The sequence below is a fragment of the Pituophis catenifer genome, unplaced genomic scaffold (assembly GCF_029215685.1).
Source record: "Pituophis catenifer annectens isolate HBS135680 unplaced genomic scaffold, rPitCat1.0.hap2 SCAF_2, whole genome shotgun sequence".
Classification (NCBI taxonomy): domain Eukaryota; kingdom Metazoa; phylum Chordata; class Lepidosauria; order Squamata; family Colubridae; genus Pituophis; species Pituophis catenifer.
In genome coordinates, this window is record NW_027256882.1 from 244,551,254 (window position 1) to 244,623,342 (window position 72,089).

The following is a 72,089-nucleotide window of genomic DNA, read 5'->3' on the forward strand; positions in this document are numbered from 1 at the left end:
TTCTTATCTGTTACTGAAGCACATGCAAAACACAGATGCATATGTAAACATGTGTGAGCATTCAAGGGCCTCTGAATGTCTGGACAAAAAGAAAAAATTGTCAGCACAAATCTAAGCACCTCTCTGATCTCACAAGACATCTTTAGAATTAAGATGTAACATTGCCTTTCATGAACAATTAAATCTAATCACTGTGATAGCAAATTATAGAATTCCTGAAAAGAAAGATCTTCAATGAAAGAGAGTAAGAGCCTAAGAGAAGTTGGAAATCTTTTATTTTTTTACCGAAGTTTCATTTATAAGAGAAATGTATTAAAGTTTGGAAAGATTTTGTGAGAAGAGAGGGACAAAGAAAATAAAAAGAAAGAAATCAAGTTTTAGGATATCATTTGAAGGAATTAAAAATTAAGATTGTTAAAAATAAAAGGCAGGAATATAAAGTTGGTTAATTTGACCAAGGTTAAAATAGATATGTTGTTATTTCTGATAATAGACTTAATAGACTTTTGCTGACCAGGATTGAATTCAAAGCTTTAAGGGTTTATTTGTAGATAAGAGATGAGCCATGGGAAGGAAGATAATATTTGTTGTACTTTAAGAGAAGATGATAAGGTACTAAAATTATACTTGTTGTGATTAAGTGGAAATTTTATTTAAAAAATATATTATATTCTTATTTTTCTTTTCTATTTTTCTTTTCTGCACTTTTCTGTTTTAAGTTTCTTATTAGTTTTTATCCTTTTAATTACAAAGTTTAATAAATGTATTTATTTAAAAAAGAAAGAACCTTAAAACACTCAGGGCCTTGCCTTGGTTTTGTTTAGTACTGGCATAAGAAGAGACAGAGAACCTTAGACGGGATTTTAAGAAACAACAATAAAGTAAGAATTTGGGGGTAGAGCTGGAGATTAGGTTACATTCCTAGGTCTTGTTTAGAATATCTGTGGGGTCCTTATCAGCTTTTTTGTACACTGGGATTTTTTTTTAATTCAAGGCAGACTTGAATTAAAATTAGTTGTGTTTTTAATGTATGTATTCAACATATATTAAACACTCTCAGTTGTATTTTCACTACTTTATTGTATGCATTTAAATACATTTTCTGAGAAAGATTCTTGGTTCCACCAGATTCTCAAAAGACACAAAAAAGCCATGAATCCCTAGCATAGAAGTAGGGATATGGATAGATTTACAATAGAAGTAGGAATAAAGGTAAAGAGCCAAAGAAAAAGAATTATTATTGCAAAATCATGTTGGAATGTTTTCCATTTTCTCTCTCTCACACACACATACAGATATGTTTCTTCTCTTATAAAACGTCTTGCATTTTTCTACAACAATTTTTGGGGTAATCTATAATTCATTTAAAATTGTTGTGATATTCTATATTAGGTGTTAGAGAATAAGAAGAAGACAGAAAATGCTGTTATGCTTCTTGAGGAAAAGTCCAGTGGGAAGAGCTTCTACATGATGTATTTTCTTCATCTATGGAAAGACAAATACATTGGAGACCACTGGAAAAACCATTCTACAATGAAAGACAGAGCACTCAAAATAAGATTAATGTCAGACTCATGGGGAAATTATGTTTCTTGTTGCTTTCATAACTTCTTTTTCACTGATATACTTTCAGTCAATATTCTAGATATATAGAATTCAGGGTAGAACGAGAAATGTTATTTTGAGATACTTGATAGATACAATTTTGTTTCAAGTATTTCTTCTACTTCAATGGCAAAATCTGCTACTGCTTAATATTTGGAATTATAATGATGTATTGACTGTTTATAGAATTTTTGTTGTATTTCAAATTCGTTTAAGGTAAATTTTACATTTTCTCCTGTACGTTTGATTAGAAACTTGAAAAAGAGATCATGTTAAAGGTATTTTTCACTTCCTGCTTCATTGATGTAAGCTATTCATGAACCTTAATTTTGATGAATGGCTGAAATATACTTTGGAAATTCCTTCACTTTTGCTTTTCATGTTAAGAGCATACTTGACTGGAGGCATTTCTCAAAACATTTGTAAAAGACTAATTCCCAACTGTCTTCCGAACTTGAATAAATTATCCAAATGACTTATGAACAGTCAGTGCAAACATCCAGAATTGTCATTGCTTTTTGCTCATTTGCTGTTCTCTCTTGCAGCTTGGCAAAATATGTCAATCTGCTTCTCTCTCAAAAGCACTTCAGAACAGCTTTCCAAGTTCTGAGCCAGTTCTTTGCCATGCTGATGTATGGTATCTTTACAATACAGAATTGTGCATTAATATTCTAATTTCAAAGGCTACAGATTTCAGCAAGGCTACAAATAGCACAATGGATAAAAAAACACTGCCTTTGATTCTGTTAATTATGTGCGAAACAGAATCCACTACTCAGATAAAATGTGACGGTCCTGCATCTCATTTTCACTATATTATTTCTTGCCTCACTGTTCTTGCCAGCTATTACCAACCTTGTCCCAAAATCTCTAGGGCCAGAGAGCAACCTTGGAGTTCATACCACATGAACCTATTTTTCATTTACCTCAGTAAGGCTTGGAAAGTACCAGAAATTAAAAACAAAAGCCTTGGATGCAATAGAGGATTAGAGGACTAGACAGGTACCTGTGAATCTTTTAAATGTTTGATTTGGGCAAGGAGAATCAAAAGAGCTGTTAAAGTTATGTTTGGAGTATTTCTTCTACTTCAATGGCCAAATCTGCAATGTAACATATGTAGATGGTAGAAACAACATTCTGCACATGAAGCAGCAGCCATAGATATGCATAAGCTTGTATTCATGCATACATATAGAATGGTTCTCTTTTTGTGCTATCTTTTTGTGAGTGTTTGTATTGAGAGCAAAGTGGATGAAGTTAGGAATATCATTTAAATCTGGGGAAAACTATTTCCCAAATTTAAAAATCCTCTTCTGCATGGACACTTGGATAATAATATTTTGGTTTCTTCTTTAGATAAGCATTTTCATTCTTTCTCCACCCTAAGCCCTAAATGGGCAAAAAGTTCAATGCCCTGTTTTCAGCAACCCTTTTTATTGGACAAGTAATAATGCATTTTTTTCTTTTCTCTTTATATCTCAAGGTCTTCTATGAATGTTCTATACAGCCAGTAATAGAAGATTATAAAGACAGCTTCTCATGTGGAACAGATTCCTCAGAGATCTTGGTTGCTATCATCTTTTTTAGATTTGCTTGACATTTTCAATAATTGCATTCTCAAAGCCCTCAGAGACAAACGGCTGTGATGTTAAAAAGACTGAGCAAATATTGCTGCATTTTTTTCATGGATCTATCCTTCCCTTCTCTAATGCATGTTGTATTTTGTTTTGATTAAATGATTTGACAATCTTTAAGCTAAGGAAACCTTTCTCATGAGTTTGCATCCCTTAGCTGCCATCCCCCACAAAGAATAGGACTATGAGATCTGAGTTGCTACCTCTTAGTAGTCAATAGGATTTTTACAGCCCAGACTTTGTAGTCCTAACTAAGACTTTTGCCCTTATGAGTACAAATACATAGGGGCCCAATTTAAGGCTGAAAACCTTAAATAAATGTAGGTTGATTTATGCAGCCTGCATATTTGATACTAAGTAAGGATGACAGTCCTAAACTAATCATCCTGTTCCAAGTTGTAAATTTGCTATATTGTACACTGTAATAATACCCATTTATTAGGGAATAAATTCTATTGATTTGGGTGCATATGTTTAGAATTCTTTTTCAGACGGTGATATAATTAAGATGCTATAACTAAGTTATTATCTGGGAAAATAATATCCAGGTTGATCATGTAGGTAATTGTCCATAGTCTATCATCACTTCACATGACAAATTCTGCAATTTGATCAAAATACCACTACACAGTCAGCCAGTTGTGACCCTAGATCTAGAAATTCCAACATTATAGCATCCTATGTTATATGAAGAAAAGTCTTCACATAAGATGATTGGATCTAGGTTGCAAAATTCTAGATACTATTACATGGCAGAAATAGGATATCATCATTTCATCATTTAAGCCATTGTTTATCCACTGCAGGATGAAAGCATCTTCCATATGTTTCCAACCAATACAGTCCCGACCTTTCTTTTGCCAATTGGGCCCACAACACTTGTTGATGTCATCAATCCATCTTATTTTAGGTCTCTTTTGTGGATGCTTTTTATCAAGTGGGATCCATTCTATGACTTCCTTGGTCCACCTGCCATCAGTTCTTCTTGCTATGTGACCAGTCCATTTCCATTTCAATTCTTTTATGCTGATGATATTGTATACTTTCATTTATTCTGTAACCCATGTGTGGTCTTTATATCTTGTCTTGTAATGCCAAGCATGGGTCTTTGTGCCACTTGTAAATTTTGTATAAATTGTGAGATTAGTGTCCATGTTTCATATGTCAGAACAGGTAGCACACACCGATTGAAAACTTTTCTCTTCAGGCATGGGAAAAGTTGTTCTTTAAAATTATGCTTAGCTTTCCGAATGCCTGCCAACCACATTTAACATGGCATTCAATTTATTGTATCACTTTTCATTGAGATCTGTTGACCAAGGTATATGTATTGGTCTACTATGTCTAGTTCTTCTCCAGATATAAAATGTTTTTTTCACCTCTTCTTTCACCTTTCAAACCTTTATTCTCAGAGTACAACATGTGTACTATGAGATTGGCTGAGCCTCCCTTCGTGCACTCCCCAACACAATACAATTCACAGTGAAAGACAAAAAAAAAAATCTCTATCCCATTGAATCCTGTTAATAATCACTCAATCTAATTGCACCATGTGAACTTATTAGTATAGTATAGTATAGTATAGTATAGTATAGTATAGTATAGTATAGTACAGTACAGTACAGTACAGTACAGTACAGTTAGTATAGTATAGTATAGTCAGGGGTGGGTTCTGAAATTTTTTTACTACTGGTTCTGTGGGCATGGCTTATTTTGTGGGCATGGCTTGGTGGGGGGTAATGTGACTGGGTGGGCATTTTTTTAAAAAAAAACTTTTAAAAGCATTTTTTCTACCACCTTAAGAGGTTGCAGAAAAAAATGCTTTCAGGAGCCTCTGACGATCAGGCAACTCAGCTGGGATCACCAGAGGCTTTTAAAGGCATTTTTTTTTCTACAACCTCTTTGGCCGACTGAAACCTCTTCGATTATACTGGTGCAATTCATGACAAAAATACAAACAACATTATACAAACACAAACTTATTGCACGTTTCTTTCTTTGGTGAATTTATTAAACATAATCTGCCTCTTTTTCAGGTTTATTTTGGTTTTCCTGCTTCGTCCAACTTTTGTATGTGTCTTTGTAGCTCTTCTGGGTCTTGTGAGAAGAGATCAACATCATCTGCAAATCTTAAGTGATTTAAATAGGCGCCCTTGATTTTTATTCCATCTTTTGCCCAGTCTACTTTGCAAAATACTTCTTCAAGGCAGGCTGAGAAAAGAATAGGTGATATTGTATCGCCTTGTCATACACCTTGTTCTATGTTGATTTCTACTTTAAGATCATTAATACAAATTAAGTCACAAAATTAAGTTGTCATTGTTTTTTCATATAAGATATAGAAATAAGATATAGAAAATACTAATTTTCTCTGCTGAGATTTAGACATATTCTGGACTTTTGCAAACTGAATGTGTATAATCTGGCAACATTTGGAGGAGATACATGAGGAAATCAGGAATCCTCTTACCCTCTTCTCACTATTACCATTTGCAGATGGGATATGTGCTCAGGATTAAGGAAATGCTGATTACAATCATTAAACCTGGTCTGGAGAGATGGAGCAAATGCATAGCCATCCTGATGAAAGTCTGATTGGATTGCAAATCTATTTAATACTGATCACTTTGAAAGTAAGACAATCAGAACTGAGAAGACAATCAAAACCAGAATGTTTCTTCTGCAAAAGTCTCTTCTGTGCAAGTGGGAGACTCAGTAGCCCCTATGTAGCCCCAATCAGTAGCCCCAATCTAACCAATGGTGAGTACACATAGTATTTAAACCTGACTTTTGGCAGGTAGTAAAAGAAGGGGGGGAAATTCTCATTTTGAAATTTTTTTCCATCTCTAGCTAAGGTCTCTACAGGAAACCACAGCAGCTGGGAGATTTCCTCTTCCTGACAAGATTTTGTTTATTCCAGGGAACTATTTGAGCCAGGTCTCCTTCACGATTTGGACTCACACAGGGTTGGCATGATCACTCGATGAACAGATGTTGGTTGGAATTTTCCACTAAGCAAGATTTACACTTACAATTCTAAGGAAGAATTTTTGGGAGTTGAACTTCACCCTTCCAGTGTGTTCTTTCTTTAAACCTCAAAAGCACAGCTTCCTATAGTCCTTTAAACAGTTCCCGCTGAGATATGCTTCACATTCTAGAAGGACCAGCTAGATTCATCTGATCAACTGAGCTCAGATCAGATACGGGATGCTTAATTTTAAATCATACTTCAGATATATGATATTGTTTGATACCTGCTCTTGTAGGATTGACTTGCTTCTTACAATATTTTTTCTCTCTCTCTTTAAATAAATTATAGAAGGCCAGGGGACCAGCCAGACATGTCTATCATTACAAATATTCATTTTATTAATGTTTTAAACATTATTTGTCTAGGACAAAATCGGCTTAGATTTATGTAAAAATCTTCAAAATGCTCTACTATAGTATTAATAAGTCTAGAGTGTGAAAATATTTAGTTTCCTCTGTTCCTGAAAGCACCTAAACCCTAGGCCTCTGAGACACTGAAGGAGTTGTCTAGGAACTGAAGTTACCTCTCAGACCCAAGTCCAGAGATGAGACAATGAGATCTAATTGAGTTTAATCCTTCATTTGTTTTCATGTAATGGGCAGAATCTTGCTAAACTAAAGCTATAACTTTCTTATCTAGAAATATATTCTGGAGATTCTAAGGTGTAGATACCCTGAATCTCTTCTTCCGTCCCCACTTCAGCTCAGGGGTGCAATCTCTAAATCTGGGCCACTTTCTGGGAAAGCTCTATGTTACCCCAAAATTCTCTCCCACTGCTCTTGCAGATACATACTCCATATATACATACATACATACATACATACATACATACATACATACATACATATATATATATATATATATATATATATATATATATATATATCAGAAACCAAGATGTTTCTCTCCAAAATGTAATTGTTAACTGCGTGCAACTTAAATAGGCTAAGGGAGTGGCCAATTAGCCCCAAGCCTTATTCTCTAGGAGACCTCCTCCTCCCAAGTAGCCACTCCTGCCTTTTGGCAGCTCTGCGTGCTCGAGCATTGAGGAGAGGCTCCTCCACTTCATTCTCTGCACTTGAAGGACCTCTGGAGGTTCTGAAGGCCCTGGCTGAGTCTCTGCCTCTGGCACCACATCCTCTTCAGCCTCGTCACTGTCCGACGCGAGCACCGGCTGCACAGACTGCTGGTGTGACACCACACCAGCCTCCTCATCATCGGGATCAGTCACAAGCCGCACAGGCCGCTGGTGGGCCACAACACTTAAGAGCATTATGGGCCCCAGGAAAAGCAGTATACTGGGGCCCCTATGACAACTACTCACAGGAATAAAAATGTAAATGGTCAATAAAATTAAACATATATTTATTTTATTGGCACTTCCAACAAAATCAGTGTTGAAACATTAAAAAAATGCTGTGCAGCAACAACTAATCAACATAGGAAACATTTGAACAATACACGAGGCTTGAAAAACACAATAAAACTCAGTAAGCCATACAGTTGCTGTATTTATATGATACAAGGCGCATTGGAGGATTAACATACACAGATTAGTATGGGGATCCTATGCTTGTGGGGCCCACGGGCAAGTGCCCATCAGGTCCGTGTGTTAAGACAGCCCTGTATATACACTTGTAGGAGCATCATATATATATATACATCATATACAACTTGTTTTTGGTGCTTTGATGGCCAAAAAGAGAGTTAGTACATAATAAATACTGCAATACATATAACTTGAAGATGAACAAATAGATGTTTTTCATCAAGTTAAAGTCCAAATTATACTTTCAATGGTATACATATTCACTGACAACATACAGCATCTTCCAGGAGAGTTGTGATGTTAATTGCAACATTGATAATTAAATTGATTAATCAATGTACAGTGAGAAAACAGATTCTTATTTAATACAGGTTCATTCTTGCAAAGTGCTCAATATGTTTTCAGGAAAGTGAGGAACGTGAAAGAGAAGAGATAATGCTTTGAGCTTAAACACCTTATAGTGATTGGCTATTGCTAAATGCCTAAAAAAGAAACTATTCAAGATTTTGCAAGATGTCCTTAGGCACTTTCCTGCAAGATTAATTTTTAGTTTTAATGAAAACAAATGGTAATGATCTAATGGGAGAGTTAATTAGTAAATTATTTGACTACCTGGGCATAAACGTAGCCTTAAATCCTTCTGCCATGGGTCAATGCTCATATTTTTATGAGAGGTGGTCAAAAACTATCAAATGCTGAATATAGATGAAATTTATTTATTTTATTTATTTATTTTATTTGTTCAATTTGTATGCCACCTTTCTCCGAAGACAATAACAGCTTCTCCTTTCTTCCTTATCTCATTGTTTTCCACAGAACTAGTGGTTGTGATGGAAGACATTGGTCTACCATCATTAGCTGAATAATCTGTATTTTAAACAAATGTGCGTGATTATTTGGTTGGTTGTGGAATATCTACAGATTCTTAGAAATCAATCAGGATTCTTTGAAGACATCTCTTCAATTTCGTGACATAGAACTCTAAACTAGATGGTTCCAAAGATTTAGGCACAACGTGCTACACTTATTCTCTCCTAAACATGAATGATTGTTTTCCTGCTTTGTCTTCTTGTACCATTTCGTTTCCAAACCAAATGATGCCATATGGATTCTAAGAGATAAAAATAACTACTCCCCTCTTTCATTTACATCCCACTTTTCAGCATCTGCCAGAGATGAAACAAAACAAACAATCCAGGTTATATGGACTGCAGCATATTGCCTTTTGTCAGATAAGAGCAAAATCCTGAAGCAATCATTTTAATTTTAATTCTGATATTTTTTCATTTCAATTTAAAATTGAGATTGGGCTAAAAATAGAATACACTCCTGTTTAATACTGATTTTTTCTTACCGTGAAGTAGATTTAAAATACTAAAGAGCTTTCATGTTTTCTCAGCTTTAACAGGATTATGTTTGTAGTGGCAGTTTTACTTATTTATTTATTGCTTCTCTACCCACCTAGATAAAATAGGTATTTTGTTCACATAAATATAAATAGAACAGGATGAATGCTGCTGGCTGCATCAGGAATAAAGCAGAACATTTAAAGAAATGAAGGCCACGATAACAGGAAAATCATTCTCACAGTCCAATAAGAAAGGAAAAAAGTTATGAAAAAATATGTATCTGTATTAACAGGGAGGGGTAATAAGAAAAGTCTTAGCATTTATTGCCAGGTCTTACCTTTTGTTCCATGAATATTTACGATATACAATTCTTTAGAAATACAAGCAAATAGAAGTACAGCTGTACATGAAAAGATTTGTCAGAAATTTTTAGCTCCCAGTTTCTTGGATAAGACTGCAAGCATGCATGTGCAGGTTTCTCATTTTGTGCAAATTTGTCCTTATGCAAAAGATCAGTTTTATCCAAGAATTTGCTTTATATTTAAAAAAAAAGTGATCTGTGCCAGCACAATCCATTTTCCACCAAAAGTCTGGAAATATACCAAGACTTCTTCCCACTGAACTGCTTGAACCTTTCTTGCCGAAGCCTTTTTCTACCTTTACTCATTTACCATCATGTTATGCAGTTGTTCTAGTTGTGTGTCTGGTTTCACAATTATTTTCATATCTATAGTAGCTTCTACTGTTACTGTTAGGTCAAGATGGCCATCAACATCTTGTCAAAAGCCCTAACCAAAAATGAAGAGAAAGGGGGCCTTTCCAACAGTAGAAACAAAATTGGACCTATTATGTTGTACTGAAATTGGTGAAGGAACTTTAGCCTAAGACTGAGTAAATTGGGCAAGTCTACTGTGTACTGAGAATAAAATGTGCAGTACTACCATGCATTCTACTTCTTATGGCTTATCTAACATGATAACCACAGGAAGTAGCTGGAGAAAAGTAGAACAAAATAATTTCACTGAACATAGAGCACCAGGCAAGGAAGGAAATTTGTTTGAGTAAGAAATAAATCTCTAAAAATTTACAAGCATGTTTCTCAATGCTTTTTGGGTTACAAAATTCCATGCCATGCTCCATGGCCTCCTTTTTTCCCCCATTGATACATTTTAGGCAGATTCACATTGTTGTTGTTGATTTGACTTTAGCACTTCTGATCCCTGACTGATTCTGAGTAGGCCACAATATAGAACAGAATACAAATACATTTCTAAATGTAAGTAAATTTGTAAATAAAAATATAATAAGAGATGTATTTTAGGAGGGAATATAAACCTATCGTAAAGCAAGCAAAATCTGTATAGACACATAGAAGCTCCTTTTCCACTGAAGAGGAATTTTACAGTGAATACACAGATTAGGAGAAGAGAAAAAAGCTTAACAGAGAGGCACATTACAGTCATAATGAAGATTAACATTCTCAACAGGTGCTAACACCCTATCTGGGATAAGCAGAATCTCGAGACATTAGTACTTGAACAGGAGACAATCAAGTCAATACTCTAGACTGGGAAATTAAAAGTATCCTAGAAGAAAACAAGCCATTTTCATATTATAGTGAAGACAACTAAAGTCCTTGAAGTCATAAAAAGGTTCATTCCATAGCAGATTTTTCTAAAAACTAATATATTCAATTTTTCTACTTTGATAGACTACAGCTGATTACAACTGATGATAGATTGATTGAATCTTCTGAGATATTTGCTAAAATGGACTCCCAGGAATTTGAAGGTGGGAACTCTTGCCATACAATTTTCATGATATAGGAATCATTCATATCGATCAATTCAAATACAAACAAAACTTACGTATTTTTGTGCCATCACCTTTTCTTTAATGTGTAACATCTGGGGGGATAATTTTTAAGATCCATTCCAATATATATCTACCCAATAAAGTGGATTTGAAGAAATTGTGCAAAAATTGAATTGTTTTGTAAACTTATTTGAACAAAAAGTAACTTTGAATTTAGCTTTGCAGCAATTTTTCATAACTAGTAGAATAGTAAATACATAAAAATATAAATTGTAACTTAGTTGAAATATTGAAGTCTATATTAGAAGTTTTCTTAAACAGTTGCCAAGAATATAAATATGGAGATAGAATTTTTGGTATAGTTAAACAATACATCTTATCCTGCTTGATTGGAGAAGCTTGTTTTAAGAATATAACTATATTTAGCTGAATATACTTAAACTCCTTTGTATCAGGAGCCAGATTTATCAGAGTTTCTTATAATGTTACAATACATTAAAACAAATATAATTATGTAAGTGCAAATATTTCTATCAACTCAGATTGAGGTGGAAAGGACAGGTGTCATTACTGTGCTTAATATAATCTCGTTATTTATACAGTCTTAAGAAGGGTGCTTGTGCTGGCAAGTTTGAATTGTTGGGAAATCCTTACATTTTTAGAAACCTTAATTAATAGAAGAAGTAACTTCCAGAAGATACATTCCAGAAATATTTCTTTCTAGTTTTTGTGATATCCTAACAGATCAGACAAATCCAAAGGTAGTCACTGAGGCTACATCTATTCCAGATGTTGTCCTTTTTCCAAGAATCCATGACCTATTGGTGGAATGTATTATTTCACATATGATAAAAAAAATCTGTGGTTTAATATGACATCCCTCTTGTGTCTTTATCTTCACAGTAAATCTCTTAATAACTCCTCCATATGGTGGCTTTCATTTCATTATTGTAATATGCTCATTTTATCTTTCCAGATTTTTTTAATAACCTGATATCTTGATACTTCTGTCCTATAGTTCTACTATTCTATTAGAAGAAAAGAATATCTGCAGCTCAGTGTTGTGGAATTCTTGTTCTCTGAGCTTAGTTGTTTGCTTGTAGATTGTCATGCCCACATCAGAGCCTGAATTTGGGGGGGAAGACAAGCTGGAATGATTTGCAGATCGGCATCATTGAGACATCTCTCCATTAGTGGTGGGTGATCAGGTTTGGCTCTCCACGTGGTACCTGCCAATGGTGCGGCCATTAAAAGAACTTGATCACAGCTACTTGGGCCCATTTCCAGTCGAATCAGTGATCAATCCTGTGGTGTTTCATTTATCCCTGTCACGGACAATGCAGATTCACGCAGTCTTCCACACGTCATTGCTAGTACCAGTATTGGCCCACAGTCTACATTGGCCATCTCCACCACCGCCGGGACCAGTAGCCCCTCATGGAGAGGAGGAGTATGAAGTGGACAGCATTTGAGATTCCCACCAGATGCAGGGCCTGTTTCATTATCTTGTGGCATGGAAAGGCTATGGACTGGAGGACTTCACCTGGGTTGATGCCGCCACCATCCACGCCCCACGTCTGATCTGTAACTTTCATACCTTGTTCCCGCAACATCCCAGTCCGCATGGCCCTAAGGAGGGAGATAGTGTCATGCTCCCATTAGAGCCTGAATCTGCGCAGGAAGATGAGCTGGAACCTGAGCCAACAGAGATTGAGGGTATGGCTTCGTTGGCTTCAGAGGAAAATGGGAAAGGGCAGGACTAGTCTTTCAGGATTATGACAGTTTAGATTCAGGAAAGAACAGGGGTAGGATGAACATGAGAAACAGAGCTCAGGCAAGGACCAAGAACCACTCTTTCCTGATCCAACAGCATGGAAAGTTGACAGAAGGCAAGAATAGCACAGACTAAACAAACTACTTGGGAGAAGAGTGCCCCACCCATCTTCACAAGGCACACCTAGGAAATGAGACTAAGGAGACAGTGTGGGGAGGGATATTTGTCAGGGACAAACGCTAAGTTCCTGAAGTGTTGAGTGCTGACGTTTGAACTTTCCAAGAGTCCTTGCATTCTTTCTGGCTTTCTGAACTAATTACCTGGATCCTTTTCTTCCTGAACTCCTTGATTTGCCCTGCTGGATTTATTGCTGTGCAGGCTTGGTGTACACAGCTCTGGGCTGGACTATTTTCAGCCAGAGGCTGCTTGAGGTGTGTGTGGGAGGGAAGGGGTGATTGTCATCACTTTGCTCTTGGACTTGCCAGAAACGTGAGAGTGTTTGGAGAAATTTGGAGAAATAAAGAGGTGGTTTGAACCACCAGCTGCTTTTGTTATCTCTGTGCCGTGCCTGGGTCATCCCACAGATATTTTATTACCCAACTAGGTAACATCACTACTAGTGAGTGTGGTGTTTGTTCCATGATTATACAGGTAGTTTTTGACTTACAACCATCCATTTAGGGACCATTTAAAGTTACAACAGCACTGGAAAAAAGTAAATTATGACCGGTTTTCAACTTACTACCATTGCAGCGTTTCTGTGGTTATGTGATCAAAATTTGGACACTTGGCAACTGACATGTGTTTATGACACTTGTACTGTCCTGGGATCACATGATCACCATTTGTAACCTTCTGAGTGGGTTTCTGACAAGCGAAGTCAATGCAGAAAGCTGGATTCACTTAACGTCCACATGATTTATTTAGCAGCTGTAGTGATTCATTTAATCAATGTGACAAAAATGGTTGTATGGAGGTTTGGGACTCCATCGTGATTGTAAGTTGAAGACTAGCTGTATACAGTATCTTGTCCCCCACCCTCTGGCCGGGGTTTGGTTTCTCTTTGGTAGTGCCTTGATTAGCATATTGTTTTCTACAATTGATTATTGGTCTGATATTAATCCCTGCTTATCTGGATATACGCTGTTGGATAAGCTCTGTTCTGGTCTTTTCGTTTCTTCATAGCTTTTTGATTAACTTTTTTAAATGATGAGTAAATGTGGTTTATCTCTAGTCTGTTGATGGCCAATTTGTCTGTATGCCAAGCTTCCAGGAATTCCCTACCGTTCTCGATATAGCTTGATCAGTTTCGCAGCTGAAATTATGGTTGATCCTGTCCATGTGTTGTGTCCATTAAGAGTTTTCATTGTGTCTTCTGCTACTTAGTATTCATGGTGTTTATGACAAAGGTGTCAACTACATAACAGAGCCATACTTTTGGTTGAATGTGTTGCCATATGTTGTATTTTAGTTTCTGTTAGGAGTCCTGAGAGTGGTGAGTCCATGGATGTTCCCCTGAAATGTTGATATATTTGTCCATCAAACTGAAAGTAGGTAGTGAATAAGATATTGATGAGATCCATGGTTCTGAATATTTTGATCTTAGTGTTCTTGGCTAACTCAGGTGTGTTGGGTAGTGCTGCTGCCACAAATACTTCTGTTAGTTCTAGATCTGTGGATGTAAAGAGTGCTAAGATATCAAATGAAACCATAATTTCATCTTCTATTTTTAACTTTGATTTTCTGGAGGCACTGTAGCATGGAGTTGATAAAATATTTTCACCTTCTGTGACATGTCCTTTGAGTCAGTTTTGACTCCTGATGATAACTGCCCTGCAGATTTGTTGCAAAGTTTCAGAAGCAATTTGCTCTAGCATTCTTCCTAAAGCGAAGACAGGGAGACTGACCCAAAGTCACGCAAGGGTTTTGTGCTTAAGACAGGACTAGAATTCATGGTCATCCAGTACTTAGCCTGATGCCTTAACCTCTACATCAAAGTGGCTCATATGTATATATTTGTTTTACGTATGTGTATGCGGTATGTTTGATATAATTTTTGGTACACATTTTCCAGTAATGTATTTTTTTTCCAGCAATATAAGCACAGTAACCCAAATTGCAAGAAAATAAATTTAATAAATAATTAAATGAACAAAGAACAACTCAATTCTGTAACTTCAGATAATTGATTATAACTCCCCAGCACATTACCATTGCACCTCTGAAACTGACCAAACCGTAATCAGTTTCACACTGAAGAATATTGTCATCAGGAGCATGAAATTTGATTGTAAATGATACATTGGCTAAAAAAACTATTTTTAAAATTGCCATTTATTACCATTATATTTGCAAATGGTTGCTAGCCAAGGGTAATCAATAACAAGCAGTGGTGTAATCAAAAGTAGAGTTTTGTTATTGCTATTGTTATTGTTTTGTTGCTTGTTTGATAGTATATAACTCTTTGTGTGTCTTTATGGTAAGAAAACATTGGAATCTTCTTCTAGTTCCATTTCTAATCAACTTTTTGCTAGGTTTATTTTGCTAAAATATTCCTTAGTGAAGTTAGCTAACATATATTCAGCTCTAGACAAAATAATAGTGGATTGATGGGAACTTTAAAATAACAAATCCTGGCAATTCCATTCTTTTTAGCTATTAAAACCCACAGGTGTAGCTTATGATCTCCAATCAGATTTTGGAAAGATTCTTTAAATTTGCATCCAATTCAATTCAGTTTCTGTCTTTTTGAGTATGAGTGCTGGATGTGCTTTGTTAACATTTGGATGTGGCATTTTTCTATAATTCATACCTTTGATGTGCTTGGATATGCTGATGAGCATAGCTGGAGCAGCAGCATCAATTTTCAACTTATTTTTGATGATCCCCATGAAAAGAGGGGTAGCTCACAAGTTAATCATGGGACTTCAAACCGGTAAGACTTTCATTTAATTAATCATTAATCTCATAATTTAGAAATCTGTTCCACCCATTTTCAAACATAAGTACAAGGTATTGTACTGGTTATTAAATTTTAGAATTACAGATGTCACTCCAATATAAATAATATTTTGTACTGTATCTGTTTTTGACTATATTTCTGATAACTTTACTATAACATCCCTATAATGCTGTTCAAATTTATGCAGACTTTTTTTAAAAAATCATCTGCATACATCAGGAGTATCAAACTCAAGATCTGTGGGCTGGATATGGCCATGGGGTGCTTAGAGCTGGCCCATGGGACCACCCTGGAAATGGAGAAGGACTGGCCTGCGGTGTCTCTACCAGCAAAAATGGAGGTCGGGAGGGCTGCATGTGACCTTCCCAGGCTCTGTTTTCATCCACAATAGCCTCCTGTAGCCCTCTGCCAACAAAAAGAGAGCTTAGAGAGGCAGCATGCGGCCCACCTGGGCTCCCTTTTCAGCTGTGACAGCCTCCTGCAGCCCTCTGCCAGTGAAAACAGACTCCTCGGGCTCTGTTTTTGCTGGCAGAGGCTTCAGGAGGCCATTGTGGCCATTGATAACTTATGTCAACTTGGCCACACCCCATGACCACCCATCCACCCCCCCCACCCTCTCACCAAGGTCAAATACAGCCCTGATGCGGCCCTCAATGAAATCAAGTTTGACACCTCTGGCATACATTGTGCTGGACTCTCCTTTTTGCTTTTGCTTTTGTACAGCCATATATTTTTACCAGTTGTACAAAGGTAAATTGCTAAGGTTTTTGAGTGAGTCTCTCAGTTGCTTAATATCTGTTTTCTCTTTCATAACACTCAGTAAAGCAGGCATCTTTTTTCAGTAATTATCTTATTTGTCTCATAAATTATTTCAGTCTGTTGTGGCCTGTTGGCCGCTGGCCTCTCCAAATCAGCCGAATCAGATGATGAGGAGGTGTGGGTGTCAGGGTCAGCATCAAGGCAACCTGAGAACTCTGAGAGAGGAAAAGGAAATGGAGCTGTCAGAGAGAGAGAGAGAGAGAGAGAGAGAGAGAGAGAGAGAGAGAGAGAGAGAGAGAGAGAGAGAGAAAGAGAGAGAGAGAGAGAGAGAGAGAGACAGAGAGAGGTGAAGCCTGGGCTGTCCATCAGCCCTCAGATGGAGAGTCAACAGCCCCAGGTCTTGAGGTGGCTGATGAGGAAGAGGAGGAACAGCTGGGTCCAGTGCCTGAAGCATGGATGCACAGAAGGCAGAGGAGAGGAGAGCAGTGGAAATCTGTGGGCTGATCCTTGGGATGGAACAGCCACCACTGCTTGCAAAGTCTAACCCTAGCTCTGGGGATAAAGGGCAGGGGGCAGAGATGAATAGATGTGGCAGATACTATTCATCTCTTTGCCAGACATACTAGTTAGCCTGCAGTGAGAGAGAAAAATTTTGCCAGGCTGCTGGTGCTCCTAATAAAGGAATCATTTATTTAAGTTCAGAGGATTTGTCATGTTTGGGGAGCTGGGTCAGAACACAGTCTCTGTATATAATGCCCAAACATATACAATACTATCAAACATATTAATCGTCCCAATAAAGCTAGTTGAGAGACAGCTTGATGAAGGGATTAAGGCATCAGGCTAGAAACTGGAAGTTTTAGTCTTGCTTTTGGCATGAAGGCAGCTGAGTGACCTTGGGATATTCATTCACTTGCAACCTTTGGAAGGAGGCAATGGCAAACCACTTTTAAAATCTTGCCAAGGAAACAGCAGGGATCAATCCAAGCAGTTGCCAAGAGTCAAGACTGTCTTGAAGGCATCAAAAAATGAATAAATAAAGTTTGATGTATCCTTTTTCCTTTTGTCTTTACTCCCTGCAGATTTATAACATGATGCTTGGATTTTTTAAAAAATATCCCATTTCACTGCCACTATTGTTTTTTTTCTAAATGTCAAAAAATAAAAATACTAGAATCAAGATACTAGAGCAAAAATAGTTGACAGCAGATATATTTTATTACAGATAGTCCTCAATTTATGAACACGGTTGACCCCAGAATTTTGGTCATAAATTATTGTGGACTCAACTTGAGGCACCATGTGACTAGTCTCAATTTTACAACCATTGTTACAACAATTGTTAAGTAAACCCTCTGGTTATTAAGCAAAGCACAATATTTTTAAAACAAATCATGTAGTTGTAAATCCAAATGCTGCTCATCCAATGGGAAAGATGGAAAAAAAAGTCACAAAATGTGATTGCATGATCATGGAATATGGCAACTGGTCATAAATGTGAGGTAGTTGAAAAGTGCCCGAAATGTGAACACATAACAAAGGATGGTGTGACAGTCATAACAGTCAAGGATGGTATGACAGTCATAACCTTGAGATTGTGTTATTAAATAAAAAATGCTGTTTTAATTTCAAATGGTTGTTAAGTGATCAGTCGTAAGTTGAGAACTACCTGTAATAACAATTATAACCCAATACAAATGCCCTGTGGAAGAAGAGCCCTAAAGAATATGTGTTGCTGAATTATGGGAGTCATTCCAACTGAAGAGAGAAAATTATGGGTGAGTTGGAGCAAGTGATAGCTTTGTGACCATATGCTGGAGCCACAAATTCCTGTCTTCTGACAAAACAATCCTTCTATCTGAAGAAAATCTATCCGTTCACAAAAGCTATTCTTTTATATTATCTGTACATGTACACATAGAAAAGAACCTTTGGATCAGAAGATAAATGCTTCTATTGAAAACACAATTATTTGTTGCCCCTCAATTTTCTTTCAGAGATGAGCCTTCTTCCATATATAGTAACAAGCTGTCATTCTTCTTCCCATTATAGTCCACCAACTTGCATGGCATACCTTACACACTGACTGGATCTTTTATTAAACAATTATCTAGCTATTTGGGAATTAATAAGAGGCAGCCAAGAATGAGAACACTGTGAATCTTTTAACTAGTCCTTTCATGCAATTAGTTTCTTGTAAATAGACAAGAATAGTGTTATCTCAGCTGCTCCTTCCTTCTCTAACAGCCACTGTCAATCCTTAGACTATTCACCACAGCTGACTGGGCAGAAGTGAAAAGCAGGGTGTTCATCAGCTGGAATAAGAACCCCACCTGTTTCTTCCACAGCTTCCTTCCACTGCTGAGGAAACACTGAGGAGATTATCACAGAAGCTGGGGAAATCAAGCAGCCTATTTTTGTGGATGGCAACACATATTAAATCTCTTAAACATGTGCCATTGGAACTATGAATCCTAACCTTTGTTAATTGAAGTTTTCTTAAAACTTTGTTGTTTGAAGACTCACGTTGTTATCCGTTTTATTTATCTGGACGTTTTCTTACAGTAAAATCAGGGATCTTCCTTCCATTGAACCAGAAGGGGCAAAATATATGCTAAAAATGTAAGGGGTTATGCCAGGCAAGTCAAGTTCCTTTTGAGAAGAACTAGCAATTTTAAAGAAAGCTTTAAACATGAGATGAGTGGAGATGATGGTTAGAATAATGTTACTTGAAACATGAAGAAATACATCAAAACACAGAACAAAGCTCATTTGAAGACCAAAAGATTATTCTTTTTTTACTAGTATTGCTTCTCCATATCATCAATAATCAGAATGTATTATATATGGTAAAGGAAATTATATTTTGGCCAAGAAGAAAAAAAAATCCATTCCATAAAGCATTATGGACAATTTGTACAATATATTTTGATGCTGCCATTTATACATCTTTTCCATAATTCTGTTGCCAATATTTAATAAAACTGTATAAAACATACAAAAATATTGATTTCTGTAATTTATTTCCAATTTTTAAAATGCATTTTGTTTTGTAAAATGCATGTGTGTATAAACCTTCTAAACAACTATCTTAAAAACTATTTTAAAATGTGGTGTGGTAAATTTTTGAGCTGAGAAGCTAATTTAGAAGAACTTGGAATATAATCTTCAAGATTTGTTTTATTATTTCATGTGAAATTTTGTTTAACAAAGTTTGACCAACTTGAAACCTTTTTAAGAAGTGGGAACTTTATAGAACAAAGAATAATATAATTGGAAGAAATTTCATTTCATCAACAATAAAGCAACTTCTTTGGTACCCTCTAGCAAAAACCTAGAATTTTGTTTGCAGCCACTTATAGTTAAACTTTATGTGTTTATGTGTGGTAAAGCAAGATGGGTATACGCTTCCAACAAAACAAAGAATATTGCATATATAAATGAATGTAAACCAGTTATGCTACAGTATATTTACTTTGCTTCTTTTTCAGTTATACTAAAATTTAACAGTAATAATAGCAAAGCTTTTAATGAATAGTCAGCTAGAGTTTGAGTTCACTATAGTGTAGGGGTTATGATAATGAGCTTATTTTAGATGAGAATCCTTGTCTATGGGACTTAATGCTGAGGAATTATGATAGGCTGATGTTTCCAAAGGAGCAGAGAGAAACTGAAACTAGATGGAAAGTGGATTTGGGGTGGTGTAATCTCCTGAATCAAAGGGAGATAGGGGGATAACCCATGTGAACTCCAGACAGCATCTCTTTGTTGTAAACTGTACAAGTGGGAAGTTTTTGTAGGCTTGAGAATTGAATGACTGAGAGTTCTGGGATCTGTGTGTTGCCTGTATGGATATTAAGTTCTGTCTATCCCATTTCTTAATCGTTTCAGGAAGTAATTAAAAATATGGAAAGATTTTGTTCTATTTCAAGATTGGAGTCACACACATGCAGACACAGTTACTACAGAGCTGAAGTATTTATTGAAATTTAGGAAGATACATTGAAACATTGTCAGAATCAAATTTGAATTGTGGCTTATAAAGCAAGGGGAAAGCATCATAATGGCTTTAATATGCAATAGACTGAGACAACCTACATTTCTTGTTGTCTGTCATATAGCAAAATTTTTTAAAAAATACAATAATAATGATAGCTCTCTAAACTGTGTTGACTTGTTAGTGAACGAAGTGTTTCCAAGATCTAAATCCTGGACAAGTGAGGTATGCTAATGTTACAATAAGTACAAACTGAAAAATTGAAAAAAGATGGACTCCGAAAACCTCAGTAACTAAGGATAATCATATTTCCTGACTGAAACTATGGTAAAAATTATATTCTTTTAAAGGCATCATATAGTTTGTAAAAGCTAATTGGGATTGTGAAAATTATCTCAATTTATAATTTATAAGCTCAAGTATAAAAATTGCTGGGAGACAAAAGGAAAACCATACAAAAATTATTCTTACAGATCTGCAACTTTATGCTTTTGAAAGATGTTCATTCAGGTACTTTTCTCAGATCTGGAATTCTGGTCTGGAATTCCTTGTACTTGCACGTACTTGTACCAAAGAGGAAGATTCAACTCCATATTCAGATGCTGTGCTCAGGTAGGTAGGCTATCTTAGATTAACATAGATGGAACAGTTCAAAGAACAATTGACATTTTGTTAGTAGAAAAAAATGAAGGGTAGAAATGTGAAGTGTTCACCTTTATGAACCTTTTAATAAGTCATCTGTCAAAGAGGCAAAGAGTTACCATTAGAAAACAATGCCTTTATCTGAATTTCATCTACTGAATTTGTAGTTTAGGACTGATTAACCTGAGCCATATAACATATTTGCAGATAGAAAATGAAATAATGGATTTGTGATTTCTGCAGAAGGAAGACTATTGATAAAATAATTACCTGCAACTGAAGAAAATTAAAGTATACCAAATTTATTTGAAACATATTATACAGGCTCATCCAATGAATTGGAACCATAACTAATCTTATGCTCTTGGGTTTTTCAAGAAAATAGCAGTGCCCACCAAAGCCAGAAAAAGTCTATCAACACATAAAAGTGACACATAATAAAAAAAAAATTTCATATGAAAACTTTTCATGAAGTGAAATGCAAATACAGCCTCTTATGAATGCTATAATTATATCAAGCCAATTTTCCAAGTCCAAATACAAGAAACAATTGACTTTGGAAAAGCATATTAAGTTATCAATGAATGTAAAAAGTACCTTCCACACAACAAGGTTAATTCATGGAACATCCTATTTGGGATATATTACTTTTCATTGGCTTTCTAAATAATTGAGTAGCTGCTTGAGGCCATCATCTAGAGATGGCTTTAAAGAACAGCTATTAAGAAGGTGAAACAACTAAAGACAAGAAAATAAAACTAAAGGCAAGTGAATTGGGGAGATATGAAATGAGGAAATCGGGAACCAATCTTTGCACTCTAAAAGAGGAATTTGCATTATTCCAGGGGTGGCCAAGTCTGGGATGATATGGGTGAAGGTGAACATGCCAGCACAGCATTCATGATAAAAGTTTCTGGTCTGGAAAAGAGAGAGAGAGAGAGATCAATGAAGTCTTGAGTTATGTATCTTGTATTTTTTTTTTAAATTGCTCACATCCATTTGTCCATTCTTTTTCAATTTAAATGCCAAATCAGAATAATAGAATCACTGAGTTAGAACATTCTTTAGTAGTCAAATAATTCAATCCCAGGCTTACTACAGGATCCACTAAAACATTTTTGACAGTTTTAATCCACTGGTTCTGATCCTGTCTATTCTCTCTTTATATATTTGAAAGAAAGGAGTCCCTGCAGATTTTACTCTACTAGTTTACTCTACGACTCGGCTCTACTATAATGGGTGGAGCTCATGTCCATTTCAAGGCCATGAGCCAGCCCTGTCTGAAAATGTTTCCTGGGTCATATGGCCAGCATGATGTTGTGGAGTGCTGTTTCCACCCCACCAAAGTGGTACCTATTTATCTACTTGCATTTGCATGCTTTCAAACTGCTGGGTGGGCAAGAACTAGACCAAGAAGGCACACCCCATTACCTGATGCTCAGGTCTCAAACCCAGGCTGTCAGTTTTCCAGCTGACAAGCCTATCGTCTTAACTGCTGAGCCAACATGTACTCAATATTTGAAGATTGCTTGCATATATCATCTCAGGTATCTTTTCTGTAGGTTAAACATTTCCAGATCCTTTAAGTATTTTTTGTAGGGCTTGGTTTCCAAATTACTCATAATATGGGCAGCTCTTCTCTGAGCTCACTCCAATTTAACAAGATTTTACTGTGACACCCAGAACTGGACAGTAATTTTAAACATTCATTCATTCATTCATTCAATTAAATTTGTCTGCCACCCATCTCATCACAATGGCTTACAATATTAAAAGCAATAATACCATGCGTGCACACACTCATACAAACACACACACACACTCAGAATAAATTACAAATGTGACAAAAAGATGGGGAGGGAAGGAACAAAATGTATAGTGGGTGAGCTGGGATCTGCTATTGGTCCATCAACTTCCTCCAGTGTGATACTCCACCTTTGGGGCTCCAAGACAACTGGCAGACCCAGGTCTTCAAGCCCTTAGGGAAGGCCAAGATCTGAATATGATCTGAGTGGATCTGTAGAGTGGAACAATTAGTATCCCTAGATAGTATTTTTCTTTTTAGCCACTATCTTACACTGTACTGCAGACTCATGTTTAAGTTAAGGATACCTATATCCCTTTTACATAGAGTTAAAGGTAAAAATTGCCCTGTTCAGTCATGTCTGACACTGTGCTTATCTTCGTTTCTTAGCTGAGGGAGCCAGCATTGTCCAAAGACATTTCCGTGGTCATGTAGAAATGGAAAAATGAAAAAGTATTGTGCAGAAAAAAAAATACTGTATAGGAAGCTAACCATACTAAGCAAAAAAAGCATCCCAATGTGTAAATTAAGTGTGCTTCCCCATTCTCTCTGCTCCTCTTCCAGTTTTGTAGTGGTTATTCTGGTCATTAGCATAATCTCAACCTGAATAGGTGGTTGTGTTTTTTTTGCATAGTATATTTTTTTTCATAACCTATTTCCATTTTAAAATAAGCTAAGAGATTGTTGGAAGCTTTCAGAATACACCCAGAGAGCTTAGAACATAAGAAAAAAAAATCAGCAGAGTGATTTATTTGGGCTGTTTTCCAATTATAGAATGAAGGATAAACTCCATGCTTAGAACAATCTCCAATTTCAAACTGGGTGTCTGTCAACACTAGAATCAAGACAGCTGGGTGCTGCAAAAATAAAACTGAGGTGGTGGGGGAAGGGTTTATAAGCAAGGAGTCTGTGTCCTGCAGAGACACAAAAAGAAGACAGGGATGTGGGTGAGGAAAAAGCTAAACAGGAGCAATTTTCTCTTAAACATATCATTCCTCTCTTCCATCCCATCTGAATGGAACAACCAGCCTCCTAGAAGTGCTACAGAAAATCTGGTAATCCTATTGCAACTAAATCTATCCTGCTGCTACAGTAATTTCCATTCTCTCTATTGGGCAGCATCCAGTGAATGACACCGAGGAAACAGCTTAGCAGCAGCGGTGGTCACAAATATGAAAAACCACAGGGAACAATAAATATTAAAATGTTAATGCATAAATTCTACTTTTTCCTGCTCTTTTTTTTTTTTTTAAATCTCTCACATTAGACTGGAAAATAAATAGGGCTTTTCCTCTATGATTTGGCTTGCACGAGCCCTGATTTAAAATGCTAAGGGCTTGATGCATATGAAACACAGAATTGCAGAGGTCACAGTTATAGGAATGATACCGTGATGCCAGAAAGTGTCTTATTTTTATTGAAAAATCGAAGGGAGGTTTGATGTGACTCCCTATTCCTTTTTCAGAATTAAAAGGCCATTGTGAATGCACTTAGATTTGCAGTATAAAGCTAATTTATCCTGGCATTAAGAACTAATTTACTCAACCTTCTTTTGTTCTTATTTCCATCAAGGTTGGTACCATGTCCCTTGATGAGTTGAATTCAGTCAGTAGATTGTTTATCTGAGCCGATAATTTTAGATGGCTGAGGTAGTTCAACAGCAAATGCTTATAAAAGAGTTCATTTTTTCAAAGGTAATAGCTTAACAAATTCATACAGAATTTGGTCTAAAATTGGGATGGCCAAAGCACTGATCATTTTCACCATTATTACCAAATGATTTTCTGGAAAAATATCTTGGGGCTTTCGAAAATCTCATTAAGCACTGTATAGGCAATCAATCCTGCTATTTACCATATGCACAAAATTTCATTTTATTCTAACTCTGATTACATCAGCATTACAGCACTGATAATATCCCGATTTTATACATTTTTTAAAAATATATTGCTTAGCATATATATTTGCAAGTCATTGTGATCAAGCAAATAATGACAAATGCATATTTTTTTCCATTTCAAAGATAAAATAGAATATAAGTAAATAGTGGGGTAAGTATTTATGATATTTATGATTTGTTTTGAGAAAAGTATATTAATACAAATTTCATGAAGCTTGGTAAAAAGTATATTTACAAAAAGGTATAAATTATTCAGAAATACAGTTGTTTATTTAAAGAGAAGCAGCAAGAATAATAATGTCTACTGTCATACTTAGAATTTTAAAATATACCTTTTCTGTGTGATCTTGGGTATATGTACTCTTGCATCCTGTCACTAACATATAATAATGCCTTACTTTTTAAAAATAACTAGACATTGTTTATTGCAAAAATAAAAAATATAAATAGCCACAACAGATAGAAAGCTTTAAAAAGTGGAAAAAGTGGAGACTAAACAATTTGAAATAAGATAAGCCACTATCTCTACTGTCCATTCCTTCAAAATAAAAGAAAGCATCTGCTTAATACTTAATTGTTACACATGCAAATATAACAAACTTGCATCTGGTTGAACAAATCAAACTGAAGATTAACAATTAAATTTTCTTAACTTAAAAATTGATAGATTCGTTCCATATAGTCTTCCACCAAGGAAAATACAAGTTTGGAAGTTTTTTTCCATTGCAGATTACTGATGTTCCTCCTTCGTTTTGATGTGACATGATATTTTCTGTGACTGTCGGGTTAGGGGTTAAATGATAACCTGGGCTACTCAGTGTGGTGTCCAAACTGGCCTTATTACTTTGCCACCTAATCGCCATCCTCAATACACAGAGGCATATATCAACCTTCTTCTTAGGAAATGGACAAGAGATAGTTAAGTGCAATTATGATTGGTATGTTTGAACAAAGTATATTAGTACAATATATTATATATAAGGTAAATAGCATCTTCAAGTTGCTGTCGGTCTGCCATTTTAAATCAGTCCAGGAATATTGGCAGAGCAGATTAGGACTGTTTCCCTGAACTGGTGTAAACAATCAGAATGAAATGATGGCAGATATGGAGAAAATCATTTCTTAGAGCTGCATGATACACAAAATCTCATATGGGATGAAGATCAATCAAATGCTAACTGCTCTGTAGGAGATAGAAGCCAACATATACTTAGAACTGATTGGAAATGACCACCATGCCAGTTCTCATGGGATAAGAAATGGAAGAAGCAACTTTTCACAGTAAATACATATGGAATCCACTGAATACACTCTGTGTAGGGGTTATAGTTGCATTTCTTGTGCTCCATCATGAATACCAGTTTGGGAAGAAAACAGAAGGAAAGAAATGCTTGAAATTGCTTTGACATACCTACAGATATACCCATAGGCTAGGTCTAGAGGGGGAAAAAAACCTGTTTTTAAAAGAACATCCTGCCATTCAAAGAGTACTTAAAATACCCATTGCAAGCATTTAGTAAGTTCTATCCTCCAGTGTAGCACCACCAGGGAAGGAGGAATGAAAGAAAGAAACTTGCACCAAAACAGTGGAATGCAACTGACTGCAAATTTACCTTCGTAGAGCAGGAAAATCCAATGCCTGGTTCTTACACCTCAGTGCACCCTCTCTTTGAAAAGCCACAATTAAATGTCTCGAAGGCCTAGTTGTCCTTTTAGTTTAGGAATGTAGACTGAAGGCCTCTTGGCAAAGCAGTGTAGGGTATTCTCCTTTAACTTCACTTGGGCATGAGGGACAAAGGTTTTCTTGTTTCGTTTAGTATATGCAGTATATTCAAGTGTGCATTGTCGCAAGGAGCAAATCATGCACCAGGAAGACAAATGGTTAACAGTGAAAGTCCAAAAAAGGTGAAAAGGAGAAAAGGAAGGGAGAGGGAGTAATAAAATACTCTACCAGGTCTTTCGTTTCTCTAAAACCATTTCTATATAATTGTCATTTTCACTGCTTTATTCTGAAAGATAGGTTGTTTTTTTAAAAAAACTGTTTCTGCATAAAGCCTTTTGACAAAGATAAGGTTTTGTGGGGGAGAAAAAGCATCTGAAAGAAAGCCTTAGTTACAGGCATGACGTGACCTACTTGCATATCTCCTTTTGTGCAGAATAAAAGGCTCAAACCTCATCAAAATCTTCACTCGAAACTGGAAGCTGTCTCAAATTGTTAATTCACAATTCTTTCTGTGGTAATTAAGCATCTAATGCTCCAGATGGCTAAGTGTTCAAATTTAGTAAATTTCAGCTCAGCTGAACAACTTCGTTTCAAAATATGTGCAATGCTAACAACCAGCAGTTTTTAGCAAGTTTCAAAATGAGTCTCTTTAACATTGAGATGCTTCATATTGTTTAACAAACAGTACAAGGTTGCTACAATCTGCTTGCTTCTGATTTCTGAAGACACCATCAGAAGCACAGTGAGAAAAGCCAAGTTGCCAGCACAATGAAAGCCTATATAAAAAAAGGAAGCAGAAAAGAATCACTAAGGAGAGAAGCTGCAATTAAATAGTGCAATCCGCATACTAAGGGCTCTGTTTTCTGGTGATGGTCCTGCCCCCCCCCAAAAAAGTCAATGTCAGAAATGAATAGAATAGAATAACAGAGTTGGAAGGGACCTTGAAGGTCTTCTAGTCCAACCCCCTGCTTAGGCAGGAAACCCCACACCACTTCAGACAAATGGTTATCCAACATCTTAAAAACTTCCAGTGTTGGAGCATTCACAACTTCTGGAGGCAAGTTGTTTCACCGATTAATTGTTCTAACTGTCAGGAATTTCTCCTTAGTTCTAAGTTGCTTCTCTCCTTGATTAGTTTCCACCCTTCTTGTCCTGCTGTCAGGTACTTTGGAGAATAGCTTGACTCCCTCTTCTTAATAGCAGCCCCTGAGATATTGGAACATTGCTTTCAATGGGTTGACCATACTTCCAACCACTATTCTCAGTGACTACTGAATAAGCAATGAAGCGGAATAAGGGATCTCTCTATACCAGAAGCTGTGGTAGGATGGTGCTCCTTAAGTGATAACTACCAGCAGCAGAAGACCTGCAGATCCAATACCACAGAGTGATTGTTCCAAGAAAAAGTCTTGGTACAAAAAGAATGATTCTCCTTCTCTCACATAACGTCCATGGGAAATAAAACTGGGGGGGGGGAGAGAGAGAGAGAAGGAGATGAAGCAAGTTGTCTGTGACAATCTCCAAATCCCAGTTCTCTTTATACCAAAAAGATGTACTTCCCATGTAAAATAGTGGCTGAGGTCCCACATTTCCCATTTTCTTCATCTTGATTCATCAATGGATGCACCTGATGTCATTTGCAATGGTTTTTTCCTAACTTTCTTTGATCTTCTAAAAAGCTTGTATTCTAAAAATAAATAATAAAACACCTCCCTGAAGAGCTCAGCTATATTGCCTGAAACTTGCTTTCTATAGGTGAATCATTCAAAATCAGAATGAGGTAATATAAGGCAGCATATTTCAAACATGTGAAGTACCTTCTCAGTTTTCCTTTCCCATTGGGGTTTTCTGGTAATAAAGCCTGTTTTCAGGTTGGCTTTTTCCCTCTGGAGAGAAAGAGATAAAAAGAGATCAGGAGGAGAAAAATACAAGTTGTGTGAGCTGATTTGCACTTAGCACAAGCACAGCAATGAGTTTCTAAAGAATTGCAGGAACTCTGGAAGGTCAGATTTCTAAATAAAGCTAACACTACTAAAGCAGGATATCTGCTATTGATATTCATCCTCCAATTCATGGCAAATAATTGAGATGGAAAACGGGAGCAGTGTAGCATACATTTGTCACTTTCAATCCTGCAAAGGATTAGAAGATTGACTAGCGATGACCTCCACCAGTGGAGTTAAATCCTGCTTGACTGTCATTGCTGTTCATTGCTAGATAATATAATTTTTCTCCATTTAAAATTTTATGATCCTCAGATAAAATTCTAAAACTTTATAGTTTTAAAACTTTATAGTTTTACAATGCTAAGTAATAGTCAGTATAGTAAATAAATTAATACTCATTCATTAATACGTATCTCCCAAAGGATATTAGTTAAGTAATTTAAAAGAATTTAAGTATTTTATCACCTCTATATTTTACAAATTGATTCATTATCTTAGTAACCCAGTTAATTAGCTTTTCAAGTTTCAAGTTTCCTTTAATATTTTATTGCTTGTAATTATTTATTTTCTTTTATTCTAATCCTTTTAATAAATTGTATTTATCTATTTTACTGATCATAATAGAAGTATTAGTATTATTACTAATGAAATACATAATCAAACAAACTTCTTGTAGATGAAAAAGAAGTAATTGACATGTTGGCATGAAGAAAACAACTAAATTAACAGCCTGCATGGTCAGCTAAATAATACAATTTTCATTATCACATTCCTGAATTATGCATGATCCAGATCATAGATATTGATACATGAGGAAAGCTTTTACAATTTTTCAACCTAATTCCTTCAATTTCCTAAGAAAAATCATCATTAAATTTATTTTAAAATATTGAGAATAGAATAGAATAGAATAGAATAGAATAGAATAGAATAGAATAGAATAGAATAGAATAGAATAGAATAGAATTTTTTATTGGCCAAGTGTGATTGGACACACAAGGAATTTCTCTTGGTGCATATGCTCTCAGTGTACATAAAAGAAAAGATACGTTCATCAAGAATCATAAAGTACAACTCTTAATGATAATCATAGGATACAAATAAGCAATCAGGAAACAATATCAATATAAATCGTAAGGATACAAGCAACAAAGTTACAATCATACAGTCATAAGTGGAAGGAGATGGTGGTGGGAATGATGATTAAATTAAATGTGCAAAATTAAACACATTTTGTTTATTTACTAAATTTATCCTTTGCTCTTTTTACAAGAAGTCAAGGCATCTTATTGGGGGGAGGGGATCTTTTTTCATTTGTTTTCGGCAACAGCAACTTGCTAATGTAACCTACTTTACCCAGTGAGTTTCCATGGCCATGGATGACTTTGAATTGGAGTCTACCTACTTCTACTTCAACATTCTTAAATAGTATACTATACTATACTATACTATACTATACTATACTATACTATACTATACTATACTATACTATACTATACTATACTATACTATACTATACTAGCTTTATATAAATATATACCAAGGTAAGGAATCAAGAGTTAAACATGGTGTGTAAACCTGGGACAGGGCTGGTTCAAAGGACAGAGAAACTTGGGAAAAATATACCAAACTGTGTAATATGTACACCCATGGGATAAAGAAAAAGGAGAGGAACAGAAGAAATTTAGCCTAAGGAGCAAAAGAGAAGAAAACTATCCTACAAAAAGGCAGCATAAGAAAATACATGGAGCAAAAAATAGAAGTTTAAGTGAGAGAAAATGACTACTAATAAGGAAGCAGGATGAAGAAGAAAAGAAGGACCCTTTGCCCTACTGGGATTATTCTTCCTCTAACTATCACAAAATGGGAGGAAATTTGGGATAAACAAATGAATCCTAATTGTTAGTTGGCATTTAGAACATATCAGTGGTGAAATCCTCTGCGGATTGCCACTGGTTCACTGCCCACACATGCGCAGTGCGTGCCAAACATGTGCTGCTCATGTGCATGCGTAGTGCATGCCAAACACACATGCATAGTGTGCATCAAATGCATGCTGAGCACACACACATACACAGGGCGCGCCAAATGTGTCCTTTGCACTGAAAAAGGATGCTTTCTAAAGTAAGTAGAACAGCGAGGAAGGGAAACAGCTGTGTCACGCTATTTAGATTTAGAATATAAATCACACGGCAGAACTGATGGTTGGAAATACCAGTTCAGACTAACCAGTAGCTTTTTTTTACTACCGGTTTGCTGAACCAGTAGCTTTTATCACTACCAGTTCACCCGAACTGGTGGAACCAGTAGGATTTCACCACTGGAACATATCGTAGAACATAGAATAATAGAGTTATTATCCAACCCTCTGATTAAGCAGGAGACCCTATACCATTTCAGACAAATGGTTGTCCAGTCTCTTTTTGAAACCTCTGGCGATGGGGCAGAAAGCCTCTGGGGATGGGGCGATTGAAGAATAGGTATTTGTTGCTATTTTCTCCTTCCAGAGTCTCAACATCTTTTTTTATATTGTGGATGCAGTATTCCAAGTGGGGTCTTACTAAGGCTTTGTAAAGCAATACTAGAACTTTTAACAGATTTAACAGATTAACAGAGTTGGAAGGGATCTTGTAGGTCATCGAGTCCAACCCCCTCCCCAAGCAGGAGACCCTATTTCTGCCTCTGCCTAGGATCGAACTCACAACTTCCTGATTGTGAGGCAAGAGCTCCACCTCTAGGCCACCGGGTCTTGGCTCACATGATATTGATTCTATCCCTCTATTAATGCAGCCTAGGATTGCATTGGCTTTTTTTGGCTGTTGCCACACACTGTTGGCTCATATTTAAGTCATTGTCCACTAGGACTCCAAGATCCCTCTCAGTTACTCAGTTACTTGGTTAAGCCAAGTTTTATCTGCTCTGTACCTATACAGTTGGTTTTTCTTACCTAAGTGTAAAACCTTACTTTTATCTACATTGAATTTCATTTTGTTAGATAGGGCTCAGTGTTCAAGTCTATCAAGAAGACCCCTTGTGGGGTGTTCGCTATTCCTGCCACTTTAGTATCTGCAAATTTGTTGAGTTCCACTTCTATTCCCTGGCAGCTCAGCTAATGTGCAAAAAGAGTTTCTCTTGTGGGGAAACTACTGTGAATTATACAGATTTGGAGTGAAGGGATGGAAGCTTGAAGGGTATAACCCTTTACCAGTATAACCTGGTAAATGACAGGTATAGATCCTATAGGACTCTTCAAAGCAAAGCAAATCAAAATAAAAGTTCAACGCACCACATTGTTCTTTAAGACATTCAAAAACGGCATATGAATCCTGTATCTATCCTGAGAGAAACTTGTTTCTCTTTGTTCAAATATTCCAGCACAACAGATGTAATTCTTTATGTGTGAAAAACCTTCTTCTATTTTGGCACTGAATTTTATTCTTTGAGCACAACTCTCCAGCTGTGTGTTTAAGATATGTGTCTGCTTCAAATGCATAAATATTCAAATCCATAGATGAGGCAGATGAAGCTGGTTTTACGCAAAGCAACTTGAAACAAATTAGGCTCCTATCAAAGACTTGAGCTGCCTCAGAAACTGAGAGGATATAGATAATTAATCTCAAAATATCTTTTTAAATGGTTACATTACACCCCCCCCTCCTGAAGAGCTCTGTGGAAGGAAAATTAGAAGTGGTGAGAAATGTTCGGTTGAAGGAGAAAAAAGTAAAGACATAGAAATCAACTAATCCCTGTCCTTAATGTGCCCTCTTCACGGCAAGTAAAGGCATAGCAAATGACTTGCCTGTATGGTTTTCTACTAGGTCAGGGACTGCTGGATAGCCTTTTAATGTAGTTGTGAGGAAATATGCAGTTTCCCTGAATAGCATTCAACACAGAGACCCATGCTAAAATAAATTGTTTCTGAGAATTTGTGGATGGCTTACCATACAGCCATTTTCTGGAATTAGGCCTCAAAAATAATAGTTTTTGATGCAATGGACGAAACAATATATGTTTCGCAATGGTGGCGAATATTTGTAGCTCGGGTGTAAAATGAGGGTGAAGGTTCATCCTCTGAACTTGTGGGTTGGTTTCTGAACATTTCATTACTTGGCTAGGTAACATCTTTAGCAGAGTTTAGGGGATATCTAGAAGTTTAGTCCCCTAAACTCTGCTGAAAATGTTACCTAGCCTGGTAACCAGTGGTGCTATTCAGCTGGTTCTATCCGGTTGGGGAGAACTGGTAGCGGTGGCTGCGGGAGGCTCCACCCATCCTCCTGGACATCATCACATCCCATTTTTGATGCTCTGCATATGCGCAGAAGGTCCTCCGCATGTGCAGAGATGCGCATGCTTCCATTTGCAAACCAGTAGCGAAGGTAAGCGAATATCTCCTTGCTGGTAACGAAATGTTCAGAAACCAACTCACAAGCTCAGAGAGCGAACCTTCACCCTAACATTATATGTTCTCAATGTAGAAAGAAAAGAATCCCAAATCATCTTGACTGGCTTCACTGTAACCCTTCAAGTTATACTCCATATTGCTTTGAAGAATTTTCTAGTTTTCTAGAATTTTACATTGATCAAGGTGAGAAAAGAATGAAAGCACTATTTATTCAATGTAAAACATTTTTTTATAAAATAATAATTGTTGCTTTCAACTTTATTTGCTATCTTTGTGGAGCAACAGTTCTATTAATCTTAATAAGATCACTGAGCTGACCTACAGCAGTGGTGGGATAGGACATATACTGACATTTTCCAGATCATAACTGACCTTCACAGTTGTCAAGATTAGGCACTTGAAGTAAACCAAAATCAGGGAGGAATAAGTACATCTAAGAAGTAGTTGAAAGGGCTATTTTCTCTCAAATGATTTGTTTCCCTTGAAAGAAAGATTAAAGGAAGAAATTATAGTTAACTTCAAATAGTAAAAGGACTGCAAGGATTCAGGACCATGTCGAAGATCTTTTTTTTAAAAAAAAAAAAACATCCTTCTTGATTCAAACATATTTCACAGAGAAAACGGCCAAATGTAATTTAGTGATGCATCACATGGATTTCTACCAGCTCTTGATAGCAAATTATTATTTGTTCACCCTCAATCTGCCATCTACAATATACAGACTTTATAACACTGTCCTACTTTGTAGGATTGTGAAAAATTTTATTGAGGTAAATGTAGGTTATACTCAGAAAACAGAATAATACAGTTGGAAGGGACCTTGGAAATCTTCTAGTTCAGGGGTGGGCAATTGTGGCTCTTTTACAACCTGTGGACTTCAACTCCCAGAATTCCTGAGACAACTTGGCTGTCTCAGGAATTCTGTGAGTTGAAGTCCACAGGTTGTAAAAGAGCCACAATTGCCCACCCCTGTTCTAGTTCAACCTCTGCACTTCAACCTGCATTTACTCTAGTGCTGACACAAGAAACCCTATACCAGTGATGGCTAAACTTTTTGCCATCGTGTGCCAGGAAAAGGGGGGAGGGGGTCGCATGCATGCATGCCCACACCCATAATTCTATGTGCCGCACCCCCTCACATGCATATACACCCCCCCCGCTCTTGGCATATGATGGCCCGGTGGGCCCGGTAGGCCTGTTTTTCTCTCTCCCCAGGCTCCAGAGCCTTTCTAGGAGCTTATGGAGGGCGAAAACACCCTTCCCCACCCACTCCTGGAGGCCCTCTGGAGGCAGGAAACAGCCTATTTCCCTACTTCCAGGGGCTCAAAAGGCCAAAAAATCAGCTGCCCGGCACTCACATGAGGGCCGGAGCTGAGCTCACGTGCCCACCGATATGGCTATGCGTGCCATAGGTTCGCCATCACGGCCTTATACCATTCTGGACAAATCCAATATCTTTTTAAAATCCCCCAGTGATGCAGCATCCATAACTTCTAAAGGCAAGCTGTACCACTGGTTAATTGTTCTCACTGAGGTTGGATCTCTTTTTGATAAAGTTCCCATCCATTTGCCTTGGAGAATAAGTTGACCACCCTCTCCTTTGTCACAGTCTCTTAAATAGTGGAAGACTGCTATCATGTCACCTTCCCAGTCCTTCTCTTCATTAGACATACCCAGTTCCTGCAACTGTTCATCATATGTTTTAGCCTCTAGACCCCTAATCATCTTTGTTGCTCTTCTCTGCACTTTATCTTTTTTATATCATTATGCTCAGAACTGGATGCAGTTATTCCAAGTGTGGTCTTACCAAAGCTGTATACAGCAGTGGTGGGTTCAACCGGAGTTACTACCGGTTCTCTTCGTGCACATGCTTTGCGCACAATGGCTGAACCGGGAGGAACCCACCACTGGTATATAGCAGTATTAATACTTCATGTAATCTTGATATTATTTCTCTATTGAAGCAGCCTAGCATTGTGTTGGTTTTTTTGGCAACCGCAGCACACTGCTGGCCCCATACTTAAGTAGTTGTCCACTAGGTCCTAGACCCCTCTTACAGTTTCTGCTGTTGAGTCAGGTACCAGCTAGTCTATACTTTTATAATTGGTGTTTCTTGCCTATGTGTAAAACCTAGCTTTTCTCACCACCAAATTGCCTTTTTTTTTTTGACTTTCTACAACAAGCCCAGCTAGCATGGGCAATAATCAGAGATTAATGAAGTTTTAGCCGACAATATTTAGCGGATGCTTAACTGCCTCCACTCAACATATGCAAAGAACTTTTGATACTTGAAATATGCTGGAAAAAAGCTAATGAACTTATATTATCCAAAATCAAAATTTCTATATTTATTTGTGTAATAATGTATATACTTTACTTCTTTTACTCTTTGTAAAATACATTATATATTTCTAAATATTTTTTAAAGTACAGTTGCTAATATGTTTTGTTTTCCTAGTTTCCAATTCTCATCTAGAAAAAAGAATGTTTTAACAGGGCTTGGTTTCGCTGATGCATTTCTTTGCTTTTTTTCCCAAATTCTTTTTGAATTGCTTTTGGGAATAAGTGTTGAGAATAAATATTTGGAAATCAGTGTTTATGAAAGCACTCCAGAGAGTAATTCTGATTTCATAGATCGGGAATGTTCCACCAGAAAATATTTTACATTCAAAATTATATGAATTTAGGCACACATTTGCACATGCATGTGTATACACACAAATATATACATTATTAATTAGAAGTTCTATTGGATGATATTGTTTTTGCTGTATCTTGAGTTACAAAATAGGCGTGCTTTTGTTCTACACCTGTGTCTGTGTATACCTTAAGCATCATTGCTAAGATTGTGTAATTCATTGTGTAGAACTGTGCCTCATGTGTGTATTTAGCATTCTAAAAGGGGGATTGAATTCTTTTGAGACTTCAGCCCCCTCCAAATCCATTATTACATTATATTTACAATAACAATGATTATCACCTGTGCTAACATAACAGCATGTTGAAAAAGGAACCAGAATCTCTACATCAAGAATTATAGAATATTAAATCTCCTTGAAACATAGCATTTTGATTTACTAAGCAGAAGAAAGCTAAGTATGTTTTTTTAAAAAAATGATAGACATAGTTTATTACATCATATATCTTGTCATGCCGAATGGCAAGGTAGAATTTATGAAGTATAGTAGTTAAAAAAACTCTATTCAGGCACTAATAAGAGAGCTCAATGCGTGAACATGTCAATATGTCCTGTTACTCAGCTAATGCCTGCCTGCTTCAGGCAATCACTTACTCTTACAGATGCTTACAGAAGGGCCTTCTTAGCATGAAGAACTAGGAAATTGAAGAATAGGTATTTGACATTCAGGAATCAAAATATAGCAATGAATGGATTATCTGCAGGAAAGTTACATTTCAGTAATACTGGCAGGGTGTGGGGCTTTTTGATAGTGTTCACATAGGGCAGCGATGGCTAACCTTTTTGCCGTCATGTGCCAAAAGTGGGGGGAACATGGGGCGGTCGTGAGCATGTGTGCCCACACCCATAATTCATTGCGCCCTGCCCCCCCATGCATGCGCATCCGACCCCCCCGCACTCCCGTCACTTTTGGTACGCGATGGCACGGTAGGCCCGGTAGGCCTGTTTTTCACCCTCCCCAGGCTCTAGAGGCTTTCTAGGAGTCTGGGGAAGGCAAAAACAGCCTTCCCTACCCCCTTGGAGGCCTCTGGAGGCCAGAAACAGCCTGTTTCCCAACTTCCAGTGGGCCTGGAAGGCTCAATAATCAGCTGGCCAGTGCGTGCATGTGCACTGGACCTGAGCTAGGGCAAGACTTGCGTGCCCACTGATATGGCTCCACGTGCCACCTGTTGCACGCATGCCATAGGTTCACCATCATGGACATAGGGTCTTGGAGAGAAGTCATTATGAAATCACACGCACATAATTGCACCCTGCACATTATGCAAGTTAAATAACTTGATCCTTCTTGTGAAGTTATAATATCCCAAAATCACTTGCCTCCTTTGTTCTCCCTCCCAAATAGCAATAGCAATTGCACTTATATACCACTTCACAGTGTTTTACAGACCTCTGTAAGCGGTTTACAGAGTCAGCATATTGTCCCCAGCATCTGGGTTCTCATTTTAATTACCTTGAAAGGATGGAATGCAGAGTCAACCTTGATTCAGTGAGTATCACTACCAAACTGCTGGCAGTTGGCAGTCAGCAGAAGTAGTCTGCAGTACTGCATTCTAATCATTGCACCACAACGTCTCATTTTTTAATTTTTTAATTTTATTTTTTCTTCCTGGCGTCCTTACCAACAACTACGTGTACAACATAGAATAATGCTGGTCCAAAAATATTCCAGAAAACATGAGAAAAGGGAATCATTGAGGAAAATGAAAGAGAAGTCTCTTTGAATACCCATAAGGGCTCAACACATAAGCTTTCTTGATTTAATCATGCTTAAAGAAGATTCTAAACTTAAAAATATGAACCTGGAAAATAAATGGGTAGTATATTGGCTCCAAGTCTTAACAGGCTTTTGAGATGTTAGGAACCAAGCCCAATCTTGTCATAGGGCACTAAAAATCTTGCAGATACTATGACATAACACTGAAATCTTGTGAGGATATACCATATCTTGAGTTTGATTTTTTACATACACACACAATCCAATGTATTATTTGATAAATATACATTCTGTTTTTCTCTAGGAGCTCCAGAGTTCAATGTCATATACACAGAATTCTTCTTCCACTGAGCTTCTAGAGGAAACATGAAGTTGGGTCTCCTCAATCCAAGACCAATACTGTGTCATCTACGGTTACTATGATATCAACCTATGTCCTAGTCTAGGGGTCAGCAACCTACAGCTCTGGAGCCGCATGTGGCTCTTTCACCCCTCTACTGCAGCTCCCTGTCACTCAAAATATGCATCCCAACTGCCAATGTGTGACACTTGCCGGCACACAATTTATTGAGCTTTTCAACCCCCGGTAGGCCCACTATGGATAAATCCAAGAAAAGAAAAGTTTTAGAAGAAAAGAGAACATTTAATTCAAATACATATGCTAGTTTTGTGGCTGTTCAAGAAATTATCAGGCATCGGAAGGGTTTTGTGGCTCCCAGTGTTTTGTTTTCTGTGGGAAATGGGTCCAAATGGCTCTTTGAGTCTTTAAGGTTGCAGACCCCTGTCCTAGTCCCACCATTACATTGCTTTAATATAGAAACATTCCAGCATATCGTGAAAATTCAAAGGAAATTCAAAGGGAAGAGCCTGTAGTACAGTGGACTAAAGCACTGTTATTAACATCTGCTGCTTGCAATTACTGCAAGTTCAAATCTCACCAGGCTCAAGGTTGACTCAGCCTTCCATCCTTTCCAAGGTAGGTGAAATGAGGACCCAGATTGTGGGGGCAATAAGCTGACTTTGTATAAATATACAAAAGTATGAAGGCTATTGCTTAATGCATTATAAGCCGCCCTGAGTCTCCGGAGAAGGGCGGCATATAAATTAAAGCAATAATAATAATAATAATACTAATAATAATACTAATACTAATAATAATAATAATAATAATAATAATAATAATAATAATAATAATAAATGGACCCAGATGGAGTTAGACAATTTGGACAGAAAAACAAGGAAGCTTATGACAATGAATCATGCCTTGCACCCTAAAAGTGATGTTGACCGATTATATTTACCAAGACCAGAGGGTGGTCGAGGACTCCTACAAGTAAAGCAGACTGTGAAAGAAGAAAAATGCAGCTTGAATGATTACATCCAGAAAAGTGAAGAACCAATGATTAAGGAAGTAAATAAAAGAGGCCTTTTAAAGACAACTAAAACAATAGCAGAATATAAGAAAGAAGTAATTGAGCAGCGAGCTGAAAATTGGAAACACAAAGCTCTGCATGGCCAATACTTGAAAAGTATTGAAGGCAAAGCTGACCAGAAACTAACTTGGAACTGGTTAAGATCAGGAGTACTGAAAAAAGAAACAGAAAGCTTTATTTTGGCAGCTCAAGAACAAGCCCTAGCCACAAACTGCATGAAGGCAAAAATTCAACATGTTACCACCAACAGCAAATGCCGCCTCTGCAATGAGAAAGATGAGACAGTCGACCACCTGATCAGTGGGTGCAACAAAATTTCACAAACTGACTACCTACAACGCCATGACCGTGTTGCTAAGATCATTCACTGGAAATTGTTCCAGAAGTTTGGATTTGACAACAGCAAAAACCACTGGGAACATCAGGTTGAGAAAGTTTTAGAGAATGAGAAACTCAAGATCTTATGGGACTTTAGGATTCAGACTGACAGGCACTTGGTCCACAACACACCTGACATAACAATAGTTGAAAAGAAAAAGGTATGGTTCATTGACATTGCAATACCTGGTGATGCACGGATTAAAGATAAGCAGCAAGAAAAAAATCACAAAGTACCGGGACTTGCAAATTGAAGTTGAGCGACTGTGGAAAAAGAAATCATGTGTTGTCCCGATTGTAATTGGAGCCCTTGGAGCAATACCCAAAGGGCTACCCCGCTATTTAGAAATTCTAAATTTGGCAGACTTGAACATTTTGTCTCTACAAAAAACCACCTAACTCGGAACAGCTTACATCCTCCAACGATACCTTAACAGTTCCTAGGTCCTTGGTTAGGACTCGAGCTGCTGAGCTATTAACCAGCCTCAAAGGCTGTGAATCTCACTAAAGATTAACTAATAATGATGATGATGATGATGATGATGATGATGATGATGATGATGATGATGATGTAGGGATATAATAGATTGTAATGGAAGAAAACTAACCATATCAATTAAACTGAACTGCACCAAGTGAGAGTCCAAACAGGTTCCTTTGAACCTAGCAGATAACTTTGTCACCCAAAAGGAAGAGGAGGGAAGTAGAGGTCAGCTGTAGTGAACTTAATTCTTACTGACAAAGATGAAATGTTTGAAGATGAAATGAGGGATTAAGATTGCAGGAACCTTGGGGAGAATGACCATGTCATATTAGAATTCAACAGAATGCAGGCACAAGTAATAGAGCAAAATCAAACTAATGTTTGATTAGTTTAAAATATGACTTTAAGGTGACTTTAAAAAATACGATTTCAACAAATTTAGAGAAAATTTAGGGAGAATTCTATAAATAGAACCCTTAAAGAGAAAATCTACTTAAGAGGCTTGGGAAAGTCTGAAAGAAATGAGATTATAAAAGCCTAGTTTTTCTGGAATTGCATAGGGACTCCTGCTTGAACAGGGGGTTGTACTAGAAGATCTCTAAGGACCTTCCAACTCTGTTATTCTCTATTGTAACTGATGCATATAGAGATGCAGAATCTTTTCTCAGACTGAACATAAAAAGTATGTCTGAAAAAGGTGCAGACAAAAAGAATGTATATTTGGGGAAGTTTCTTGTTTTGAAGTAAATAAAAGCATGTTTTTGTAAGAAGTGTGTTATTTATTTATTTATTTATTTATTTATTTATTTATTTATTTATTTATTTGTTCGATTTATATGCCGCCCTTCTCTAGAGACTCGGGGTGGCTTACAATGCGTTAAGCAATAGCATTCATACTTTTGTATATACCTGCTTAGTAGGGCTTTCGGCACCCCCTAAACGGTGTTCTTTTTATACAAAGTCAGTTTATTGCCCCCACAATCCGGGTCCTCATTTTACCTACCTCGGAAGGGTGGAAGGCTGAGTCAACCTTGAGCCTGGTGAGATTTGAATTTGCAGTAATTGCAGGCAGCTGGCAACTAAGTGCTACTTTAACAGCACTTTAGTCCACTGCGCCACCAAGGCTCCTGCGTTAGAAGTGTACATTATTGAAACTTATCTTTCTCATAATCTCTTCTTTAGTTAAATATATCCAATCATTTCAGCCATAGTTCATAGTTCCAGTTTCCCATTTATTTTAATTATTTCATATCTCATCGAAAATAATAGGCAGGTAATGTTACTTAGGTAGGTAGATGCATATATTTTTTCTTCAGTCATATTTGTATTAGTGTCCAGTTTGTCTGTAATAAAATCTGGTTGAGTACAGGACAAGCATTGGGGGTTTCTAACATTTAGTTGCAGCCTGCAATTGTAATTATAAGATTTTAAAGTTAGCATTATAGGATTATTTTGAGTAAAGCTGTTTATCTGTATCACAATTAACAATATAGCAGTGATAGTTTCTATAGTGTTTATTATAAATTAAGGCTCTATTTAAGGTATTTTAAGTGTACTTTAATATGTAACATATAAATACTACAAATGTGTGTTTACAAATCTTTGATACATGCAAATTCACTTGTAAGCAATGTGAAACTATCTACAATTTAATATTGGCCAATATTATATAATACAGAGGCTATTCTAAGAGTCCTTCTTGTTTATTATGTTCTGCCCCAAAGTCTAACATTATGCTCCTAGAAGGAAATGAGATTTATAATTTATTCTGATTTGGAACTTTTAAAGTCTCACTGTTCTAAAATGGAAAAAAAAAATCAGATTCCAGTTTAATACATTGAGATATGGGTTTATAAATCTCATTTTATAAACAAAAGCATTATTTAAAAAAAACGCAACCAATTTCTCATTACATTGATGGTTACAATAATATTCAATTACAATTTCATATTTTCATTTCTCCTTTTCATATCACAGAATATTGAACCAAGTCTCAGTGGACTCCTATAAATTGTTGTTTTCAGAATAGACATTGGAATAAATTATAACCATCTTTCTAGAAAAACATCAATAAAGCTACTTTTCAATCTTCTTAACTCATATTTATATCAAGCCTATTCATACTGAGTACTTTGGGGATCCAGATTACAAGAAAAAAATAATTCATCTATGCAGTCATTTCAAATCACAATGCATTCCTTATATTACTTAATTATTTCATGAAGTAATATTGTTTTTAAAGTCATTAGCATGTCACTTTATTTTTGTTGAAAACCCAGACATCCAGCGGTGTCTTAGATTCTAATTTACAGGAAGAGAAGGCATGGTAATTATAAAAGCTAATACAGAATCCACAAGTATTTGGTGTTTCTATCTTAATGCTATTATGAATCTAGTAACCAGGGATTTCATGAACAAGAGAATTCCTGCACGATAACAGATTTCACTATGTGACTAGCATCAAGTCCAGCCTCCTGATGTGCTATTGTGCACTAATCTATACAGTTCATTATTTTATAGGTTTTTGGTTTTTTAGTGCAGGTGCTGAGAAAGCCAGAAAATGTTAGGGTGATTCCTTCCTGCATGTGGTGGCCATGATCTAGATCAGACCCCTGTGTAATTACAAAAAAGAAACACACAGTCTGAATATTTTGAAGAATTTTGAAGATTAAGGAGGCAGTCTGCACAAATCATACAAAAGAACCAGCATTGAACAATAAAAAGCCAGATTTAATCTCAAAGTTCTGCCAACAAGGAAAAGTCTGGGAGGTTAGTCCACTCTGACTTGTTGAAACAAGTTATTGCTTAACTGAGACCTGCCACTGGTGCAGGATTATTTGTCTTGTTTATTGGGTTTAATTTTTAGTTCTATTAAAATAATAATTGGAATCAAAGCACTATATAAAATATATAACACATGCATTGTAAGAGGAACAATACAGCTTAGAGCCGAAATCTGAAAAGAATAAGGAAAACTATCATTTACTATGACACCTGATGTGGAAGAGGATGCCCTGGTGTGTGATGAATGAAAAAAAATTAAAAAGCGATCAATTTTCTACAAATGTGATCAACAACTTTGAGTTGGTTTAATATTTTTAGAAAAAGCCAAATTGCAACCTTTGTCAATGGGTTGTGCCTGGTAAGACCTGCTGTTGTTTTCCCAAAAGATGCAATTACTGTTCGTGCTGCTTCATGTAACATATTGATTAATGTCTGGTAATGGTAAGGGCTCATCATCATTAACAAAGGAAGAAAGGAAAGGAAGGAGAAATGAACACAACAGAACCAAAATATATGCTACATTATTATCATGCGTTTTGATCAGGTATGTTAATACTAGTTTGTAAAACCCCTCCCCCAAATTCTTTATAGCTGAGCAAATTAAGACACTTATGCAAAAATACAGCAGGTTCTCTACTCTTTAATACTTGGATGAAACATAAAGCAACATTTGGTGTAATTTGATGGGTGTTACATGCCATCTGTGCACCAATTTTAATAACATTTCCCAAAGCTAAGCGGAAGTTGTTGTTATTGGCTACTGATTCCAGATCCCTTCCCAATGATAGTCAGATACGATAAAGAGAAATCAGCCTCCTACACAGATTTTATGTGTCCTACAATGAGCATCCATTAAGCATCTATTAAATTCTGAAATTAAACCCCTAGATAATTTATTGGAAGCTACACAAAATTATTCTCTTTAGTTAGAGATCATATGCTGTTCCATTCTGACATTGCTTGACTTAAATTGCTTTGGATCCTGATATGTAACAGGTAGAACCTTAAATTCCATGTAAGTTTTAATGGCAAGGGGTTTTCTAATTCTTCACTTAATTTGAGATCCATGATAACTTGTTTCAACTTATTGTTGTTTATATTCTATAGGTGATATAATTATTGGAAAAGGCTGGGCAGTGGAAAGTACTCAAATTTTCCTCTTAAGATTTCCAGAGTGAATTGTAAGAAAGATGTAAAATGGAATTAAGGGAGGCAGTTTCTGTGGTAAAACAAATAAAGAATGAGTATAAAACTTCGTAATTATAAGGAACCATACCACCCTAACCCATAAATTTGTTGTATTTTCTCTGATTAAGTATATTATGTTGAATATATACAATACATCATTCAGATTTGCAATTTCAATAGTCCTGTTTCCTAAAACTTAAAATAGCAATAACGAAACAACTTGGATCATTAGTGCCATTATGAAACAAAATAAGGAAAAAACATTTTGATCATAATGACAATTAAAAATTATTTTTCTTTGCTTTGTTTTCCAATTTAATATTACCAATCAGATTATAACCTCAAAACCCAATCATGTATGCAAACATTTATCAAGTAGGATTTTTTTTAAAAAGAAAGACTTTTTAAGAAAGTCGTTTAACACTTCTAAGGATTCTGAATCTGAATTTTCTTGTTCAGGGGCATCCACAGGAAAGTAAAAATAAAAATAAAAAATCAAGATGTTATCCCTAAGATGTTGGCCACATCAAAGTCCTGCTCCTTTTTGAGATGAATTGATCATGCCCTGGTCTAAGTCCAGTTCCTAATATATGTTTGGTATAGTTTCTATCTTGGTATTCCTTGCTTCTGATGTTTGATAAAAACCACTGCCTATTTGCTAAAATTTCGCAAATACTATTTTTAAGTATCAGTGAATAAACCTTTGTATTCAATTCTCAGAAATTGCATGGCTAAATCAACAGTTCAGTCCTCCTATATCATCCACCTAATCATAGTTCAGATGTCCATTCCTATAATATGTGATGCAGTCCAAAGAAACCATAATATGGTACAACCATTTTTCAATTAGGCTACAGTCTGAGATATCAAGTGTAATATTTTATATCTTGTTCAGCATTTTTTTTCATTTAGCAGAAAAGTTTCCTATTTTGATCCATTGACTGATGGTGAAAATTAAAAGCCTAATGCTTCCAGATATCATTTCAGCATACTATGAACGGATACAACACATTTTTGCCCTTGATTCTGATGTCAACTTGACACTGACAATGGAAAAACTTCTGAGAATGTACTTGGATTTTGGGGAACAACTTTTATAAAATATTCAGAAAAATGCTGAAATAAAACATACCTCCAAATCAGGGGTATCTTGATACCTTTACTACCAGTTTGCAACAGGGCCGTGCATGCGTGTGCTCTTCTGCGCATGCGCAGAAGTGTTTTGATGACGTCAGGGTCAGTGGGCGGAGCTCCCACTGGTTTTACTACCGGTTCTATAGAACCGGTGCAAACCAGGGGCAACCCATCACTGCTCCAAATTAAGTGTAAAATACTTATAGGAAAGAAACAAGAGTCTGGGAAAGGTCTTTACTATCCCAGACCTGAATATTTTTGAAAAACTGTGGGAAGATCTCAAACATGCAGCACTTTTCTTTTTTTTCCTTTTCTTTTCTTTTCTTTTCTTTTCCATATTGTCTAGTTTAGGGACAAAACTGCCTTTTCCTTCACAAGTCTTCCTGTCTATTGCAAAACATTTCAATTAGGATTGGTGACAAGTTTTTTTTCTGTGTTTATGCCATGGCTCTGGAATTCTCTTCATCACTCAGACTTTCTGAAAATATTTATATCAATTCAATTCCTTCCTCGGTGCAGGAATCCAAACTAATTTAGATTCACCTCAGCTTTAATACATCTAATGAAGGAGAGTAGGACAGATGCTGGAGTTTCTCAATGCAGACATGCTGATTATTGCAAAAGTCAATTTCTGTCAAGGCCAAAATTAAGAAACATAAAGCAAGACTTGAGGTGGATGAGGGTGTGATGGAGGTTAAAAAGTCAAAATGATGATTTTCTGTAGTCTCAGCCACATTCTTTACTTTATGACCCCTCATGTAAACACATCTGAAGCAAGGTATTTGTTAAATCAGACAGGAAAAAGAAGTAATGGGTTTAAATTACGAGAACTATAAATATGCAAAATCTTTTGCACAAAACAAGTGTCTTCTAGAGTATTCGTACACTACCAAATTCTGTGTCACCTGTAGATCTGAGGAGTGTTCCATCTACTTCTTGTGGTCATTAATTGTATTATTTAAGAATAACCAAGGACAAATCTTTGTGGCACTTCTTTTGAGAGAGAGCATATCTTTTTCCAATATGTTGAGCAACTCTTTCAATTTGATTTTTAAGCCAGTTGTCTATTCACTTAAGGTCAGGCAATTTATTCATTTATTTATTGAATTTATACATTTATTTATTGAATTTATATTGCCGCCTATTCACACATGGCAGCTCAAGGCGGCTTACAGAATATAAAATCTCATTTAAAACAATAAAACTAATAAAAAAGAATCAAATAAATTAATAAAATAAAATAAAATAAAATAAAATCACCCCCCACCCCTCACTCCCCATCCCAGTGACAGCAGATCACACAAGCCATTTAATAATCTCCCAGGCCCGCTGGCAGAACTAGGTCTTCAGCCCCTTCACGAAGAGTGTTAGAGTGGGGGCCATTCTAATCTCTGGGGGAATGATGTTCCAGAGAGAGGGAGCCCCTACAGAGAAAGCCCTTCTTCTGGGTCCTACTAGGTGTATCTCCCTAAGGGATGGGACCCACAACATTCCCTGCCTCCCTGCTCTGATCGGTCGGTAGATGTGACCGGCAAGAGACGGTCCCTCAGATAACCTGGTCCCAAATCATGAAGGGTTTTAAAGTTTAAAATTTATCCCACACATAACTAGCTTATTAATGAACATGTTAGGAAATATTTTGTTAAATGTATTGCTGATATCATAGTATGTTATGCCTATAGCATTCCTACAATTCCCACCCCCACCCCCCACCCCCAAATTATCCAATTAAAAATAATTTCATCTGGCAAGATTTATTCTTGAGTCATGTATGCTGATTTCTGACAATGGGTCATTGTTTCAAGGTTTTTACAAATCAATATCATAATGGTTTCTTTTAGAATATTTCCAGGAAACAAAATTAGACTGACCAGTCTGTAGACGGTTGGAACTTCTTTTTCTTCCTTTTTGAAGATAAGGACAATATTTAATCTCTCTAGTCATCTCTCTAGTCATCTGGCACTTCACCCCTCTCCAAATGAATACATGAGTATGCATCCTGATGATTGTTGCATTGCTTTGTATCCTAAGATACAATTCATGTGGTATTGGAGATTTAAATTCATCCAAAATAAAGAGGTATTTCCTCATCACCTTAAAATTTTTAAAATTTTAATCTAGTCTTTTCATCCTTTTTCTCATAATTGCCTGGTGGGTGCTGTGGGTACATGTAATGAGTATCATAATAGCTCTTCAGCATCATGGATTAGATTGGGATCAAGACCACTTCAAACAAAAACATATTTCTTAGGTGAAACCAGTGTTACCAGTATAAGAACACGATCATATTTTGCCCTCATGGAAGATGCCACATAAATGCTCTTCCATGTCAAATCTTATAGTTCCAACTTTTGGAGAAAAGTTCATATATGTACTTTATGGAATACAGACAAGAGGTGTGTGCTGATTTTTAGGTATTTTTAAGTATTTTGTGATTAATACCGTTGTATACCTTTCCTTCCATTTATTTTTTAAAATAATAAATACATAACTTTAGAAACCTTCATAAAGAAACATTTCATGGAAAAAGAATATTCTAAGACCTTATACATCTTAGCTGCCATAATTTTCTTAGTAAACTTATTTCATTCAAGTCTTTCAGAATAATAGCTTAACAATATGAAATTTTATTGTGTAAGAAGAATGTACATATGCTGCATAGAACAACATAAATTGTTTTGCATGCTTCACAGGGTATGCTTTCCACAAATAACATGTTCCAGACCTCTAAAAAAACATCTGTCTATTGGAGAATATGTTGTAATGAAGTATGTTTGTAACCCATAATTTACAACATTGCTTGATACAGTGTTTTGCCTTTCAAAAAGGCTTTCTTTCATCAAAAAGAACAGAAAGTACATTTTTGAGATATATAGAAAAATGTTTTTGGATCTTGATACAGAAATAAATTAACTTTCCACCATCTAAAATAAAGGCAAGACAATTACTGTCAGAATGCTTAATACAGAATACTTAAACAATTATTTCTTCCATTGGTACTTAAGTGGATAAGCAGCTAATTTAAAAAAGAAAACTTAAAATATCCATGTTTAAATAAGCATTATTTGAATATTATTTAAGGCAGCTCCTGTTACTCTTTTCATTGACATTAATGTTTAGCTTTCAAAAAAGATTACTAAACCATACATTCCAAGAGGTATGACTGACATCAACTCATAGTTTCCTCCTCCCACTCACAATAAACACACTGTTCTGTGAGGTAACTTCGTGGCCTTTAGAATTTTCTGCAAGAGCACCATGAAGAGTGCTTAAACTCAGTAACTACACTTCATGAAGTGTTTTTTATTTGTATGTTTAAATATCTCTGGGGAAATTCACATATTTTGATCAGTACTTCCTCAATGTGAGGTAGTAAGAATTTAGCAAGTTTATTTCCTTAACTTGCATTGTGGCTTTACAGTTTGATCTTTAAATGCAGTGCAACTGATCATATGTATTTTGTTTCATTTTGGAGGTCATTAGAGATAAATTTTGATCTGTAACATTCTCATTCATTTTTCTCTATCACATCATAGATAATAGCCCCCTGACATATAACTCCCCTGACATAAAAGCATGATTAGGATGGATGAAGAATGGACAGGGATTGATAAGAAATGAGAACTAGACATACATTAGAGTATGTATGATATTATTACTGTATATGCTATTGTGTTATTGCAATAATTTAAATAGCATATTTTGTTGCCCTTGGAAAAATAATGAATGAGTGATCTGGGTATTTTCTCAGAGAAGCTCTTAATGGACAACTTCCAAGCTCCTAGATATTTTTTCCTTAGGATCATTTTATCTTTAAACCAGAGTTCTGGTCGATATGATTTGAGAGAAAGAATCTTTAGTACCGTGATGGCGAACCTATGGCACGCGTGCCACAGGTGGCACGTGGAGCCATATCTTCGGGCACGTGAGCCGTTGCCCTAGCTCAGCTCCAGCACGCATGGACATGCTAGCCAGCTGATTTTCAGCTGGCCCTGCCCATGCCTCCCCTCCCAGGAGTCTCCACGCAGCTGTTTTGGATGCCAGGTAAGTACAGGGATCGCGCAGTCACACTGGGAGGACATTTTTGGCCTCTGGAGGGCCTCTGGGGAGGTGGGGGAGGCCATTTTCACATTCCCCAGCCTCCAGGAAAGCTTCTGGAACCTGGGAAGGGCGAAAAACAGGCCTACAGGACCCACTGGAAGTCGGGAAATGGGCCGTTTCCGGCCTCCAGAGGCTTCAGGTAAATCCTGGTAGGCCCAAAATTGGGCATGGGGGGGTTGTGCGTGCATGCGTCGGGAAGTGCAGGAGGACCACATGCATGGGTGGCAGGGTACAGGGGGCATTAAATTATGGTTGTGGGCACACACACACGTGACCCCCCCCACGCGACCCCCACGCTTTTGCCACATGATAGCAAAAATGTTAGCCATCATTGCTCTAGTACAAAAGCCCTTCAAAAGCAAAACAGGGATAAGACAACTGGCACATGTGTTACTTTTTCATATTTTGTTTCCACAATCAGATATTTTCAAGATAACAGTAACTTTGTGAACACTTCACTATGAAGTTGCTTGGGCTGAGACCTCATGATGAATGGGCAAACAGATCCAGACTTATTTCCTATTCCTAGTTACCTCTCTCTTTGCCTTATCAGGCCAGTTCACCTGAAGTTTTGACAAACTGGTAAAAAAGTTTAATTCTGAGTATATTTGTACTCAAAGGTAGACAGTATAATGTATCTGAACCATAATGCCTGGGGTAAGGAAATTTTCATCATGTCTGAATACCTCCATGTTGTCTTAAGAATAAACTATAAATATAACAATAAAATTTATAGATGTTCATTCTAACTCTGTTGGGTTAAAAAGAACAAAACAACACAGGTACCTAGGCCCTATGCCATGGCTTTATACGTGATAACCAGCATCTTGAATTATACCTAGAAGAGTCCTGGTAACCAATGCAGTTTACAAAGCATTTTAATTGGCAACCCCATATACAGTGCATTTAGTCCCCAAATGAACTGGCTGAAACATGAGTAATGGAGAGCTTCCTAGACCAGCAATTGTATGCAACTGGCACACAGATGAATCTGAACAAAGGCCTTATTCACCATAATTGCCACCTGTTCCTAGGATTAAAGTTTTTTTAAAAAAAATATATAATTGATTTTATATAACTACTGTCCTCTATGGAGAAAACTGAATGAAAGTATATTAATTTGTGAAACTAGAATTTTAGCATATGAGTTTCATATGAGGATGCCTCTGGACTTCTTCTTAAAAATGGGTCTTCAGAAAAGTATTATATTCCCTTAATTTATGATTGGTGGATCCAATTCAGATCAGGGCACCATTCTTTCATGGAAAAAATAAAGTGAGGAATGGAGTAGAAAGGTAGGCAATTTATGTGGTGCATATTCTTAGTTTCCATCAATCTCCAGCAAAAGAAAAGGTGAAAAGCAGAACTATTCCATGTGAAAACCAAGTCCATTTCAACTGTCCATATGTATCAGCTGACAGCTACTATTCTGACAGGTTGATCAGAAGTACAGATAGTCCTTGACTAATGACCACAATTGAACCCAAAATTTATGTTGTTAAGCAAAACATTTGTTATGTGGGTTTTGTTCCATTTTACAACCTTTCTTGACACAGTTGTTAAGTGAATCATTGCAGTTGTTAAATTAGTAACATGGTTGTTAAATTAATCTAACTTCCCCATTGACTTTTCTTGTCAGAAGTCGCAAACGATCCCAGGCCACTGCACTCATCAAAAACTGCTAATCATGTCATCATGGGGATGCTGCAACAGTTGTAAATGTGAAAACTGCTAATAAGTCACTTTTTTCAGTGGTATAACTTTGAACAGTGACTAAAAGAATTGTTGTAAGCAGAGAACTACCTGTAATGAAAAGCATGGCTGCCCATTGACTGTTGAAAGATCAATGTCACCAGGTTTCCTTTTCTATGTTCTAAATGGCAATTGTAAGAACTGCTATTAAACTTGAAGAGCTGAGGCCCTTTGAGTCCACTTGTTTGTCTCTTATCTTCTCATTTCAGTTTCCTTTTGTGTTGTGTTTTTCAGATTGTAAGCCTACAGGCAAGTGCCATCTCGTGTTTCTTGATTGATTCTGAAGAACTGTGTACAAAATGTTTTAAAGAGTAATGAGATTATAGACTTGTATCTAGTTGACGCATCCATGGAGAAGAATGAATTCTATTTGGTGGCTCAAATTCACCACCTCTGTTGCACTATGCATGCACAAATACACCATGCCCATTTCCAAATTTGCTCTGAAATGATTGAGATATGAGGGTGGAAGCAAGAACAAGGAAAGCAAGAAAAGTCATAACATTCATGTCAACTGAATGTAGTTTATAGAATATAGGAATTTATACAATTAGAAATCCACTGAAACAAATTTCATAGGCTAGAAAATGACTAGTTTTATTTTATCATATAATCACAGAATGTAAGAGAAGAGAGCTTGATGTTTATCTAGTCCAACATTTGTCTAATACAATTGTCCAATTTACTACAACAACGTGCCTAACAGATGGCCATCTGACTTATTTACATATTTCAAGCATACTGTAGATCCTTTATAGTATTGGTTGCTCATCCCAAGACATGCTCCAATTTGTCAATTAAATCCTGAGTTGTGTAAAGTTTAAGAATGAAGGCCTCTGCATTGGAGGTGCTACATTGGTGCTGGGAAGACCCAGTTTCTAGTCTTTCCTTTACGCATGGAAGCTGGCTGAATGATGTTAAACAATAATCTTTCTCAATCCTATATTGGAACTAGTATGATAATCTACAATCCATTACCTCCAATGCGGAGGCCTTCATTCTTCAGTGTATTGATTGGACATAAGAAATGTCTATATACTGTGTGTTCTGACCTAGGCTTCCTGAGTCAGTAAAATACATGAGTAGTTCCAAAAACCTCTTTTATTGCAACAGCTGTGAATTCTGTTCATTCACAGATGAGTCCCAAATAGGAGCTTGGATAGCTCAGCAGACTAATGCATTGTAATTTAATTCCAGCTGTCTGCAATTAGTAAGTTCGAATCTTGCCAGGCTCAAGGTTGACTCAGCCTTCCATCCTTTCTAAGGTAGGTAAATTGAGGACCCAGTTTGTGGGGGCAATAAGCTGACTTTGTAAAAATATACAAAAGTATGAAGGCTATTGCTTAATGCATTGTAAGCCGCCCTGAGTCTCCGGAGAAGGGCGGCATATAAATCAAATAAAAAAAAAATAGTTGTAAAGAGTCCTTCGGGATAAGGCTGATAATCACACACCTTTATCTCCCTTGACACACTGCCAAAGACCTAAATGGCAAAGCCACATGGAGTCCAGAATCAAAAAGAGCTTCAGACTTTAAACTGAACAGAATTAACAATGTTGCTTCCTGCAAAGGCCCATGTGGCTTTGCTCCTCTTTTAAGTCTTATGGGAGGGGCCAATCATCTCCAAGCCCTACTTTCAAGTCGTCCCTTGTTCTTGCCTTCTGGCAGCTCTGCGCATGTGTGCACTGGGAACAGGCTCGTCCTGTTCCTCTGCCTTGCTGCGGTCTGACTCTAGAGGTTCCAGAGGCAGCATGCACCTCCCAATGGCCCTTTCTCTGCCTCCGATGCAGAGCCCTCATCCAAGCCTTCCCCAGACTCCAGGACTGGCCCATGTTTCTCCCCAACCTCCTCACTGTCTGACTCTGCTGCCAGCTCTGCAGGCTGCCGGCGGACCACAACACTGTGCAAGAGTGATTGTTGATTCAACAAGCCAAAAAGGGAACAACACAGAAAAAAAAAACATATTCTCACCAACATCCAAATGAACACAGATTACCTCGAGGATTAATATCAGTCCATCAGTCAAGAAGCAAACAATACCCTCGTCAAGGAACTACCAAACAAGCTGATAGTGAACACCCCAACCAAAGAACTTCCAAGATTACTCTCTCAAGCACTGACAGGGCAAGCCACTTGAATATAAACCCCACTCCTTATTAGAAGTGATGTTACCTGGTTTGGATAATGAATGTCTGCATAAAAACAACTATGGTCAGACAGCATCAGGGACCTTGTTTCAACGCTGTTCTACAAATATTCTCCTTTATTGATTTGGACACGATCTATATTCAGTTACTGTGAAAGAAGCTTCCTGATTACAAAGTCTCAATTCCACAATTGCATTTAAAGAGCTCTTGAAGGCAGTTAAAGTTCCATCACCACCACATGCTTTTTCCAGTAGTTATAACCATAGTTGCAAGTTTCTATGTTAACTGAAGTGTGAGAGAAAAAGATTGTAAGCAAAGCCTACAGCCAGGCACCAGAAACAAGATATTCAAGTACTCATCCATAGTATAGGAAACAGAATGATTTTAAATTACAGGAGAAAACACTCTCATCGAATGTTATGGAAACCTTTTTAATAGTAAAAAGAATTTATTCCAGTTCAACAGTGGAATCAGTTATCTATACTTCTGTTCACTGAAGAGGTGATTGGTTTTATTTTTTTTTATAAAAGTTTTTATTTTTATTTCTCATAAAACATATATAAATGTACAATCTCTTTAACAAATTCTTATCACACATATTATCTTTTGGTTTCCATATTGGTTCATTCTTCATCCTAAAACTTTAAAATATTTTTGGAGTTGCTCTTCTACCATTCCATATCTCCCTTCTTCCACAACAACCATTCTTCTCCTTCTTCCCTCTTACCCTTCCCTCCCTTCTTCTATTCTTTTCAACTTTCTTCTTTCCTCCTCTCCTTCCCCTCCTCTCCTTCCCCTTCCTTTCCCCCACTCCTCTCCTCTTCCTCTCTTTCTAACCCTCTCTCCAACTCTTATTTCCCCTTCCTTTCTTCCTCTCCTTTTCCCTTTCTTCTCTCTCTCTCTTTTCCTCCCTTCTAAGAAGTGATTGGTTTTAGAGGCCAACTGCCCTTTTCCAATTCTTTGATTCTATAATTTTAGGATACACTTGTTTTTAGTCTGGGAATACATACCATTCTATCATGCCTCAATTATAACTTGTGAAAAGGATACTATCCTGTCAAGATGAAGCAAGGTACTGTAATATTAATTCTTTAATGACACAATAAATTCCATATAAAACTTTCTGATTTCCTCAGGCATCTAAGAATAAGAAATGAAGGCCAATTGGAAAAGTCTACTGAGGTACAGTAGTTTTTTTGAGGGCATGTTTGATTATTTATTTCTACTCCACTTTTCAAAATAGCAGATAAGAGCAAAGAAGTGTTTACACTGGGGAAGTTCCTTTTTTCAATAGAAATTAATCTTTGTTTGCTTTTTCCAATTGCAGAGATGCATTTATATAATGACAAGAGTTGGTGACTTTTAATTAGTAGACATGAATTCTTTTTCTTTTCCCCCAGACAGGACTTTAAAAGAGGGGAGGGGGAAACCACTTATTGCCACATGCCACGGAAACATTGCAATTTTGTAGCTGGAGGAATTTACTGGAACTCAGAGACTAAGTTCACCCTACATACAAAACCTAACAGCTTATCCTGTTGAATAAACCACACATGGTTGGATCCCTACAGTAAGATAATCCATAAACTGTCGTTTAAAAATCACAATGTCTGGATTCACACCAGCCTTAGTGTATGTGATATCTACCCACCATATACCAGTGGTGGGAAAGATGTAAATCTCCATTTAGTTGTTTTCCAGCAGATTAAAAAAAGAAAGAGACCCACCTTCTTCAAACACTTTCCCCAGATTAATTCCTCACATTCTAACATAATTTGTTTTCCTTTTAAAAGAACATTTTTGGGGGGGGAGCGTAATCTAGATATGTAAACATGCATTGGTACACTGTTCCACAAATTCCTCTAAAATTAAAGCAGTTCAGCTTTTCTTCATTACTGTATTACAACATTTGAAATTCATGCCCATATTCCATGCCCCTTAACTGTCAAGTTAATTGTACCATCAAAAGGTTTATAACGAGTCTGCCATGATTATCTTCATTTATGCCCGGTCAATCAAAACTCATTACTCATTACTTTTCATATAGATATGCCATATATTTTTAATTTACTTTACTGTGCCAGATTTCTTCGTCAGAAGAAATAAGGGTATTTCTTAAACAAAACCAACATGTTTTGTATGACCTTGTCAGTCCATAATGACAGCAGTAAACACATATTTATAACATGTGGGCCAAGCAGCAGTAAAGCATATACACATTTATTGCAAATATAAGCAGCTTCAAATTCATCATCTCCTAAACTACCTTGCAAAATGCTGTTTCAGCAATATTTTTGATCCTGTCTATCAAACTCTTATTTATGGGATTTATTTTCATTCTCTCCTGACTCTTCAGTTTGGACAAATGGATGTTTCACTGATGCGTTCAGTAACGCACATTACAAAGTGCTGAAGCATTGCAGCATCTTCAGGTTATTTCATCCCGACCTTGTGAATTGATTTCCTGCACAGCCTTTTTTTAAAAAATAAGAAACAAAGCTGATGGTTTAGGACTGACAAAGAGAGGGTTAAACTCTTATCAGTTTTTCTGTTCTAAAGGAGAAATAAATACATTACAGGAGCACTATTGATACGAGACTTCAGTGGTTACCTAAGGAATATATTATAACTAAAAAAAATGTCGGATGGTGTTCTTTCTTTCTTTTTTTAAAAAAAGTTCATTTCTTGTGCATAGAGGGGATAAGTATCTAAAAAATCAAAATGGAAGCTGCACCAAAGTAATTGAAGCCAAGTTTTCATGTGTGTTGCACAAGCAACATGTGATAAAAAAGGGAGTAGAGTTTCGGTCATGGAGTTGCAACTGCAATCTTGACTTCTTCTTTTTTTTAATTTACACTGCAGCTATTCTTGATTTTATTTGAACTGAGATATCATATTATTCTTTTTTTAAAAAAAAAGAAGATAAAAGATCATGTAAAAGAAAAGCATTTAATATATGACTGTGCATCCATTGAGCAATTAGCAGGGTGGTATTAGGTTTCACTGAAAAAGGAACAAATTTCTAGACACATTCATGTCACATGCTTTGATCTGTCTTTAATAAAAGACCACTGTCACAAGGCCTAGTCTACCTGATGTCTCAATAAGTTATGCTTATAATTTAGCTTATACGTTATGCTAAATGGCTTTTGGTTATTCAATACTGACAGAGGCCTTTTTGTTTTTTAATCTTTTCTTTTGATTAAGAAGACATTCTTTTTATCTTTTTTAAAATAACTGCAAAATTCCTCATGCATGAGGTTGCATTTGACAACAGTGGCAAGCAATTTAGAGACAGTGGGTTATTTCCTGTCTTTCATTGTACCATCATCTGTCAATGGTTTGCAGTCTCCCTGGCTTTCCACATTTCAGTTTAATCCTAAAACCAAAACTAAAATAACTTTTCTCATTTTTAAATCCTAAAACAGAAGCAGAGAAAGAACTACTAAATATGTATAATAGAGAAAAGAACACCAGTACCCTCAACCTTTCTAAAGTCAATTTCAAAACAATCACTAAAAGAAACCCTAAAAGGAGTCTAAAAACACAATATAAGTAAAAGCCACTTTCAATAAGAAATAAAAGATTAATAAAAATGGGAAACAGATGTTGGCACATTAATCAGCCTTCTGGGGTGTCTGGCTTAGAAATGGAAATGCCATGTTGAGAAAATTTCACTGTTCTCAGTTAAGTAAACCTGAAGGAATCTGCCCCGCCCTACATCTCATGGAAAAGAGAAAGTTACTATCTTTCTGTTATGCATTATATGTCATTATTGTTTTTATTGGTATAGTCAAAGACTAGTATAATAAGTCAAGGCTAAAACTGCAATAGGGCAAAACCAAAGCACAGTGTGCTGGAAGCATAAACATTAAATTTGAAAACTTGTGAAACTATACACAACAGAAAAAGTAGAAAACAACTTAAGAACATACAACTTAAAAAGCTAAGAACATACGCCCCAAGCCATAAAACAGCTGAAATTAATATTAAATCTAGGGGAGGGGTAACCAATAAATATAAAGGATTGTCTAATATTACAGGATAAATCTGGGTCAGTACTGGGAGGTTTAGTCATCCGAGCTTTTGGACTCATGCTGGAACCCATCTTCAGGGAACTTGCTCTGAAGATGGGCTCCAGCATGAGTTTGAAAGGTCAGATGATTAAACCTCTAGTCCTGCTGACTGACCCAGATTGGATCCTATATCATTACCCTGGAACAAACAAAACGTTAAAAAGTTATGATATTTATGTAGTTATTTACCAAGCACATCTACATTATCTTAAAGTAACCAAATACTTTGACTGTCTCCAAGGCATGTCACAAGTTTTCAGCACGTCTAATGTTTGGAAATTGAAAGTTGAAAAAATTGACACCCCCTAGCACTGGGATAAATATCATTAGTGTTTATCTAATATATCTATATACAATAATAGAAGCTATAAACAATTAGAGATGGACGGTCATTCATATATTGACAAGGCCCACTTTCTTTTCTCCCTTAAGAAAAGTGGTTATTATTTTTTCCAGGTATTAAAGTAAATATAGGAAACCTGCTTTTCCCCTGTTGAGGACCATGCAAACTTTGGGACAATCTGTTAAATGCTGTAAAATGGTAAGGGAGGGCAAAGTCAAAGCAAGGAATAAAGTTAGAATCAAGCAAGATAACCGTGTTTCTCCAAAAATAAGACCCTGTCTTATATTTTTTTTGAACCCTGAAATAAGCGCTTGGCCTTATTGCCATGCGCTCAAAAGTCCGATTGGGCTTATTATTAGGGGATGTCTTATTTTGGGGAAAACAGGGTAATTGCTGACAGTGTTGACTTAGTAACTATATACTGTATATGATGCAATTTAACATACACAAAAAGCCTCTTACAATTTCTTCAATTGAATAATTATGTTCCTAGTTTCTCTGTGTAATTTATGGAAACTTGGATTCATGAAGAAACACAAATTCAAAGAGATGTAGTTGTTTTAAAAAAAAACAAATTTAAAATATGTTTGTATAGACCTTAGCAATTATTAAATTCAACATAGGTAGCTTCTAGTACTTCTTTCAAAAGCTATACTTATATGCCATTTAGTGCAAATGCCATAGCATCATTAGGCATCATTGTATATTTTTTCTATGTAGTTTTTATCTATGCCATAAGCCGAAGTCTTTTTATATAACTTAGTAAAATAGCATCCACTGAATAATGTAGATTAAAACTAACAGTTCATTTAATAATATTTGTTTCTGTGTATATTTGTTTCTTGTTTCACAAACAATCAACTCAAAATCATCAACATCAATAACTTTGACGTCTTGAGAAATTAACTTACAACCATTCTTCTCGTGATACTTAACAATTCTTCTTTAACAGAATTATGCTTGTACATTTCATTGCAAAGTAAAGCATTTTAGATGAATTTTGCTATCGGTCAGCTACAAGAATTTAATAAAGTTTCTTCCTTGTCACTCAAATTCTCATTTTCCCAAACTCCATGCTGCACAGGTTTTTTTTTAATAGCATTAAAAATAATTTTTGTTAGAGCAGAACAAATGATTTTCTTTTATAGGTTCTATGTGAACATCATTTGGGCTAAAGCTGAGTCTTGCTTGGCTCTCTTTGCCTGACTGTAATTCTCCCAAGCCACCAATCAATCTTTGTGACCTGTACTTCTCTTACATAGTCCCAGGTCTGTATAATTCTCAGCAGTGTTTTTCCAGCTGCTGCACTTCTTGTGAGGTTCATCTCTGCTTACATCCTTTCCACTGAAACTGCAACAAGCAAAGCTTCCAGTTCACCTTCTTCCAATCAGGGTTTACAATGTGTTAAATTGTATTGATGGAAAATATTTTAACACTGATTATATAGGTTGTTTTGTTAAAACTGTATATTGCTAAGACCAGGCAACATACTCACATAAAGAGCTACATTCTATAACAGACCACACATAGCATCCCCAGATAATTTTCCTCCTCCCATTCGTCCTTATAAGAGTCAGACTTGCTAGTACTACATAATTCTTCCTGCAAACAAATGGCCTCTTCTCTGGATATTTTCAAGGAACTTCTAGGTGGGTTTAAGAAGAAGAAAAATCTGTGGAAAATGCCTGACTTGGAGTGCCTTTCCCTCCCCCAAGTAGAGCTTCACAAAGGTCTAAAGCAGAGGTGAAATCCAGCAGCTTCTGACAGGTTCTGGAGAACCGGTAGCGGAAATTTTGAGCAGTTCAGAGAACCGATAGCGGAAATGTTGAGCAGTTCGGAGAACTGGCAAATACCACCTCTGGCTGGCCCCAGAGTGGGGTGGTAATGGAGATTTTTCAATATCCTTCTCCCAGGAATGGGGAGGGAATGGGGATTTTGCAGTATCCTTCCCCTGGAGTGGGGTGGGAATGGAGATTTTGCAGTATCCTTCTCCTGCCACACCTATCAAGCCATGTCCACCAAGCCACACCACACCCACCAAGCCATGCCCACAGGACCAGTAGTAAAAAAATTTGGATTTCACCACTGGTCTAAAGTGATATTTACTCTATATATTAATCCTTGGCCTTTTTTTGGGGGGGGGGGTCATTCTCATTTTTTACTTCTTTGCAGAGGTTCACACTATCTCTTCTACTTCTGTTGATTTGTTCATTTCGGTTCTCTATTCCCATTCCCTGCTTTTTTTCAGAGAATTTCTCACTTCCCTTCCTCTACTTTCAGGATTCTGTCCACTTGAGTAAAGTAAAGCTAAGACCTAGTGCAGTGATGGCTAACCTTTTTGCCATTGCATGCCAAAAGCAGGGGGAGCACAGTGGGGACACACGCATGCGTGCCCACATCCATAATTCTATGTGCCCCGCCCCCCCATGCTCCCCCTACTTTTGGCACGTGATGACACGATGGGCCTGGTAGGCCTGTTTTTCACTCTCTCCAGGCTCCAGAGCCTTTCTAGGAGCCTGGGGAGGGTGAAAACAGCCTTCCCCATCTTCCCAGAGGCCCTCCGGAGACCAGAAACAGTGTGTTCCCTTACTTCTGGTGGGCCCAAAAATCAGCTGGCCGGCGCAAGCATGCATGCCAAAGCTGAGCCCGTGTGCCCACCAATATGGCTCCACATGCCACCTGTGGCACCCGTGCCACAGGTTCATCATCACGGACATAGTGCATTACTTTATCCCCCTGACTCTTGTGAAACAATTTGGGACATAATCTGCTATGTTTTGTGATTATTCTGCTAGGTTGCCCTCTTTTTCAGCTGAGCAAAAGAGGCAACAGCTTGAGATATATTTAAGTGGTATAACTTGGGGCAGCTATCGGGGTGGGGGGAGGACGACTGCTACTTTACTAACCGCAGCCTCTCTAAGCTGCTTTTCCTCATGAAGTGCATATTTTGTCTAGTTAAGCTCTCATCCAGCATCATTTTAGCATAAACAAAAAGTTTCCATTAGCATGAGTAGGAATGATAATGCACTATTACTCTCTAAATGTCTTCATTGGGTTTGGTAAATTGTGGTGATGATGAAGCTGTCTAACTAAGCAAATGTAAGAGAGGCTCACAAATTCAAGGTTGTTTTATCAAAGCAAATATACAGTATTATTGGCATAGTACTGGAGTAAAAAGTATTTTAAAAAACCATGTTGTGTCTGTTTTATTGGATTTAAAAGGCAGACAATATTGGTATTCCAATCAAAACACTTGAATGGTTTATTTGCAAATTTACATATGAAAATCCAGACATTTCCAGTGGAATGTTTAGGAAACTTTAAAAAGAATTAAAATTGCTAAAATGATTTTGAGTACTTTTGTGGAGATACTTTCCTAATGTTTTACAATACATTTCAGTGAGATTTCTTTCCCTCTGTACTTGATATTTTTCCATTTGCTGAAATAAGCAATTACCGGTAAATGAACTATTATTAATGCAAATCCTACATAGAGGGGATGTCAATGAATGAATTTAGCTATTTTGCCCATGCTATCGGATGAAAATCACATGTTCATATATCCCCTCTCTCTGTTTCACACACAAACACAAAACACACACACACACTTACATAGAGAGAGAGAAAACTGAACGTACACAGACTTTTTAAATATATAGAGAGGGGTTCATTTCCATCAGGACATCAGGAATCTGTTTTGTACACTATCAACATTGATGTTTAGGCCTGCCATCACTCATGATCTACATATATAAACAAACATTATTTATTTGGCAATTTACCTAATTTAGCTCTTTGATACATCTTTCGATTTGTTGTGAAACTAATTTGACACATTGGTTGAATTCAATTTACTTGATTGTATCAATAAATACAGCAGGAGTTGTTTACTAGGAGGTCTTATATTACAACAATAAATTTACAAACATTCTAGTATGAACTATTCAGTCTATAAATTATGGAAAATAATTTTAAAAATAGAATTACTGTCCCCAAAATATACAATTGTACAATATACAATTACTATAAATAGTAAAATTATAGTTAATATTAAGATTACGTAGGCATGGGGATTCTGGAAGTTGACGTCTGCACTTCTTCAAGTTACTAAAGGTGAGAAATACTGGTGTATGCTATAATATAGTCTACTACAAATTTTATACATAATAATGTATGGAAAGTAATAAAAGTAAAAATGAAAAAAAAGAATAAGTGTACCTATATAATACCTGAGCATGATCTGTATCTGCTTGACCCATTCAGTAATGGTAAATTCCCAGTCAATTTCATACGCTGAAGCATAAAACACAACAATCTTATATGTAATGAAAAGACTACTATCTGACAAATATATGATTGATATGTTCAACCTATTGGCTTTATAAAGAGTGGGGAGAAGAAACTGTTTTAAATAGCTCTATAGAATGTGGACTAAAGCAAGAAGGGTCCATATTAACAGAGGAATAAGCGTTGCAGGATCCAATCTGATAGGTCACTGGGACCAGACGTTTAGTTCTCTGAGCTTTTAGACCCATGCTGGAGCCTATCCTCAGGGAATTTTGTCACCAGAATGTGTTCGCCTTCATTTGTAATAAACATTGTGAACATAGGATCAGCCTGTGTTTTTCTTCCAGAGCAGCCAAAAGGATCATTCTAACATGCCAAAGTAAGACCACACTATGTTTCAGGATTTCTCTGTTTCACAATTTCTCTGTTTCAGTCTTCAAGCTGCAAGTATTGCTTTACCAGGTAAGATCATAAGAATAAAAGGAGCTGACTTATACAGAACCAGACCAGTGCTCCCTATATCCCAGTAAGACAATTAACAATGATTGGCAGAATCTCTTTCCAATCTTATGTGTAGATAACAAGGCTGATTAAGAATGGTAATATAGGCTTTTGTTCAATCAGAGTGCTAGATCTTCTGCTCTATTCCATTGTTGCAAAATTAACAGCACCCACAAACTTGCTGAAAGGAACACAATGCCAGCTTTGTTCCCATATGATTCACTCCTAAAAACCAATGACTAAATGGACAGCAATAGCTGCAGAACCAAAGCTTTCATTCAGCCCAGAACATATATACTTCCTTGCAAAATGTATAGTTTAGAAGATACTACAGCATCCTTTCCAGTGCAGTTTACCATGGCATAATATACTATAAAGAGTTTAGCTGTGAAATTATCCGTCCAGCAGACATAATTTGAAAATAAAGTTATTTAAGAAAGTATAACTCTAAAGATAGAAATGGACTTAAAATCAATTTTTCATTTTGTGCTTGGTATACTTCTTTCAGCATAGAAAATGAGTGCTTAAGGTTTGTTAAAATAACAGTATTTACTTTAAAACATTGCTGAATAAAAGAAATTTAGGACCGTTTAATCAAAGAAACTAGTTTCTCACAGGAACTAAGAAGATATGTGGTTTATTCCAAACTGATTATGCTATGCAAATATCTTCACAAATCTTCATTCTAGTTTAGTCTCAATAGTCTTTCATGCTCAATAATATAGAAAAAAACAAATTACATCACTAGTTCCAGTATTCAGAAGAATAGAAATACTTTTAAACTGCAATATTGAACAGTACAAAATTAGTGAAATGCAGGCAATGATTTCAGTTGTGCTATAGTTTCACTCAGTTCCAACACATACTAAGGTTTTTTCCCTAAACTAAGAACTACAGCAAACTAAGAAATGTTCAGCTGAAATATTTTTGCTTCAATAGCTGAGAGAACAAATGAGGAAAAAAATGTCTTTAACTGTCACTATTATAACAGTGCTTCTTAATCTCTCTATTCCTTATAGGAAAACTGAAGTACTGTATATCTCTTCTAATCAAAGTTTCTATATGGTAGACACACAATGGGTTCCTAATGTTTAATAATTTAGTGCAACTGCACTAAATTGACCAGATGTGTTGCCATCCCCAGATTTTCTAGGGCTCTTCACAGCTTGTTTTCACAAGCTGTTTTCACAAAAGTTTTCTTGTATTCAATAAAGCAGATGTAGATGCTCTTTTGATATTCTTGAGAAATTTCCATGATCCACCATAGGTTTGCAACATGGTCATGAGTGCCATGACCCCTTCTGAAGACAGCTTAAACATTTGATCATTCCCTTTGATGGTTGGCACCAAACAATGTACAAATTTAAGGAAATTTGGGCATGAGGAATGAAAAATGAGGGCAATTGTACCATAACTGGAACAATGGTTATCTTTTTTTAGCTATAGAGTAAATACTGAGTATTTCCAATCCTGTGATGTGTCATTTTCCAATTTGTCAAGCACAAAGCGGTGATGGTTCTGGGTGGTAGAGGCCTCAGCAATTTTATAAAGATAGTATCAACACCTGGGGTCTTGTAGTTTGGCAGTTGGCACATTGCCCACAAAACTTCATCCTGAAGAATGGCTGGTTCTATTTCTGCTTCTCTTTTCTCATCGTCTTGAGGAAGCTGAGGCCTTCTTCTGTGTATTAGTGCCTTTTGTTCTTGATACATTATTGGTCAGACAGTTCTTTCCCTTGCTTGCTTTTGATAAAGCTTCTATGAACAGTAAATGATGTTTGAGTCCTTTTAATTTGCACAATTGTATTCCTGTTGTGGCCTTTATGCAGTCTTTTTCTATATGCTTGCAATACTAGTCCCAGTAAATTTTGTTTTTTTTTCCCTTGCTGTTCTTTGGAACTCTATGTTCAATTTCCTTGCTTCCTGCCACTTGCTGCTTTGACTGCTTTTCTTCCCACAGCTATTCTGATAGTTACATCTGTGACTTACTTGCATTTTTTCTCTGGCTTCACATATGGTACAGTATGTCTTCAACTACTATTTGATCAATTGAATTTCTTGCCACAGTTTGGGGGGCATTTGCTCAGCAGTGTCCAGCAATTCAAACTTATTTTTCACTCAATTGTTATGTGGAAATGATTTTGGTACTGTCAAACTTCTTTGGTAGTACTGTTTTTGATGTTGCATAATTTGACTCTGATCTTAGCCACCAATAATTTCTGATCTGAACCACAATTGGTGTCTGTATATATCTTGAGAAGAAGGTCTGAATTAGACCATCATGAATGCACAGGACAGTTCTTTTATGCTTGCTACAGAAGATTGCACCACATGCATTTTCTGTAGTACAAATGAAGGGGAAGGTCATAGTGTCTTGTGAACTGAATCCTTCATTGCTTTTTGCAAATAGAAAAGACTCCAGTCCAGCACAAGTCCCTGCTGGGAGAGGAATTGTGGGGGCAATTTCAACTGAATCCTTCTTCTTTGTGCAGCTCTCAATGTTTCATCCCAAGCTGTTTGGAAGAGTATTCTTCAAAGCAGATGGAGCCCAGAAAATTGCTTTTTTCTAGCTTTACACAGGAAAAACATGCAGCGAAAAGCATTTCACTCAAGGGAACATAGGAGCCAAATCAAATGAATTTAACTAGTTTCCTGATTAATGTACATAAATCAATAGGTCAAACTCTCACATTCATTTATGGCACTTTACAATACTCTATCAGAGCACAAGGATATTGAAGAAGAGTAAACTGCTCGTTTCAAGTCCTTTTTTCAGTATACATATGTGCCCACTTAGTCAATGCAAAAGGATAGTAAAAAGTCATTTGTATCTGAACAGCTCACATAACCTTCCATTGATATCTAGCATCTGTTTTGCATTCCCATTACCTGAGCAAGCTTATTCAAGATTTTTACTTGCCATTTAATGTTAGAATTGCCATTTAATGTTTGGGAAATAATTGTATGTATATTTTAATAGATCTTCTCACATATTTATACAAAATTAATTTCAGATATAATCTGATTTGTTATAAATTATTCAAATATATATCAAATTCTCTGCTTGCCTTGCTAGAGTTTTCTAGAGTACCTACATACCTACATACCTACAAAATTAAAACATTTAATTAATTTCTCATTTAGGCTACAATCCTTGAAAGGTACAAGCACAAGTTTTAAGTTTGGAGGGGAAGCGTTAATGTTGGCGGGAAAAAAATCTTCTGATCATCAATGCAAGACTTTCCGAAGGGCACCAACTCAGATAGGAAGAGATGGATAAAAGGGTTACAATGGAAAGTGAATGTTCACAAACCCACACAAACATAAAACATTGAATAATAGGGTTGGAGGTGACCTTGGAAGTCTTCTAGTCCAACCCCCTACTCAAGCAGGAAACCCTATATTCCAGACAAATGGCTTTTCAGTCTCTTTTTGAAGACGTCCAGTAATAGAGTAATCACAACTGCCAGAATAAGCCATTCCACAGATTAATTATTCTAACTGTCAGGAAATTTCTTCTTAGTTCTAGGCTGCTTCTCTCCTTGATTAGTTTCCATCCATTGCTTCTTGTCCTGCCCTCAGGTGTTTGGAGAATAAATGGACCCTCTCTTCTCTGTGACAGCCTGTCAATTCAATTATTAGAAGACTGCTAACATATCAACACCTTAATCCTTCTCTGCATTAGATGAGGCATACCTAGTTCCTCATATATATATTTTTTAATCATATGGTTTAGCTTACAAACCCCTAACTATTTTTCTTATCTTCAGCTTATGAAAGGATTTAGACCAGGCTTTGAACAGTCTAAATTATTTCAACCCAATTTCTTGAAAGGAGAGAAATTAATAACAAGAATGTCCAGCAAAGGAGGAAAAGATGGGCAGAAATATCTCCTTATAATCACATCCCTATTCCTAGGTTGTAACCAACAGGATTTTGGAACTTTCCTGCCAAGACATCATAACTATCCTGCCCAATAAAGTGCCATAAGTCAGTGTCTAAATCAGACATCCAATAAAGCTACAGTATGTTCTTTGTAACTTAATTCTCTTCTGTGGCCCTCCAAGACCATTCTAAGAATTTTCATCACATACCATATAAGAAAGTCTGTTAAAAGACTTCAGCTTGTAAAATTTATTCCAGTCAAAGATACTTCCTTCCTCCATACCATATTCAAAAGGTCTATTATATGAAACTGAATAACCAACATCCAAATTGCTATCTTTACTTATCCCATATGACTAATCAAGTTCCACTCGCCTTAATTAGCAGTAACAAAACAATATGAGTCTGGCAAGCATCTACATCTTTTCTAAATTTACCATTTATAAACTACGGTAAATTGGCTTATTATACAAAAATCACAACACTGTAATACCATGTCTTATTGTAAATTTACCACAAAAAATGCTGCTGAATGATGCAGGTATTCCACACATGGCAAGAGAGAAATCATATTTATGTATGCCTGACTGATCTACAGTCTCTTAATGGAAATTGCCTTGGCAGAACTGAAAAAAGAACAGGTGCACAGGTGTCTGGTGGGGTAATGGTGGGATGCATACTGCAGTGTTCCAATGCCAGCTCTGCATCTTTTGTTCTTGTGTCATGGCATTCAATGCAAGGATGTAAGAGTATATAGGGCGCACATTTATGTGCTGTGACATCACAATGCCCATTTCATCACTTTGACAAAATCTTGAACAATTGTCTTGCTATTAGCCAGTAGAAATGTGTTCCTAGTGCCTTGGGATGCTTACCTTTCAGGACACTGACATAGAAATACTGATATTGTTCCTTAAAAACCTACATTTGTATCTTAGAATATGATGCTTAGAATTCTTTCAGAATTGAGTATTTGGGATTTTTTTGTATGAAATACAGACCTACGACTACAATTGAGCCCAAATTTCTGTTGTTAAGTGAGACATTTGTTAAGTGAGTTTTGCCCCATTTTGGCAATAACAATAGCATTTAGACTTATATACCACTTCACAGTGCTTTACAGCCCTCTCTAAGCGGTTTACAGAGTCAGCATATTACTCCTAACTCGGCATTTTACCCACCTCGGAAGGATGGAAGGCTGAGTCAACCTTGAGTCAGTGAGATTTGAACTGCCAAATTGCAGATAGTCAGCAGTCAGCAGAAGTAGCCCGCAGTATTGCACTGTAACCACTGTGCTACCACAGCTCATTTTATGTCCTTTCTGGCCACAGTTTTTACATTACTCACTGCAGGTGTTAAATGAGTAACCCAGTTGTTAAGTGAACCTGGCTTTCCCATTGACTTTGCTTGTCAGAAGGTCACAAAAGATGATCACATAACCTCAAGACATTGCAACTGTCATTAATATGAGTCAGTTGCCAAGTGTCTGAATTTTGTTCATATGACCATGGGGATGCTGCAATGGTCATAAGTGCGAAAAATGGTCATATGTCACTTTTTTCAGTGCCATTCTAACTTTGAATGATCACTAAATGAACTTTTGTAGGCCAAGGACTATCTGTAATTCTTGTGGGGATGCCAGAAGTCAATTTTTCATTAACTAGATGTTGAAAATGGCACCCTCAAGAGCAAAACACAAAAAATAATTTAATTAATTACTTAAATACTCAATAAAAATTGGATATAAGGGATTACATGCCCAATCATATTTGAAAAGAAAACACAACTTAGATGTGTTATGTAGAAAATGTGTAAACATATCTGATTATATTTGTATCCAAGTCTATATCATTTTAGAGATACATTGAATTTACAAATCACTTCCATTTCTTTTAAACTTAGAACTAATTCTTACAAAAATACTTCATCATTTCCTATAATCTAGTTGGAATTAATAGATATCTGGATTTATGGTTGAGATAAAACATAAAACAGGGTTATTTTAATTTTGTATTTGCTTTGCAAACAAACAAAAAATTCCCTTCTCACATATATGAAACTGTTTTGTAGTGTCTCATGCCATCCAATACTGTCTGCTATAACTGGTAGAGGCTTTCTACAACTGTATTCCAAAATCTGGTGTTGCCCAGGTGTGTTGGACTTCTTCCATAATATACTGGCTTATTTTTCTGTTCCTCATGCTGGATCTGGTTTAATGAAAGTTGAAGTCCCAGGTATCTAAACAGCATTCAGTTCACACTTTACATTATCAAAATATCTTAATGGAGATGATAGACAACCATCATGGGAAGCATAAACATGTGCCTGACTTTTTACAAAAATTCTATTTTTGAGTCTATTGAGTTCAAGGATTTTTTTTAAAAAAACAACCCTGTATTTTCTGAGAACTTTGCTGTGAAGTTTTATTTTATAAATCATTACTATCATTTATCTACATTGGAATTCCATCAGAAGAATCCATGTGATACTCCCAGTAGAGGAAATAATAAATTTCATGACTAGTCCCTATTCTTAGCAGCATGAGGTGGAATATATATATATATGCATGCAAGTTTTGGTGTATTCAGATCTTTTCCTGTGTAAGATTGAGAGAATCTTGGTGACGTTTCGATGAGGTCCCACTCGTCATCTTCAGGCTGGTGTCTTCGGCTTCATGTTTGTGCGAGGAAAGCGTGATCGGAGTTGCCGTCTCTCTATAAATACTGGAGGGGAGGTGTGGGGTGCTGGCTTTGTTGCTGTGAGCGGGTTGGTTGCCTGTATTGTTACATCTTGATGAGTTGATGTTTGCAGATTAGTCAGCTTTTTCGTAACATCCTGTGTGGGTGAGGTCCTTGACGTGTGCCCATTAGTCTTTTGTGTTTTAATGACCTGAGTAATGGGCTGTGTGTTAACATGCTGAGTTCTAGTGTTGTGATATCCTGAGTTTTTTTATGTAATGTCCTGAGCAGATGGCTGTGATGCCACATCCCGGGCTTTGGTTTGGCTCCAAGTTTGAGGTCTTGCCATGTGTTCATGGCATGTGTCAGTTTGCTTTGTGTGGGGATCGGACGGGGGTGTAGCAGCTGGTGATGCCGCCATGGTCTGGCTTCTGGATGGTGGTTGTATTTCGTCTATGGGATGGGTTTGGGTTTGAATCTGATGAGGATGATTGGTGGTGGTGGTGTCATGTGTTATCTTGGGTCCGGTGTTAATCTTCGTGGCTGGGACTCTTCTGTTGACTAGGGTTAGTTTCCAGATGTCCAGTAGGAAGGAGGTATCATTGCATTTATTCATGTTATGGTGGTGTTTCTCTATTTTGATGGCTTCCATGATTATTCTCTTGTTGAAGTGTTCAGTTTTGGAGATTAATTTGGTTCTTTCAAAGTCAATTTCGTGTCCTGTTGTTTTAAGGTGCTGGAAAAGGGAGGAAGTTTTTTCTTCTTTTCTGATTGTGTTCTTGTGTTCTGCAATGCATGCATTTATTCTCCTATTAGTTTGTCCAATGTATGTGGCTGGGCAGATTTTGCATGGTATTTCATAGACTCCTTGGTTTTCTAGCTGGATCTTGTCTTTGGGGTTTCTTAAGATGTTGGCTATTTTTTGGTCAGTGAAGAAGGCTGTCTTGATATTGTGTTTGTGGAGAATTTTGCTGATTTTATTTGTGGTGCCTTTGATGTAAGGGAGAAGGGCAATGCCATTGTCCTGTCCTGTCTCGGTTCTTGGGGGGTGTCTCCCTTTGGATTAGCTTGGTAATTGTGTTTCTTTGGAATCGGTTAGAGATTAATACATTTGCGAGAGTGTGTAATTCAGTTTTCAGTGGTCTTTGTCGGCTAGGCGTTTGGTTCTGGAGATGAGAGTCTTGGCTATGGAGTTGATCTGTGCAGGGTGGTGATGTGATTGTGCATTTAAGTAGCGATTGGTGTGTGTGTTTTTCCGGTAGATGGTGTGTCCTAGGGAGCCATTGGGTTTTTTGTACATTAGGACGTCCAGAAAGGGGAGTTGGTTGTTAGCTTCTATTTCCATACCAATACATTCCAAATTGTATTTTGGGGTGTAGGCTGTTGAGATGTGTGAGGAAATTGTCCAGTTTTTCCTTTCCATGTGGCCAAATTACGAAAGCGTCATCTACATATCTAAGCCAGAGTTTGGGTTTGTGTTCAGATTTATCTAAAGCGTTGGTTTCAAAGTGTTCCATGTATAGGTTAGCAATGACGGGTGAGAGGGGTGATCCCATAGGTGCTCCTTCTATCTGTTTGTATCTTTGTCCATTGTGGATGAAGTATGTGTTGGTTAGGCAGTGGTTGGTTAGATCTAGGATGTGCTTAGGGGGGTTGTATTTGTTTTGGATAGCTGTCAAGGCTTCTTTAATAGGTATTTGGGTGAAGAGGGATATGACATCGAAGCTCACGAGTAGGTCGCTGGGTTGTAGGTTTTGTTTCTTTATTGTTTCTATGAAGTGGAATGAGTTTTGTATGTGTGAGGTGATAGATTCTGAGTAGGGCTGAAGTTGTTTGGCAAGAAATTTGGCAAGATTCTGTAGAGGTGAGCCTATAGAGCTGACTATGGGTCTGAGTGGTGTTTCTTCTTTGTGTATCTTGGGGAGCCCATAGAGCTTGGGGCATCTGGATGATTTCTCTCTGGGGTTGATTCTTTCCTGGATTCTTCACTGATGGGAGTGGCTTTTATTTTGGATTTGGTGGGGTTTTTTCCAGGTAGGTGGTGGAGGTGATAGGTCCAGGTAGCTGCAGCTAGGATAATGAAGCAGGAGAAAAAACTGCTGCCCTCCAATCAGGACACAGAGTTGCAGGCTAACCAGCACATATCAGCAGCAGCGAACATAGAAAAGCGACAACTCCAATCTCGCAACATACCCACAGCTTCTAAACTGAAAATAGGGGCCCGATGATGACAAGTTAGAGAGCTTGTCGAAACGTTGCCAAAAAGAAAACTTTTAAAGTGTTGGTTAGGATTTTAGCCAGAGTCTCAAAAGACCTTACAAAGTGTTTTGTTGGGATTTTGGAGGATTTTAAGCTGGGATTTTAGCCAGGATTTTAAGTATTTCAATTAACAGACTTTTAATGACACAGGAAAACACCTGAGATTTTAACTTTTTTACACACACACACACACACACACACACACACACATATATATATATATATATATATATATATATATATAATTTACTTCTGATTTCATTCATTTTTTTATAGCTTCAGAAGAGAAGTAAATAGAAACGTGTCAGAAGGCTATGCTTTCAAAGATCAAACTTCTAATTGTCCTTTGAACAAGAGACTGTATTTGAGCACAGAGCTTTGCATATGAATGAATCCTAGCCATGTAGCTAGCCTGCTATTTTCAAGTTCTTCATTGTAGCTATAGCAATAAGATGAAATGACATTCTGATTTAAAAAAAAGGCACACAAATTAGCAAATTAGATGAGGCTGTGCTAGCGGGACAATACAAGGAAAGAGAGTTCCAGTGGAACTTAGAACATTTTTCAAAATAATGACATTTCAAGCATCCTACAGTATGCCAATTTTTGTGAAAGACTTATTGTTAGCCTTAATAAATAGTTTAGGAGAAAGGGCCAAGAGATCAATCCACTTTACTCATATGGTCTTTGTAACATCACATCTTCTCCCTTAAAAGGATATTCAACCCCTGAGATCCTTTGATATTGGCCTCTTATAAAACTAGCAACTCAAGCTATTTTAATATTCATTATGATAAAACTTCACAGTCCATGATTTGTCTGGGAAGAGAAAAATTAGTAAACCCTGCTTCCTAAGCCTTAGGCCTTGTTATAATGAAGGTAAAGAGTCAATGCTACAGAATTTTGAGCATTTAGTTTGTCCTCTGTGATAATTTTCTTTCTCCTCTGCTTCACCCTCATGATAAATGACAAACTTCAATAAGCAGATCAAATAGAACATCTTGAAGTTCAGTCTTAAAAAAACCCTATTATTCCTTTTATAAAGTTTCTCCCCAGCATAGTTTTATGCATGCAAAAACTGACATAGACAAAGGGGATAAACTTGTAATTCCACATCTATTAAGATGACTATATCTTAGTTAGTGATCACAGTTTTCCATGCACTTGTTGCCTTTTGCATCCAATTTTTAAGGTGACTCTTACAGTTGAGATCCTTTGTGATCAGAAAACTAAATGTGAGGATCTTGCTTTTTGACCTAACAGATAATCATTGCAGTCAAACTCAACACCAATTCTCGTTTGAGCCCTGATTTTTTTTAAAAAAACAGCCCTAATGAATAATGTGTTGCATAGA